Source organism: Oryza brachyantha, chromosome 2 (assembly GCF_000231095.2).
Source record: "Oryza brachyantha chromosome 2, ObraRS2, whole genome shotgun sequence".
In the NCBI taxonomy this organism is placed as follows: domain Eukaryota; kingdom Viridiplantae; phylum Streptophyta; class Magnoliopsida; order Poales; family Poaceae; genus Oryza; species Oryza brachyantha.
In genome coordinates, this window is record NC_023164.2 from 3,098,542 (window position 1) to 3,167,074 (window position 68,533).

A 68,533-nucleotide genomic window follows, 5' to 3' on the forward strand; every position below is an offset into this window, starting at 1 on the left:
AAAAAGCCAACACATCAATGTCGGTATGCAACTTTATGGATAGAATAATATAACAAAATAATGGATAGACAGGCATTGAACCCATATGGTTCGTAGCATGTGCATACATGCTATGGAGAATGAGGAACAAAAGAGTGTTTGAACAGCAAAGACAAACCATACCAGAAACACTGAGACAGATAAAAGAAACTATTGACTTATGGAGTCATCGTGCAAACAACTCAACCAGAAGGATGATGAACCAATGGACTGTTCGGGACCTCTAAAATTTGCAAGCTTTCTTCTTCCTTTTAAATTTTTGTTACTTTATTTATGTACCTGAAAGAAGCTGGAAACTCTTCTTTCCCTGTACGTCCCCCCACCCTCCCCCTTCTGTACTTCAACTTGTAACACCACCCCATTTTATTGAAATGGATACAAGGTAGAGCCTCTTCTACCTTCTTATTCAAAAAAAAAATTAACTAAGACTTCGCGTGCAAAAGCGTGGGTCAATAACCAGCTGCGTCAAGCTGGTACGTTATCCGTGCGCGCGGTAATAATATTTTATTGAAAGTATCGTTAGCATCTTATTAATATTTTATGTATATATCATCCTTTCAGTTACTACATATAGCTAACGTAAGGTAGTGTTTAGATTGAGAAAAATTTTGGAAGAAGTGTCACGTCAAATGTTTGACCGGATGTCGGAAGGGGTTTCGGACACGAATGAAAAAACGAATTTCACGGCTAGGCTAGAAACCGCAAGACGAATCTTTTGAGCCTAATTAATCAGTCATTAGCACATGTTGGTTACTGTAGCACTTATGGCTAATCATGGACTAATTAGGCTTAAAAGATTCGTCTCAAGATTTCTTACATAACTGTGCAATTAGTTTTTTGGTTTATCTATGTTTAATGCTTTATTTAGGTGTCTAAAAATTCGATGTGATGTTTTTGGGAAATTTTTTTGGAACAAGGCCTAAGTGGTTAATATATGAGTCCTACTCATTTTTTCTTTTAAAAAAAGAAGAAAAAAAAGTAGAGAAGGATGATGACATATGCATCCATTTTGTTACTTATCTCCATGTTGGTGCTTTATTACATGGATGCCATGTTAGCATAGACAAAACCACCTTGCAAAGAGGGGGATGCCAAATGACAAAAAAGTTTCCGTTGCCGGGACTCGAACCCGGGTCTCTCGGGTGAGAGCCGAGTATCCTAACCAGCTAGACTACAACGGATTCATGCACACAGGAAACACTTTTCTTATATGACTAATGCACTGGCATTACTTGGTGAAGACCACGAGCTGTAGTTCACTTTAGACGTGTTGCCGCAGTACATGTATATATACACACATGCATCAAAGCTGATGACTAATTAGGAACAATTTTATCATTTAATGAAATACCAAGAAATATAGTATAAAAATTCGGTAGCTTCGAGATATTAGGTATCAGAAGTTATCAGATATTTACGCTTAGAATTTATCCTCTGCTTAAAATTCGTTAACTGCGTGTACTTTATGGAGAAACGTAAAATTTCTCATCAATTAAACCTAGCCGATCATCTGAAATTGGGTGAAGAATACGGAGGGCATGCGTGCACCAGCACAAGATCAGCTCACTAGCTCCATCGATCAGTAGTACAGATCGGTGCGTGTCACGGGAAATATGTAATTGGACGGCGATCTTTTGATCTCTCGTTGCCCGTGAATCCCATTTTTTTTATGGAAATTAGCCGGATATTAAAAGCTAGCGGCTCCTTTCCGTTGATAGCTCCAACTCATTCATGCCATCCATATTAAAGCGAGGGGAAATGAGATATGAAAGAAATTAACGTGTGGTGCATTGCCCGTATTAATTTATAGGACAAAATTTTGTTGCCAATTAATTAATAGTGGTGCCAAGAGAAAAAATTTCGATCAGCCAAATCTTCGTTCAAACATGGCACTCTAAATTTTTGAATCAAAACAAGCCATGCATACCATAGCGTTATGCATATGAATATAGCTTTTGTAATATTTTTGAAAAAGTAACTTGAGATATTATATTCTTCAGTATAAAATTTTGGTACTCATATAATATATCTTAATTAAGATATCATAATTTTGCACTAAAATTTTTAATATCTCAGAGCACGTGGTAAAAAAACTCATATGAATATCTCTCGTCCTTGATGCGCGCGGGCGTCGGCGACGCCTCCTCCTTCCTTCCTTCCTCCGTCCACCACCGTGCGCGCCTCCCCCTGATCCCCTTTCTCGATCGCCACCACCTCGCCCAAATCCCACGCGAAAAAGGCCACGATTCGTGATTTTTTAGATTTAGATCGACCGATCGATCGCTCCCTGACGACGGTCGGGCCGGCCGGTCGATCGATCGATCTCCCCATGGCCGGGATGAGCTATAGCTAGCTAGGCTGTGGATCGATTGGTCTGGACTGATCCAAATCAATGGAGAAGGGGAAGCGGCGGGCGGTGGCGGCGGCGAGGACGAAGAGGGAGTTCCCCATCCGGGCGGAGGACTACGAGCTGCTCGAGGCGATCGGGGACGGCGCCACGGCCGTCGTGCACCGGGCCCGCTGCCTGCCGCTCGCCGGCGAGGTCGTCGCCATCAAGATGATGAACATGGCGCAGCGCTCCGAGGCCGACGTGGTACGTACGCCCGATCCGCCTCCGTCCATGCATCATGCATGCATGCATGCATCCATGCCAACCGAGCGATGATTACCGCCGTGATGTGGTTCAATTCTCTGAAGCGTCTATGGATCATAGATGCCCATGGTTTTAGTCCCAACTATATATCTGGAATCATATAGTATATGCAAACTTAACTAACAAATTATATTAATCCACAAGTTTATATTGCTATAAGTAGCTGAGTGTTACTATAAGATTCGCTCTATCTAGGTTAATTTTATGTCGTGTAATCTAAGTGGGGAGATGTTTTCCACTTCACCTAAGCCATAAACAATTTTGGGGAGGCCTTAGGTTTATGTTTACTTAACAACTGCCCCCTCCATTTTTTTTCCTACATTTGACTATTTACTTATTCAAAAAATTATATAATTATTAATTATTTTGTTATGGTTTGATTTATTACTAAATTAATTTTAAGAATAACTTTTGTATTTTTCATATTTACACAAAAAAATTTAAATAAGATGATCGATCAAACATGGATACAAAATTCAACAACATAAAAAACAAGGAATAAATGTTTCTAGAACACCTTCACATCTATACTCCATTAAAACAACATCTAACAGTGGTGGCAGTCATATACCCCATTGCAGTTTTTTATCACTACTACATAAAACCCGGTAGGTGCCGGTTGGGAATCCCAAATAGGTGAAGGATTCACAACTGACAGAAAAATAACGATACCTATAAGGAGAAATTGAACCGGCACTTATGTAGTTATACCAATACAAAATTTTGGCTCAAAAAACATTAATTCATTAGCACAACCATCAATCCAATAACAATAGATACCCTAAGATTAAAAGGTTTCCAAGAACATCGAAGAAAATATTTTGGCAACAGTAATTATTCGAAGACAACAAAAAATGCAAATGAAATAGATGAATTAGACCTCCTCCTAATCCCCATCAAAGCAGATGAAGCGAACAATCTTCTCATCCACATCAAAGCAGATGATGCAGGCAACACATGTCCTCCTCACCAGCTTCACCAAAACCACGGGCCCTGCCATTATTGCCACCACCACCGTGTCCCTCTTCTTTGGCGGTCTCCCCCTCCTCTTCACCCACCACCATCATCACCTCGGTCCATGGATCATCGACTACAGTCCCTTAGGGGGCCGCTCCACTATCGGTGGGTGCTTCCAAATAGGCGCACACATATAGAACATAGTGAGATATTTCAGCTCTACCCTCAAAATTTGCCAACAAATTGCAGAGAGTGAAGGTGTGCTCACTAGAGAGAGAGGATGTGCTGAGACCAGTAGGATGATGGCGACATTGCTCATGGGGTGGGATCCATGGTGCTTGGTGCAGGTGGTGGGTGAGCTCGTGAAGAGAAGCGAGGGGCGGCAGGTGAGAGAGAGCTCGCGAAGATGCCGAGGATGAGGGGATAAGGCAGAGGAGAGGATAAGATTGTCTTGGTGGGGTGAAAAAGACACCCACGCCTAATTGGCTTGGCTTGTTTCTTAAGAGTCTTGGTTAATTAAAGAGAATATCTAAAAAATGTATTAACAAACGTCTAAGTCTAAGTGGCATCGACGAATACGAGTTCTAAGAAATATCATTGTACAAACAAATTTGTCTGAGAAATGTCATTGTCGTTAGAGTTTCGTCTATTTTTGTCGTTAAATACATTGTTCATGCCATAGCACTTAACGGGAAAAAATAACGGAAACCCTAACGACGATGGTATTTTTAGATAAATTCATTTGTATGATGATATTTTATAGAACTCACCCTCGTCGATGAAATTTCTTAGAATTAAGTGTTTGTTAATGACATTTGTTAGATTTTCTCTTAATTAAATGGCCAACACTTATAATATATTAAATATATCGGTTATTTGAAAAACCAACATTAAACTGTCAGCTATAATAGGTTCTTTTAAAAATCCCACATCAATTCTATCGATGTCGGATTTTCTTAGGTACCTATTCTCATTTTTTTTTACCCTCCAGATACGAGGAACGGTCAATAGGTACTGGTTTTACAGGAACTGACACCTATTTGGCTATCATCTATTAAGGGTTCAGCAGTAGTAGTGTATATATTAACCCATAGACTTCTAAGGGCACCTCCAATGCAGATGTTTAGTGAGGTACTTAACAAAATAATTAAGCTAAACACTATATGAGAAGCTAAGCACTATATGAATACTCATATAGTGCTTAACTTAATTATGTTGTTAAGCACCTTACTAAGCATCCTGCATTGGAGGTGCTCTAACAATACTTAATAGCTAAATCAAAGTGGATAGTCACGTATAAAATTAACTAAGATGTGTATTCTCTATAACAAGAATGTGTGGAAACTTATTTCATGATAACTATGTTTTTATTTACTTTAATCAATATTATTGTTGTTTTCTTTTAGCCTTAACAAACTCACTAGCATTTAGCTAATATGAGTATCACTAAATTGGCCGCATTGCTACGTGCATCATACTTTCTCTCTCTCTCTTCTCTCTCTCTCAAAAATGGTGGTGTTAGCATGGATACATATCAAGCTCGATGATGTACATGAAGATTTTTTTTTGAACAAGTAGAAATATCCAATTTGTCTAAGTAAGCCATATAAACAACTCTTTAATTTGTCTAAGTAAACCTTAAATTCATGATTTGGGGTTTTTCCTCATTGTAGTTTATTTTTCAGTCTTTGTTTTTAGATCGCTAGGAACACATATAAAAATTCAAATTAGAAATTATTTTTCATTTCCAAACATGATGTTTCGCTTTTTCCCTAAAAGCGAAAAGATGGCCTCAAAAGTCCATACCCCTAGATGCATAGTGGGCAAGCATGAATTTTGTGAACATATTACCCGTTCATAGTATCGAAAGATCCATATTAATTGTTCTTTATCTTGTGCAGATCCATGCCTCAGAGGAAGTTAAAACCATGAGCACAATTGACCATGATAATCTTCTTGGTGCATATTGTTCCTTCACAGAAGGTGAAACCTTATGGATTGTTATGCCTTATATGGCTGGTGGTTCATGCTTTCACTTGATGAAATCTTCATATCCAAAAGGGTTTGACGAAAAGTTTATAGCATTTGTTCTACGTGAAACATTAGAAGGATTAGCATACCTCCATCGCTATGCACTTGTACATCGTGATGTAAAGGTATGGATGTTTACATACATAGTTAGATAAATACTTTATTAGTTAATACTACCTCCGTTTACATAATATAAGATGTTTGACTTTTTTGTTGCAACGTTTGATCATTCGTCTTATTCAAAAATTTTGTATAAATATAAAAAATGATAAGTCGTGCTTAATGTTCTTTTGATAATAAAGTAAGTCATATGCAAAATAAATGATATTTTCATATTTTTTCGAATAAGACAAACGATCATGCAAGAAAAAAGTCAAACATCTTACGTTATGAAACAAGAGAAATAGTTTATAAGACCAATATGTGCCATGGTAACACAATATATACTTCATATGCGAACATAGGCTGGCAATATACTCCTTGATGAACATAAAGGAGTGAAACTTGCTGATTTTGGGGCCTCGGCTAGTCTTTATGATCCAATGATTAATAGACATGGTAAAAGAAAGACTCTCGTGGGGACTCCTTGCTGGTAATTTCTAAATATATAAAATAATCACATGTGAATCTTAAACTACCCAAGACATTTATTTTTTTTACTTCTAATATACTGTTCATTTTATTTCTTCCTTTAGGATGGCACCTGAAGTCATGGAGCAAAAGGAATATGATATCAAGTACTTATATTTTGGTTATTGACTTGTCATCTTTCAAATAAGGATGTGTGTTTTATGTTTATATTTTTGAATAAAACAAAAGTCAATTGTAGGGCAGACATATGGTCTTTTGGGATAACTGCACTTGAATTAGCTCATGGTCATGCACCTTTTTCTACTCAACCTCCAGCAAAGGTATTGCTCTCTCATTACTTAAATATTTGATGCCATTGACTTTTTATACACGTTTGACTTTTATTCAAAAAATTTACATAATTATTAATTATTTTTATATCATTTCATTTATTGTTAAATATACTTTTATGTATATATATATACCTTTACATATTTGACAAAAAAAATTAAATAAGACAATCAGTCAAACATTTATAAAAAAAATCAACGGCATCAAACATTTAGGGACGGAAGTAGTATTTGTATATTCTAACTTTATTTTTTTCATCGTGGCATGATAACCTAATGGCTTTTATCCCATATTGTATAGGTGTTTCTCCTGACGTTGCAACATGCTCCTCCATCACTTCACAACACGAAGGATAAGAAGTTTTCAAAGGTTTATAAATCATTACATGGTGGCTCAATACATACATCTTTAACTATATTAACTTATTTTTACCTTTTTTTTGTTACAGTCCTTTAAACAAATGATTGCCACTTGTTTAATAAAAGATCCATCAAAAAGGCCAACCGCACAAAATTTGTTACAACTCCCATTTTTCAAAAAGGTTAAGTTTGAAGAAAATATTTTGAAATGCATGCTAAATAAGTTGCCATCATTGGGCGCTCGAATGATAAGCATAAAGGTATGAAATCTACACGTCATATCATAGTTAAATTTTTGTCCTGTAGCAATATAAAAACATATCGGTTATTTTTTGTAGGAAAATGAAGCAAAGCTGCAGGCTGAGAAAAAACCTCTTGATAAGATCAAAGAGAAGGCATCACAGGTTTTTTAGTACTAAAAATATATGTTACAATTTTTCTTACACTAACAACATTGGTATAACAAATGCATTTTGTCTACTTTTCATCTACTGGTGCAATAACTATATTTGTTCACACCTATAAGTTGCATTTTGCTAATAGACCTAATGCCTGCAACTAAATTGTTTTTAAGACTAATTTTCCGAAAGCATGCTGTTATATGGTTTTTTATTATGATTACCAACATATATATTATCTAGAAACTTAAACTATTGATTCACTCGATGAACACTTTTTTGATGTACAGGATGAGTATATGAGAGGAGTTAGTGAGTGGAACTTTGATATAGAAGCATTAAAGGCACAAGCTGCATTGGTATGAGTATAATATTTTGTAAACATTTTAGCAACTTTTTAATGGTTAATTATATATATTTTTTGAACAATGTTTAGTACCCGGACGAGAATGCTAGCTGTGAAGATGACTATTTGCGTTTTCTTTTTGAACTTGACACTATTTGTGAAAGTGCCCCTATACAAGATGTTCAAGCACAAAATTTGTCTAAGGATGAAATTGAAAAGGTAATTCTATTCTTGAGATTTAGTTGATTTTAATTTATTTAGTGACTCTGCTAATATATTTTTGAAACAAAGTTACATTTTCAGAACGAAAGCAATGGAAGTACAAGAAATCAAAACTCAGTAGACACGACACCTGTACTTCAAAGGTTCATAATGGCTTTGATTTTTCTTGCATACTGTTTTTTTTTCTTTATACAATAATCATTTTCAAAAAAGTTATGCGGATCATTTCACAATAATAGATGGTGCACATATTGGTTCTTCAACAATAATGCTCAAGTTTAGTGCCACCTAATCTTTTTTTTCTAAGTTTCTTATATTATTGATGGAGCAACTCTCATAGAAATGTATTGTTTGGTAGTTTGTCTATTAATGACTGTTTTATTATGTCATTGCACTCTACTTATATTGCGAATAAGTTTACTCCCTCCATTTTATAATGTAAGATGTTTGACTTTTTTGTTTGTAATATTTGACCATTCGTTTTATTCAAAAAATTGTAGAAATATTATTTATTTTGCTTATGACTTACTTTATTATCAAAAAAACTTTAAGCATGACTTGTTATTTTTTATATTTGTACTAAACTTTTAAATAAAATAAATGGTCAAACGTTGTAACCAAAAAAGTTAAATATCTTACATTATGAAACGGAGGTATTACCATTTTGGTTAGACGTGATTTATCTAGAAATGCTTCTATGAGATTAAGATCTAATCACATACATATAAAGGCTTAATACATTATATCTAACTTAGTTGTTTTTGTCAGTGTGAAACAACTTGAGAATAGAGGAAACCCTAATGGTTTCGTGCGCCACGAGTCATTTCAACTTCGATCCAAATCCCCAGCTAAGCAAATCACAAGAGCAGGCATGTTTTTTGTAGTTCTTGACCCGAAATAAAAACATGATGTTGATATGCATAGTAATAGCTTTTAAACTAGGTTTTTCTTTTGTAATTATTTATTATCATACATATCTGTTTATTCTTATTGTTCTACACATTTTAATTTTTGCCTTTTAAATATATTATGATAATTGGATTAATTTGCACTTATTAAAGCAAGGTACGAATGATTTATCTTTTGCAGTCTCCAATTGCGCGGATTTTGATGAATATCTCAAATCAGCCATTCAAAAAGGTCGTTTTAAAGTAACAGTGGAAGGTGCTGAGGTTGAGAAGGTAGTATTCCTATATCTAATCAAGTTTATATAGCACATCATTTATGATGTGTTCACTGCATGATGTTTTCACTGCTTATAAATCTAAGTTTTCCATTTGTTTAAGAAACAACATTATCTACTATGGTACTCCTCAGAATTAGCTTATCTCATAATTATAAATTTTTGTTAGCAATAATGTTTAATTTCATTTCTCTTAGAGTTTCAATTTTTTTTATAGAGTATATTCCCATAGTTGAAAAATACTATCAAGTATCCTGTCTTCTTTCATGCACACTTCTCAAGTTATTCAATGTCATAATCTTTAGTTTTGTTTTATTCAGTTCTTATGATTAACTACATTTTTGGTTTGTAACTTAAACATATCTATTCTCAATATAGTTAAGCATTGCATTATAGGGTAGGCATATGTACCAATACATGTGCAACTATGTTGTTAAGAATTGAGAGGAACATTTTGTTTTAAAAGTAAGTACATGTAATATTCTTATGTGGCAGATGGAGGCGGCTACACCAAGAGAAAAGGAATTACTAGAACAAATTGCTAGTTTGGAGCGAATGTACGCACGCTATTTTCTCCACTCGCTAGTTGAAACATCTTTCACCATCTAAACACGTACTCTTTCCGTCCATAAATGTTTGACACCGTTTACTTTTTTATATATGTTTGACTATTCATCTTATTCAAAAAATTTACATAATTATTAATTATTTTTATATCATTTTATTTATTGTTAAATATACTTTTATATATGCATATATAGCTTTACATATTTTTTTAAAAAATGAATAAGACGAATTGTCAAATGTGTATAAAAAAATCAGCTGCGTTAAATATTTAGGGACGTGGGAGTAGCTCTCTAGTTTGAAGTTGAAGTAGCTTATTTGTTTATAAAGTTTTTTTTTGTTGTAATGATCTTCCTTTGTAGGCTCCATGATAGCCAAGATGAGGTTCAACGGCTTAGAGAAAAGGGTAATTGTATAGTTCTCTTAAAATTGAACTTTCTCACAGAGTAATAGATTTACTTAAGATTCATAGCCTATGTCTGGTTCCACATGTTATTTGCAGAGATAAAGGGAGCAATGGCATGCCAACAACTAGAATAGCAAAGTGCAAGAGCAAGCCAAGTTTGGAAAAAAAACTAGTCCAGATGTTTCTATCTTGTTAGGAGGTTCTTGACATAACATTGAGCAATGCCAAAGATTTTAGTTGTGATGAGTGTGTAGTTTTCATAAAACATTGGCATATTACTCAATTATAAATGTAGTTTACCTACTATTTGTTGTGTCCAAATTAATTAGTAGTGTATCCTCGTAGTGCAATTTGGTGTTTATGATCATTGATCAACCACATGGCTAAAATGGAAAATATGTTGAAGGCTATCTGGTTTACCTGTTAATGGTACATGCATGTAGCACTATGATTTGTATCACTGGATATGCATGCATCATTACAGTACAGCTTACTCGTGAACGGAGTTTGAATTTTCTTGAAACAAACATTTGATAATTAAATTGGTTCCATCCGGAAAACTACTATTTTCTCAAAATGATTTAATTTTATAGAAATCTAAGATGTTTTCTATTATTTTTTCTGCTATATATGCAATCTCCTTTTGTCTACATAGTCCAATAATATACCCTGTACAGTGCTCCCAAGTAATCCATAGTGTGTATCTCAAATGTTGCAAGTTGCAATATTCCACGACTCTGCGTATTCGATAGGTGGGAAAAATTAAATGAGAGTGAAATCCAACAATCAAGACTAAAAAATTTTATGTTAAAAATTTGGTTAGCATAGTATGATATTTAAGAGCATACAATTCGGTTGGTACCAATGTGTGCTGAGAGTAAATCCACAGGAAAGAATACAAAGATCTGTATATTGGTTATGTCCTCCTGATATTGGATAATAGCCCTAATACAATCGATACAAGTATGTTTGACTTTTTGTAGGTAGGTGCTCCTCGATTTTGAATTTTGGTGCCTTGTGTATTTCTTATGCCGTGTTGCCTACCTTGGGTTTTTTATTTATATTGTTGAATCCTTCTTTCTCATAGTAGGACTCAAGCATTATCCTGCCAAATCTCGTTTATAAATCATGACATGGACAAGACTAAGGGAAAGACACGTCCCGATACAATTGCGTCCGACTATAAGTCACGCAGATCATCGTGCAAAGCTGATGAGATAGTATGTGGTATTTCAACGTATACCTGATAACTTGAATATAGTAGTTATTCATTCCTATAACAATGGCACCTAACCTCCGTTGCCGGAGTCCTGGTCGAACTCCTCACGGCCCCGGTCCGCCCACTCATCCTTAACACCGTATCCACCAATGGCATACGACGACAACGCCCGTGCTAATTATAGGGAAAATGAGTAAAATCAGAGAGAAAAATGAGTAAAATCAGAGAGGAAAATTTTAATAAATCTGAAAAACGGAAGAAAATACAACCAACGTAGGGAAAAAATGGGTAAAACCGGAGGTGCGGATAAGTGATAAAAAAATACAGGGAAATGGAGAAAAAACGTGGGGAAAATGAGAAAAAAAAAACGCAAGAAATGATTGGGAAACGGGCCATGCCCGTGTAGGGCGTGCCATGCGTGGGCCGTGATGGCACGGGCCCAGGCCCGTTTGGGCATCGAAGCGTGAATCCATGGGGACCTCTCGCCGCGGGCGGCCACCACCACCACCGCCGCTCCGCCATTCGCGGACCTCACGCTCCCTCCCCCTCTAAAACAAATACGCCACCCATGGGTGGGACCCGCGCCCTTCCTCTCTCTTCCCTCCTCGCCGCCGCCGCCGCCAAATCCCCCCTCCCCCTCCTCCGCCGCCACCACCACCACCGCCTCGCCGCCTCCATGTCGTCCTCCTCCTCCCCCTCCTCCCCCGCTCCCCCGGCTCCGGCCTCCGCCTCCTCCGCCATCGACTTCCTCACGCTCTGCTACCGCCTCAAGGTGACGCGCCACCGCCGCCGCTTCCCTCTCTCTCTCTCTCTCTCGCCATCTGCCTCTATGTATGCTTGTGACGCTGTTGTTTTGCTGGTGGGTGGGTGCGCAGACGACGAAGAGGGCCGGGTGGGTGAGGCGCGGGGTGCAGGGGCCCGAGTCCGTCGCCGACCACATGTACCGCATGGGCGTCATGGCGCTCGTCGCCGCCGACCTGCCCGGCGTCAACCGCGACAGGTGCGCCGCCTGTTCGTGCCATCTCCTCTTTTTTTTTTTTTTTTTTGCTTCTAGCGTCATGTATTTTGTAATAACTGTAGCGGGTTTCATTGTTTTTTCTTCTGTATTGCAGGTGCGTCAAGATGGCGATCGTGCACGACATAGCCGAAGGTATCTATCCCTGAAGCATCTATGTTTGCTTCAATGGGATATGTGAGATGTGCGTCGGTGAATCGTGTTAGAAATGGGGATGTGATTTATGCGCAATATGGGATGCCGTTTCTCCACGATCCATGAATTGTGCTGAAATGGGGATTCGGTTTATACATTTGGAGGAGTAGGATGTAGCATTTAAGTGCTAATACTGCTGTGCTTATTTCTATTATGCCTTACATAAATTTGGTAGGGTGATGATGTGTTGCCTGCATAGTTACTTGATGGCAATTGAAATTTATGTAACATGTGATAGATTTGTGAAAACATATTTTGACATTTTCTAGTTTTGCTAGTTTCAGCGCCATGGGCCATGACTCTCTTGTGTATTTGCACAAACTTTGTCGTAGCTGCATGTGCATTTTCCATGTTATATGCAAGTCTAATGGCACTAATATTTATTTTCTTTATTCCCAAAAACTTTGGTAAGGATTGGATGTAAAGCTGTTGGGTTTGTTTTCTTGCTTAAACTTTGTTTTCCGCTGTTCTCCAGCTATTGTTGGTGACATCACCCCTTCAGATGGTGTGCCGAAGGAAGAGAAGAGCCGCAGAGAGAAAGAAGCATTGGATCATATGTGCAGTTTGCTTGGTGGTGGTTCAAGAGGTAATTACACAGCATACAAAACCAACACATTAACATTATTTGCCTTACGAGTAGTCTGCTTCAATTCCATTGACATAATTTACTTATATCTACCAGATGTGTTTATTTAAAGTAACTGCGATGCTATCATAAATTGCTCCAAGCTTCTTGGTGACTGCAAAGTGTAAATAATAGGCTAAAGTTGCCATCAAGCTGATATGAAAGTTCCGCTTAATGCCTTATTCTGTACTGTGTTTGGAAGCCCAGCGAGAAGACCAGATAGAACAAAATATGGATGTATATATCTATTCAAAATGCCGCATTGTATTAAATGCTAAAAGTATTGATCCCAACTCAAATGTATTGTTAGGCTTGAACACATCATCCTTTAACAACCAATCGAGCTTATCGTCAGGGAATTTCTTATTTTTGCCATCAGGAAAATAGTTCAGGACCTACAGATCCACTAAATAGGTTCTGTTCTCACACTCTGGAACTTGATGCTTAAGTTATTGGACAATCAGAGATCACCCATAGTTACGTACCTTACGAAACACTTTGATACCAAGAGCAACTGCCATTTGGAGAACTTGCTCTTGCTGGGAGCAAGATAGTAAAATGTATGTTGTAAAGGACTGAATGAAGAGTAATGGACATATAGTGTTGCTCTTTGTCCTTCAACATTTGATTTGATAGGCATTGTCTGTGTCATTTTATTCAGCTGAAGAAATCCGTGAACTTTGGATGGAATATGAACAGAATGCCACTTTGGAAGCAAAGGTTGTGAAAGATTTTGACAAGGTACAGTTTTTTGTCCAGATATGTAATTATTTTATCCTCCTTGCTGTTATAGATGTCTAATAAGTGCCCCTTGGGGATTACCAACCCCTGCATGTCACTTCCCTTCACTTGCACTATCAACTGCTAGTTTGGTGACACATGTCTTCACTCTTTCTTTACACCCCCATCTTTTCGTTTCTGCTTATGCTTATAAGCCGAAATTTAAATTTTTAGCCTTAAATTTGAAGTTGATTTTGAGATTTTTTTTTTCATCGTAGTTTATTTTTCAATCTTGGCTTTTAGATCGCTAAGAACATGTATATAAAAGTTTTATTCACAAATTATTATTCTTTCTGCAAATATGTCGTTTAGTTTTTTAAGTAAAAAAGCCAAATGATCACCCAAGACAAGTTATTTAAGGAGACAAGGAGAAATACTCACATGATTGGCATCATCTGTTCCAGGCTATCAGTGCTATCAGGTGTCAGAAGCAATGTCACAGTTTAAAATATTCTTAACTTAGTTGGGTGCTAGTGACAATTGAGTAAATCCCTCAAGGGACTTGACATTGGATCTAATGTTTTCCTTAAACATAGAAATAAGATTTGTTTCTTCTTTCTGTTCTGTTTTCAGGTTGAGATGATTCTTCAAGCACTGGAGTATGAAAAGGGTAAGCTCATATTTGCTTTTTGAATATTTCAATATATCTAGAATAATCTTTTTTCCTATGTACAATAGCTATGAAATACAATGTTATTAAATACATTTCTCAGATATTCTTGTTGAGATACAATGGTCACGGAAGGATAGATCAGTTATTGTATATCTTTTGTATCGTTGCTTTGTTGAACCTTAGCATACTCTACATAGTGCACAAAGTGATAGGCACCCAGAAGTCAGATCTTTATTGTGCATTTGTGCACCTTTATTGACATTAACGGGTTTCACAGCATCAGTAATGCCTATCTATCTGAAATTTTGCAGAGCAAGGGCTGGACCTAGAAGAGTTTTTCCAGTCAACAGCAGGTATGATATGTTCGGGTTTTCTCTTTCTCAAATTCTGTTATTTAGCTTGCATGAGCATTCAGTATACTCGAGTGAACCCTGCAAAACTATCTTGTTCAGAATATATCACTACATGCTTGCAGTGGTTGTTGTTTGATACTCCAGAGTAGCGTGCCCTAAGGTGTTTTTTTTCTCATGAATTACTATGGGCCTGTTTAGTTCCCAAATTTTTCCCTCCAAAACATTACATCGAATCTGTGGACACCTAAATAGGCATTGAACATAGATGAAAAAAATAACTAATTGCATAATTAGAGGAGAAATCGGGAGACAAATCTTTTGAGCCTAATTAGTTCATAATTAGCCATAAGTGCTACAGTAACCCATATATGCTAATGACGGATAAATTAGGCTCAAAAGATTTGTCTCGTGGTTTGGCGAGGTATAAAATTCATTTTTTTATTCGTGTCCGAAAACCATTCTGACATCCGGTCAAACGTCCGACGTAACACCCAAAACCGTTCTCACAGTTTCTTGTACTTGCTCTTACTTTCCAACTTTTTTCCATAACAATAATTTGACCATTTAACCTATTTTCGGTATTCTGTTGCAGGGAAATTTCAGACGGACGTTGGAAAGGCATGGGCGGCAGAGGTCGCATCAAGAAGAAAGTGAAAGTAACCGATCACATGACAATTGACAAGTCCTCTTCTGGTGTTTCTTTTCCAATATAACCTTGAGGTTTCTGTTAAACTTCACGCTTGCAGAGTTTGTTAGCTCTGGGCCATTTGGACTTGATGCTTAGAGCTTGAGAATTGAGATCAGCTGGTCTCAAAGGCTAGTTATTTTTGCTGAAACTGGGTGTGTCAAGAGCCCAAGAGCATGTAAAATCACTAGGAAAGCCGCATGGCCATCCTCGTTGTTGTGATGTAAAATCAACTAATCCAGTTGTTATGGCAATCGAGTTCCATCGTCTCAGCTGATGCTATCTGAATCGCTGTTTTCATTGAGATTATGGAAGGCATTAACGGTGACCTAGTACTGATTTGGTTCTCTACCCTACCAAACTTTGATTTTGTGCTAGATGAAACAAATGTGGATATTATTTTCATGAAAATATATAATGGAGGGTTGGATCACAAAATAAACTGATGGTATCACTTGATTTTAGGCATGCTATGTGGCTGACAATGCAGATTAAGCGTGTGATTAACCCTAACGCCCGACCGGCCACAACACCTCGTGTGCAGAGACGCTAACAGCTGAAAAGTGAAAGCTACGTAGAGTTAAACATGGACCAGCGAATGATAATATCTGTGTACTGTATCATCACTCTCGGGCCTAGTTTAGTTTCTAAAAATTTTCCAATAAAAACATCATATCAAATCTTTGATATCTAAACATAATATTAAACATAGATGAAACGAAAAACTAATTACACAACTATGTGAGACATCATGAGACGAATCTTTTGAGCCTAATAAGTCTATGATTAGCCACAAGTGCTACAGTAACCCGCATACGCTAATGACGGATTAATTAGGCTCAAAAGATTCATCTCACGGTTTCTAAACGAACCGTGAAAATCGTTTTTTATCAAAAACTCCTTCCGACGTCCACGTCCGATCAAAACGTCATGACAACCAAAATTTTTATTTACCAGCTAAACACCCCCCAAATTGTATCAATCACTGTTCACCAGGGTGCCTGACAGTGACGACGACGCAGGTGCCACATCGATCGATCTGTTTGCTTCGAAAATACAGTGACCGATGGATGGATTAACTGAGAAGGAAGTGTCAGTGACAGTGACAGTGACAGTGACAGTGACTGTGAAGACGGCACGACCGGTTAATCTCAAAACACTTGGACGTTCGGAGATGTTATTACTGTGTGCAGCGATGTGTATTATCTCTATCTCTGCTTGTTATCATGCCCTTGTTCCAAATACTGTTCAGCCTTTCATTAGCAAGAAGACGTTTTCTGCTGTCCAATGTCAATTCATGCTTTTCCCGGGTCTCTGTCACTCCAATTTTTTTGTTGTGGAGAACGATTTGGGACCAAAATAGTACTAGTAATCAACTCTAAGTCATCTCTTCTCTAAATGTAAGTACATAGGGCATTCTCAAGTGCAGAAATGACCTCTTTTTTCAAGACTGGTTACTACTACTATGTCCATGTTGGTTGAAAAAAATAGTCATATAATTTTTTTGGGGTACTAGTACATCTTTTTCTCTGTAAGGAGAAACTAGTTAAAAACCTTTGATCTGATGAAGTATAAATGGCTTGATTTCCTTTCTTCTGGTCTAAAGTAGGGAGATTGGCTACATGTGTTTTTTTCAATCTCCTCGTGTATCATCACTCCTACCCCTAATGCAAAATTAACTATGCATGTCTAGCCATGGTAGTCACTGTCCTATAAAGTCAAATTTGGTTTAAATAATTTTGGATGGGCATGCATGTTAGGGTTTTGTCGGCATAATAATTAGTTATTTTTTTTCAAATCGACACGACACGTATACGGACGTCACACACATAACCACGGATATGTTTCTAACACATGTTTAAAAAGGTAGAGGTCAATTATTAGTTACTTACATCTATATTCTTACTGATGTTACAACTGCACGAGCATAATATTTATAGCATCAAGATTGAAACTTGTGGATGGAGTCTGACATATGACAATGTATGTTGTTGGTTACTGGTTAGGCTTGACCAAATTAATTAACTTACACATTTAACTATTTATTTTTTGAAAACTACACATTAAACTAATTATCAGAAACTTGAACCAAAACCATCCACTTCAATCGATCAACTAGCATACATAATTTTACAATTTTGTATGCGCATGTGTGTTTGAGTAAATCATATTATTTGGCTCCAATAATCAATGTCATGTCAGCTCCAATAACTCCAAAAGAGTGGGTGCAATGTGACACGTGTGGCCAAGTTGGCCAAAAGCTATAAACGAATAAAGTACAATGTCCATCGCACCGCAATCGCTCTCATTCTGCTGGGCAAACGATTGGCACACGACAACCGTGCTAGAACCACACGATCTGGCAGCAATTATTTGTTAGTGTTTTTGGTTGGTAGAATTCAAATTTCAAATCTAGCAAAATATCTTTAATAGTGGATCTAATCTGATTTCGACGGAAAATAGGTGCACCAAAATTTCTGTGAACCATCCATTGTGATTTGATCAAGGGTCACTGTCCCCTCTTACCTTATAGGTGGCAAGAGTCAATTATTAATTGTCACTTAATTCATTTAATGATAATTAGTCAATTGTAATGAGGAACGTGGTAAAGTTTTCTTATCTTTTCATAATGAATGATAATTCATACATAATAAAATTTATTCAGGTAAAGTTTTATTCATTTTGAATTATATTGCAGCCGCACACTGAAATTGAAAATCATTTGATTACATGTAGTGCAATTTTTAATAATTTTGAATTTTTACTGGTATTTGAATTTGTGTTTATCATGACAGTATTTTGAGGTTCAAAATGCATGTGTTTTTCATCAGAAGCGTAGAAATTGTACTTTTATTTAATTTGAATATTTTCCATTTGAAAAAAATCAACTTTTGAATCAAATATCTGAAATCAACATATTCACTTATTCCATTGACATGTAGGACCCATTTTCTAATGGATGTTTGCTATTTGGTAGGTTAGTTGCATGCAGATTAATTTTAGGTGAGATAATTATGCCCAACTGTGCTTTCTGTTTTGGCTATGATGTATAGATAGAAGGAACCCATTATTTTTATTCAATATAATAAATCACTAATATTTGACGGATAAGATCGAAAGTTGCTCTCTTACCTCTACACCTTAAAACAACTCGATTTCGACATGAAAGATTTGTAGCATTGTGTCCAGTGAAAGATCAAGCAATACCAGAGGAATCTAAATAAATTAGATATAGCTCTAGCCACCGTTTATATTGATCTTTAATATAAAATTTTAATAGAGACTTAATGGAAGCTCACATGGCCCGCCCCACGACAAATCTGTCCCTGGTTGTGTCCCTGTCACCATATATAAGCTAAAGATGGAAACCATTTTTGTTATGCAAAAAAGATTTATAACAATATACATAGCAAAAGCATATTAACTAATATTTGTGTCCCAAAAATACATATATGCATGGCATCACACTGCCATGAAAAAGTGCTATCACACCAAAAAAAAATACAACTTGATTCAACCAAAACCAACCACCAATTTCCGACATGGAAAATTGGACAAAACATCAGCAAATTATCACCTTATGATATTCCAAAAAATATATCTTCTTTTTTAGAATGGTCAAAAAAAATCTTGCTACAGGCTTTTCAGACACAGATAACATAGGATGAGGATTTCAATTGATAGGCTCCTCTTGAGGCCTCATATCTCTATCTAGCTCATCTCTGCCCACATCGTCCACACACAAATTATCATCTCTCAAGCTCAAACTCTTTAGGGCATTCTTTAACTCATAACGCTAGATATGATTTCTATAAACTTTCCATCATCAAGAAACTAGCACTAGACACTACTCTTCCAATGCAAACACCATCATTCCACACTTAAATTTAATGCTACTTATCTCACATAATATCTTAAATGTTGTGCAAGACATGATTTCATTCTCTTTCCTCATTTATTCACCTGCCACATTAATTTTTATTCTAGATGACAACTTATTTAATGCTATGTACATCGTCCTAGTCATTGGATTGAGAATGTTATTAGGAGATCGATCTCATGCGAGTTGTCACAAAGAGAGGATAATGTTGCAGCCTCTCTTAATTCGAGCTGCATGCAATGGTTGCCAGCTGTCCCTCCGGCCTGTTGCTCACATGTGATTCTTCTTCGCCAATAACTATACATACATACAACAACGGTGCAAATTAAACTGCATATATAGCTACAATATATATATATATATATATATATATATATATATATATATATATATATATTAATAATGATATCTCTTGGGCAAGCGAGATATACAGTTGCTACAAGGCGACAGTGGCGGCGGCGGCGAAGTGGCCGCCGGCGACATGGCTATAGCTCATGGTCATCTCCGGCGAAGGCACGTCGATCTCGACGGTAGGCGTAGCAATGGCGGGCGTCGACGGTCCCCTCAAAAATCCCTTGCACAACGACGTCCAAAACTCACGGTCCGGCTCGCCGCCCTCCGTCGTTCGCTGGGCCTCCTCGCCTATGCTTCTCTGCATAACCCACACAAACCAAATTAACACGAAGAAAAATAAATCTTTGATATATTTTACATCATTAACTTTTTTATACACGTTTAACTATTCATCTTATTAAAAAAATTACATAATTATTAATCATCTTTATATCATTTCATTTATTGTTAAATATAATTTTATGCATATATTTAACTTTACATATTTTATAAAAGAATTTGAATAAAACGTATAGTAAAACATGTGTCAAAAAGTCAACGGTGTCAAACATTTAGGAATGGAGGTAGTATATAGTTTATGTAGTATCTATGTTCCATAATATAAAGAATTTTAGCTATGTACGTATTTATATTGGTAGTATTTTGCTAGAGTTGCATGCCAGTGAACATTTGGCCGAATCCAAAAACTGATTTTTCATTAGGTACAGCGTTTGTGTATGTCTATGATAGCTCTAAAAGAAGACTCTGATGTCTTTGATTATTTCAAATATGTGTTCCATGATGCATATTTAAAATTTTGCCCTAATTTTCATGTCATGCAAGGTAAGGCTGAAAAATAATTTATAATAAAACCCCAAAATTAACATTAAATCAAATATCAAAAAATTTTAATTTAGGCTTATAATTAAGCATAACTAGAAACAAAAAAGTAGGCTATATATAAGTCCAAACTCTGTAGAGAATTAACCATTGCCATGAGAGAGTGATCATGGCTTTGTACTACAGGTAGGAGATGCTTCAGGGTGTTTAGCTGGTGAAATAAAAATTTTTATGTGTCATATCAGAAGTTTAACCGGATGTTGAAAGGGATTTTCGGACACAAATGTAAAAACGAATTTCACGGCCCGGCTAGAAACCGCGAGACGAATTTTTGAGCCTAATTAATCCACCACTAGCGTATGTGGGTTACTATAGCACTTATGGCTAATAATCGACTAATCAGGCTCAAATGATTCGTCTTACAATTTTCCACATAACTGTTTTCCGTTTCATCTCTATTTAATGCTCTATTAGGTGTCTAAAAATTCGATGTGATGTTTTTGGACGAAATTTTTTTTAGGAACTAGATAGGGCCTTAATTACCGTGATGGTGTGGTCATTGACAAGACGGTGGATGAGGCTGTGGAGGATGTCGGTGGTGTACTCCGGGTGGCCCTGGATGCCCAGCACATGGTCTCCCACGCCGAACATCTCCACTCTCGTCTTCTCCGAGTAGGCCAACACCCTACCCCTCGGTGGCACCTCCCAAACCTACATCATTAACTCACTTGTTAGTTAATTAACCACACTTAATTTAACACTCTTGTTTTTAGCTAGGTCAACTGGCTGATTGATTAAGGCTGACACAGCTGCCATGCATGCATGTATGTATGTAGTGTGTAAATATTTTATTAGAGAAATGTACTATTGACACTTGTTTTTAAATTGTTCTGCTACTTGGCCAAGAAAGGGAAGTAACAGTACACACTGATTAGTGTACAAATGCATGATTAATTCATCCAAAGGAGTACAGATTTTAGGTGCCAAGTTGCAAGATAGGAGTGATGCCCAAATCAGCATCTCCCAAATTAAACCCAAATGGTCGTAGAAATAGTGTTTTAAAACATGCGCAAATGGCCGTAGAATAATGCCAACACGGCCGGGTATATATTATGAACTGTAATAGTTTTTTTTATGCCACTAAAATATATAGAGAGTGTAAACACGCCGACACAGTTGCTTTTTGGAAGACAAAATTATCGCATTAATCAGAAGGAGAGAAGATGATTAGAATTTGTTTGATACGTATGACAGAATGACATATATACAATTGTATTTTATAATAAATTTAACTATTGTGTGAAAAAAAAGTGTGTGTATCATACTACCTCCATCCCATAATAACTTTATTTTTCGTTTTTCCGTGTCTAACGTTTGATCATTCGTCTTATTTGAAAAATTCGTTAAAAACTTAAAAAAAATAGTCACACATAATTTACTATTAATATTTTATCATCTAGTAACAATAAAAATTTAATCGCAAAAAAATTTTAAATAAGACGAAGAGTCAAAACATTGCATAAAAAACTAAAAAATAAAGTTATTACGGGAGGGAGGCAATATTTTATATGTAGCATTGCGCAATAAATTACGGTCTAACTTTTTTTTCTTAAAAAATGATTAAGAAAACACCTTCTCACCTCATCCTGGTGAACTTCGATAATGGAGGCACTCTGAGGAAGTTCCTCTAGATCCCCAAACAGCTGGAGTCCAGGCACAAAGGTCACCTTCTTCACCCCAATGTCCCATCCACCACGTGCCTTTCCCACCCTACCACCCAATGCTCGGCACAATACCTAATAATCATACACAAGAAATTACTTAACTCGCAATCCATCAACATTAACCTTTCAAAACATATAAAAACATATATATCTGTATCTTCCGTGTAATCGAAAAAGAAAATGAAAACGAGGGAATGATTATTGAGACATTATTTTGTTTGCAGTTTGTTGATAGAGCAAGAAAATTGAGGCTAGGGTAAAGTTAATTAAATCAGGCTAGCCGGAATGCCATCGAAGCAGGATAAGTTGTAAACTAGATAATACCAATTATAGACTATATGATATCATATGGTATTATCACCGCAGGGCACCACGCTAGATACGAGTGAGTGCGGGCAAGAGTGTCAGTGGATTCCCTGTGGAATAGAGAGGAGGGGAGAGGGAAGAAGAGGGGGTTGAAGGTGAAAGAAGTTAATCAGTCTCTCCAACCTTCGGATCCTAGATCCACCGTTGACGATACGGACGTGGAGGGGCACCGTTGGAGCCGGTGAAAAAGACTTCCGCCTCATTGCGTAGTTTTTGTGTAATAAAATTAGTGCAGGAGTAGTGCGTACCTGGTGGCCGAAGCAGATGCCGAGGAGGCGCTTGTTCATGGCGTGGAGCGTCCGGAGGAGGGAGCAGAGGCGGAGGATCCAGCGGTCGTCGCCGTACGCGTCGTGCGGGCTGCCGCTCACCACGAACCCATCGTACAGGCCCAGCTCCTCCGCCGCCGGGAACTCGCCGTCGACCACGCGGAAGCAGTCCCACCTCTCGCCGCCGCCGCCGAGCGCGGCCATGAAGACGTTGCCGTACCCGCCGTACACCTTCCTGGCGTACTCCGAGTCCTTCAGCGCCAGCAGCAGCGCGTACCTCCGCCCGCCGCCGCCCCCCGCCGCCGCCACCGTCATCGCCGGCGACCGGAGCTAGACCTAGAGCTCGAGCTAGAGAGTGATCGATGAGACTGTGTGAGTGCTGCTTGCTTGCTTGCACCGGCCGGCGACGGTGAGGTGTGTGTGGTTGCCGGCCGTGGTGGTGGATGGTATATAAAGGCGGAGGTGTGGAGGGGGAGGTCGCCGTCGCCGTCGCGGTGTGGAACACGTGGTGCCGTTGCCCGCCATTTTTTTTAAACTCCGCCTGCGCACGAGAGCGCGAATCGAAGCCGATGGATCCGTGTTCACAGGTACACGACGCGTTTCTTTCTTTCCTGTGCTTGTTATCCGCGTGAGTATGTTGGGAAACCAATGAAACATGTTGCAATATACTACCTCACATAATATTCCACATAGGATTTTAACTATTCACTTATAAATTTTGACCATTCCAAAGATTTAGTGTGAATATAAAATTTTTTAAGTAATACTTAAACTACTTCTAATAATAAAAATATAATAAATAAAATAAATAATACTTTCAATTTTTTAGTAAGACGAGTAATCAAACATTACAAATCGAAAGTTAAAATCTCTTGTAATCTGGAACAGAGGGAGAATACTTGTATTATTAATGAATTAGTGTCCGTAACAGTGACATGGACTGTGAAGACGACACAACCGGTTAATCTCAAAACACTTGGACGTTCGGAGATGTTATTACTGTGTGCAGCGATGTGTAGTATCTCTATCTCTGCTTACTTTCATGCCCTTGTTCCAAATACTGTTGAGCCTTTCATTAGCAAGAAGACGTTTTCTGCTGTCCAATGTCAATTCATGCTTTTCCCGGGTCTCTGTCACTCCAATTTTTTTGGTGTGGAGAACGATTCGGGACCAAACAAGTAATCAACTCTTGGCAATAAAATACTGACTGTACATCACGTATGACAAAACTATTTTGAATTGGGTCGAAGGGGTAATTTGTCCAGTATTGAAAATTCAGGATTAAAGATGTCTGTTATTCGGGTTTATGGGGTAATTCGGCCGACCACGATAATTTAGGAGTTAATTCGTATTTTTGCTTAATTTTATTAGTATTTTCTAAGCCTAATCTATGTATCATGGTATATTATCTTCAACCTAAATATTCTAAAATTTATTGATTTGTAATTGCTTAACTGTAACCTTGTCCAAAACGGTAATGGGATGGAGTATGTCAATAGCAACAAACAACACCAACAATTCAAGAAGAAATGTACATGCACATGCACTTTCAATAGTAGTACAAGGTATTAACTTCAATTTCATTATGCTTAGGGAGCAGAATAAAATATAATTCTAACATTTTATTACTTAAATTTGTCAGACTTTATTATAGCAGATAAAATATAATAAATTTGATGTTGATACATTATACATAGGTGTAATAATATTGAAAGTAAATGTACAAAGTTCTATTGAAGTTATTGTTAGTTGGTACACATAGCAAGATTTTGTACATATATGTTACCTGAACGCAGAGATGATTTTATTCTCTGGTCATTTTTAATTTTCAGCTATTCAATTTATTATTTATGATCTGTTTTTTTTTCGTGTTTTTCTCTCTACCAGCGACGGAGCATGGTGGTGGGCGGCCGCGCCCCGATGGATTAATTATGTCCTTGTTCCACAATTAGGGTTCAAGCTAATTAGCACGTCGAAATGTTCAAGTTAGCAAAGTTTACTCCAAATGCTTGTATTTTGAAAGGGAGAGATTATTATCTAAAGTTTTGTCTCTCCATCCATCTGAGGATAATAATAATAATAATAATAATAATAATAATAATAATAATAATAATAATAATAATAATAATAATAATAATAATAATAATGGTCGATATGTGTTTTGGCAAAAAATTATCAAACTATATGTAGGTCGGTGACTGTCAGAATGGCAAGAGCCGACTAGTTAAGATTGCTGTTTGGACACATGGCTGACCATTAAAGTTTAGGAGGGGGGCGGCAAGGGAAGTGGACACGTACGAGTGGATGGACGTCAGGGGCAGCATGACATTGCCATTTGGAAATGAAAAGAATGGTTGGATAATATTGCACAAATATCCCTCTGGTTTGTTTAGGACAATAACACAGTCTCAAAAAATAATCATAACTATTATTTTCTATTACAATATATATATATATATATATATATATATATATATATATATATAAAATTATCGTTAAATACTCTCTTCGTAATTTAACAGATGACATCGTTAATTTTTTTACACGTTTGGTTGTTAGCCTTATTAAAAAACCTTATATGACACTATTTATTTTTTCTTGTAATTGAATGTATTGCTATATATATTTTAATTATAACTTTTTTCTATTTGTATAAAAAAAACTTATAAGATGAATGATAAAAAAATATGATAAAAGTTTAACAATGCTATCTATTAAAGTATGGAGAGAGTATATGATTTTACCAAAGTATTTTATAAAATTAATCTATACACATAGCCTATATGCCTCTAACGTAAAAATTTTAAAATTTATTTATAGTCATAGTCTTAAAAGTTTGACTTTAGTCTTGTACAAAATGATAAATATTACATGTATATCCTTGAGAGGTTCTTCCACAAATAATATGTATGCGGTGATCGGATAGACATATATAGCTATGGTTCTTCTGTAGTTTTGACGGCCGCATTATATGTTTAATATATGCATGGTAGAGGCCTAATAAAAATTTATAATGAAGAAGCAAAGTTGTCCCTGATCCAAAAGTAAACAAACATATTAAGAAAAGCTCAATAGTAAGCAACTTTGCTTTTGTTGATTGACTGCTTGGTTAATTATTATTGTTGCTCGATTAAGACCTTGCTGAGCTCCACAACAGTGGTGTAAGTGGACGTACGTGTCCATGCAATCGATCGATCTGTCTCGGTCGCCCTGCTGAATCACATGGCACATTGGTCCTACTTAAAAAAATACTCCATTTAAGTTTTTTATTTATTATCATTAATTTTAAAATCTAAGCTTAATCATTTGGTATATATAAAAATTACAAGTTTTGTGCAAACATACACAATTAAAAGTCGTGGTTAAAGTATACTTATGAATTACACAAAATAATTAATAGTTATGCAAGTTTATTAAAATAAGATAAATATTTAAATGTAGATTTAAAAGTCAACTACACAGAGGAAATATGAAGAAACCAAGAGAGAATTATTGGGCATTATGATAACTTATATGTGTAGATATGTTAGAGAAGCTCGATACAGTTTCATTACTTATAAAGAACCTGCAGACTTGTTATGTAAAACACTTTTATAGTAGTGTTGAGAATTTTAAGTTCTAGTGTATATTAAATATATAATTCTTCCTTCATTTTGTATTACAAGTCAATTGGGTTTTATTATAAGTCAAAATTCTTTAGTTTTTACAAACTTTACAAAAAAAAATATAGCAATATTTCCAACACAAAAATATTATAAAATATATTTAATTGCAGATTTAATAAAATTAACTGATGAACATGGATATTTAAATAGTTTTTCTATATTTTTAGTTAAACTTAAAGAAATTTGATTTAAAAAATTCAAAGTAACATATAAAATGAAACAAAATAAAATAGTACTGTTGCATTCTGTACATTCATTGCAATAGAGATTAGCATACCTAAAAATAAAGTCTTTTACGAAAGGAATGATTAATTGCGAATGTTGTACATAAAACTGTGTTGATTTGCAAAACGATGTTTTTTTGGGATCAAAGCAAATACACAAATAAACTATACTTCTAACGTCCTAAAATAATTTTAACTTTTGACTAGCTACTTGTCTTAAGAGACTATATTTTTTGCGAGTATAGAACAAATATATTGCTGCTTCTTAAAGCGAGAGATAAGTTTATTGGGGGTTATAAAAGTGATGGACAAATGCATTAGAATTTGCTAAAAGTTTTTTTATATCCTTTTGTTGGTATGTGTTGAGTGGGCTAAAAATAAAGCGGAGGTAAAAAAAAACATTTTCTAAATAAGGAATATGCGACACGTTGTTTTAAGCACGAGGTAAACGGGTGGCACGTTTCTATATATGGAACCTAACCCGAACTAACAATTCAGTTTTTTTTACAATTTGGGCCGAGCACACAGACCCATAGAAAAACCATGATGGGCCGGCCCACCCAATCCGGCCCATGAAACCATTGCGTGCAGAGAGCAGTAGGGCCGGAGCCGGAGAGAGCGTCTTCAACCGTGGCACCACCAAAAACACTCCGCCGCCGCCGCCGCCACCGCCGCCTTCCCAGCCCTAGCCGCCGGCCTCCTCCGCCGCTGCCGCCGCCGCCGCCCCTCGTGGTAGGATCGTTGTCGTCGCTGCCCCTGCTTGCATGATCCCAGGGCTAGCGAGCCGGGCGGCCTAAAACCCTAGCGCGACCGGCGGGAGGGAGAGAGGGGGCGTCGCGCGCCTGCGCCTGGGTTCTCCCCGACAACTCCGACGCCATGAAGCTGACCGTGAAGACCCTCAAGGGCACCCACTTCGAGATCCGGGTGCAGCCGCACGACACTGTGAGAATCCCCGCCCGCGCTCCCCCGTTTCGCCCCATCTCCGGGTCGCTTTCGTTAGTCGAATTTGGTAGCATTTCAGCGAATGTACTGCGAGGAAGCCACTGAGTCCTACTTAGCGGGAGTTTGAGCGAAAATGTCTAGATTAAGCTGCATCCATTATCTGCTTTGAAACGCGTAGATTTATACTGCTGCTCACTCCTAGCCCCTAGGTACCTTTCCCATGAGGGATACAGGGATACTATCGTTAAACAAATTTTGTTGGGCGGTGGTAACTGATCAGTTACTATCCGAAAGGACAAGATTGAGTTTAAATGTGCATTTTAATTTTCAATTGTAATTATTCTGGCTGATTACTGGATAGGATACAGATTGTTGATTTCACTGCGAGGCAATATTTCTTGCCAAATCAGTATTTCGTTACGAAAGGTGTTTAGACATTTTTGTCTTGTCTGTTATATCTTTTATAATTATTAAATTATAACACTAATGTTTTTGCCTATCATATATAACATTTTCATGTTCCCGCTGTCTCCTCGCTACGGATCAGATTATGGCTGTCAAGAAGAACATCGAAGAGATACAAGGAAAGGATAGTTACCCATGGGGTCAACAACTTCTGATTCACAATGGCAAGGTTTTGAAAGATGAAAGTACATTGGAAGAGAACAAAGTCAGTGAAGATGGGTTTCTAGTTGTCATGCTGAGTAAGGTAGGTCGTTCATGTGCTGTGTATGATTGGAACTGATGCTGTTATGTAGCATGCTTCATTTAATTCTTTGCTGACCGGATGTTGGGTATAAATAATACAGAAACTGATCTATTAAGGAAAACATGATGATTATCTTACCCATATAAATTGCATAAATAGCTAAACAGTAAGCATGAGCAAAATGGGTTATTGACGATTCAAAAATAATTTATGGATAAAACTTTTATATATATGTTCGTAGGGATATAAAACAAAGGCTGAAAATAAACTAAGATGGGAAAACCTCAAAATCAACTCCAAATTTAAGTTATAAGACTCAAATTTTGGCTTGTAAGTATAAGCATAAATGAAAACATGAGGCTCTACCTTGCGAGGTGTAATTGTTTTGCGGATATTCATTGATGATGAATATGCTTGGAATAGTATTTTGGCCTCATTTAATGCATGGTGGTTTGATGATAATCTGACGTGAGCTTATAAGGAACATGATTAATAGTCCTCTTTCCTAGGTAGCAGCTATAGTGCTATACTACACATTGTTTCTTGTACGTCAGAGTACCAAACTTAGTTGGCACATGACTTGTTTTTATGCTTTTTTTTCTTTGCTTAACATGACTTGTCAGCTGTTTTATCTCTACTGGATTTACTGCTATCGTTATTTATAATCATTTTATCCAGCATTTTCTCTTCTTCTGTCTCTTTGGAAGACGTAATTATTTACTTGATCTCTGATTATCTGCAGAGTAAAGCTTCTGGTTCCAGTGGAGCTTTAACTGCACTGGTAATACTATTCCTCTTGTGTCGATACACATTTTTTTTATTTGCTGACTGCATGATCGGTTATAGGCTTCGAGCACTCCTTCGACCAGGCAAGCACCTCCTCCAGATGCTCCACAACAAGCTACTCAACCCCCGTGAGTGCATTGTTGACTTCCTTCTTTGCCTCTTCCCCATTTATGTAAGGTATTACTCATTAGCTGGATGTTTGATGTTCCTGCAGAGCTGCACCTTCAACAACACCACAGCTGGAAAGGCCACCTGCAGAGTAAGCTTTCTGCCTGCTATCATTTGTATTATGTCTTTTTTGGGGATTTCACTATGGGAGATAGATCTGAAGTGTTCTTATGAATATTGGGTCCACCATTTACTTTGTAATTAGATATGCTTTAAATGCTTGCTAAAACTTATATATTTGCATATTTTTTAGTGACCCTTCAAATGCATATGGTCAAGCAGCATCAAATCTATTGTCGGGAAGCAGCCTTGATACTACAATTAACCAGCTGATGGAGATGGGTGGTGGCAGCTGGGACAGGGATAAAGTCAAAAGGGCTCTACGTGCGGCTTATAACAACCCAGAACGTGCCGTTGAATATCTATATTCTGTATGTTCTGTTCCCCCGTAAATGTTGAACTCATATCCAATTTTCTAATGCTAATAGATAATTTTTGTTTCTCCCAAACATTAGGGCATTCCAGTTACAGCGGAGGTTGCTGTTCCAGCAGGTGGTCAAGGGGCAAACACAACCGAGCCATCTTCTACTACTAGGGAAGCCAGTCTTTCTGGAATCCCAAACACCTCCCCATTAAATCTGTTCCCTCAGGTTTATTTGCTGCTGCATTTTTATTTACCATCATCTGTTATAGCATGTATTTAACAATTGAAATTTAGCAGGGGGGTCCCAATGATGGAGGTGGTGCTGGTGGTGGAACACTTGAGTTCCTTAGACATAACCAACAGGTTGTCATTCTGTCTGTTTTGCCATTTATGATTTTCATTTTTTGTTTGTTATGATTTTCCTGAGAAAATATGTGGTTTTTGAACATGGTGTTTCTTGGCTGTATAATAGTGATGGGTTTGTGCCAACTCACATCTCTTCTGTCTCCAATCCATGTCAAGGTAGCTAACCACTTGCACCATTTAGCTTTTCATAAGCAGCAATGGAGTCAATGTACGCATGAGCAGACACTTCTGATGCTGACCGCATATAATTGTTTCTGGTTTATTGTTTTTATTTTTATTTGATACCCTGTGATCAGTTGTGCTAGAACAGACCACCACAGCACCACACTGTATGGTGTGATTATCAACTTAGTCTAACTTCCATGTCATGTTTTCCTTTTTCGAGGCAGGACTTAATGTTCACATTGTTTTGGTAGACCGAAGTTTCCGTTTGCTATCATTGAGTTATTTCAATTGTTGAACTAACACTGTTATATTAACACTATTTGCAGTTTCAGGCGCTTCGGGAAATGGTTCATACTAACCCACAAATATTGCAGGTATTTTGTCTTGTTCGAGTTGTTTACATGCTATGTCTTATTTTGCATCACCCGCCTAATCTTCCTGCTGGTTCATGTTATAGCCTATGCTCCAGGAACTTAGCAAGCAGAATCCTCAACTTTTGAGGTTGATTCAGGAGAATCATGATGAGTTCCTTCAGTTAATAAATGAGCCCTTTGATGGTGCTGATGGGTATGAACTGTTCGTCTGCTTGATTCAATTCTCTGGTTTCATTTGATAGGTTATATAATTAATATAATTAATTAGTGTGGAATGAAAAATATCAATTATAAACTTGAAATATCATTGGTATGTTCTCTGTCTTGCTTTGTCACAGCTTGCGATTCTGATTTGATCTTGTCCAAATGTCCAATATATCAAATTTACAGTTTTAATTTGGTTGTCTTAATCCTACTGTACTATACTAGGAAAGTAGGAAGTATTTCAACTTTTCATTATCTTTTATGTTTTAAATATGTCATATATCTTGGTATATGGAAATACAAAAGAATTTTACCAAAAAGGTAGTCCTACACAAGGTTGGGAGTGGTTAGGACTTAGGATATGAATTAATCTAAACCTTTTTTTTATTGAATTCATAAACCTATGGTTCACTAGGGTCAATGCATGCTGAGCTCATTGTGTGGATAGGTTATCCATGGATAACCAAATGGATAATCTATTTAGTACTACCTCTGTTTCATATTGCAAAACTTTCTAGCCTTGCCTTAATTCATTCATTGATAAATGTATATAATTTATATGTGTATCTAGATTCATTAGCATCCATATGAATCTAGGCAATGGCAGAAAATCTTACATTGCGAAACGGAGGGAGTAGTAGAAGAGACATATGTGCGTCCCACACGTAGAAATGAATCAAAATTTATACAAAACTGCTCTTATACATAATAAACCATCCCACCAAATTTTAGTCAAATTTGATAAAATTTTGTAGTGTGTACGCGAGTTTAAAAGTTTTAGGTCCAAGTTTATATGTACTAAATGTGTATGAATAAAATGGATAAAATGAGTACAATAACTAGAAGGATTGATTCATAGATCCTAGGTTATCAAGGTTAGAACCATATGATCCATTAAATTTTAAAGGATTGATTCATAGATCCTAGGTTATCAAGGTTAGAACCATATGATCCATTAAATTTTAAAGGATTGATTCATAGATCCTAGGTTATCAAGGTTAGAACCATATGATCCATTAAATTTTAGGGGCACCATTTCAAATCCATTGGAGCATATTATGGATAGGTTCGAGCGGATAAACGGATTGAACCTAACCATTCCCATCCCTATACATACTGTTTTCTGTTAAACAGGTGAACTATCCATAACATGAATAGGTTGAACGGATAACCTTATCCACAACGGATGTTTGAGGATACGGATAAGCGGATAACCTATCGATAACACCTGAATTTTACAGGAACTTCACGGGGAACAACTCAGGCTCTGGAATTTTACAGGCTATTATACATACTGTTTTCTGTTAGACATTGCATTCCCCCTGCATGTTCTTGGTTCTGTGCTCTGGTGCTTCATCCATAACTTCTTTTTTTATAGATTTTCCTCGGGGCTACTTCTACAGTATCATAACGACTTATGGATTGTCCTCAGTACTACTTGTACTTTTGTGCATTACTGGAGCTGTACATCTAATTTGTACTTGCCTGCTCCCGGACGATGCAGGGACTTCTTAGACCAACCTGACCAGGATGAGATGCCTCATGCTATCAATGTCACACCTGAGGAGCAAGAGGCTATTGGGCGGGTATGTACGACATACTCTATTCACTTATTACCTCTTGTTACACAAATACATGGTACATCAAATTACGTAACCACAATGTTTTGGATTATTTTCATGCTTCAGCTTGAAGCCATGGGATTTGACAGAGCACGTGTCATTGAGGCATTCTTTGCCTGTGACAGGAACGAGCAACTTGCTGTAAATTATCTTCTTGAGCATGCTGCTGATGAAGATTAGATGGAATAATTTAAAATCCGGTGAGAACTCTGCCATTTCCTTCACAAAAAAAAACTCTGCCATCTTGTAATTATAACTTTGTATTTTAATATATATGATATATATACCGTGGAGGCCTCCTCCACTGTGATTCCTTCCAAAAAAAAAAACGCGCCATTTCCTGGGTGAATGTTTTCCGGGTCTTTTACTGTAGTTTGGTTCAGAAGAAAGCCACACACTAACATTGATGTTTTTTCTGCGGGGGGCATGACAGCTTGTTCTGAGCACCTGGCCTGAAATTTATCAAGATTGGAGGTTTGCAGCGGCCTGTGATCCAAATTGAACAAGCTGAGATGGAGCTAACAGAAATTTGAATCGACTATATCTTGTACAATACTCGGTTTAATTGCTGCCTTAGCATTCAAAGACATGGCTTAACATTTATTCGAGCATTCGAGCTATCTCTGACGGATTTTCTTACCCATCCGTTTTTAACCAGTGGATGTGAATTGTGATTGGCCACATTTTCTGTCCTATATATCTAAATCACTTCGCGATCTGCAGAGCAGCAAATTGGTTTGCGATTGTGAAGGAAATATCAGTGTCCTGAAAACGGATTCAAGCACTTGTGCGGCAAGAACAGAGAGCTAGTGTGCATTATTAGCCGCTTCTCGAGGATTTTTACAGGAACTATTTCAAACATATAAAATCCCTGCGAAATTCCACCACTCCAGATGAAGTTTGGCAGAAGCAGCTTTTGAAAAAAAGTTGCAGCTGGGAGAAGCTTTTCCAAAGAACACTTGGTAGCAACTCAATGGATACCTACAAGCTACAGCAAGAGTTGCTTACAGTTTGTTCCTTGTGATGGTCATGGCATTGCAATCAGATCTCCAGTGCCCAACAATTAGAATCCAGGTAGGGATTAAAACGGTTGGGAACGGTCGGGAAAACTATCTAACCACGTTCGTTCGTGCATTTTTGTCTTGGGGACGGGAGCGGGACTGTCGGTCGGGAAAACGAAATCGGTTACACGGTATTTCGAAAACGATTCATTTCGATCGGGAACATGGCGATAACGATTAGGAATCTATATTTCAAAACGGGAAAAACAAACCATATAACCACTTCAAATATTCGACGCAACAAATTAGTGTGGATATGATACTAGCATAATACATGAAACAATCGATGAGAACATACAACATCATATAAATTAGTTGATCAACACATACTCATAAGAATATAAGATCATGATAGAGTTCAAAACGGGAATGTCCACAGGAATTATCTCAGGAAAATACGGGAACTGTGAAAACGGTCGGAAAAACACCTCAACCGTTTTCGCTACCGTTTTTGCCGGCTTTTCCTGTTTTTTTCCGGTTTCCTGTTTTTCCTGTCAAAACGGTGTTCGGGCGGAAAAATCAATATACGGTGCCGGTCGGGATGGGATTTTCCCGTCCCGTTTTCATCCCTAAATCCAGGAATGTGCCAACAGCATAGGACGAGCCGACGAGGGCCCTATCTTTTGCCCTAAAATGCATATGCTGCTAGCAAAATTTGAATTTTAAAAATTAATTCTAGAACAGTTTTTGAGGTTACTTTTTTTTCATATTTCTTTTTCAGCACTAGCGTTTACACCATTAACGACACAAATAGCCTTCCTATTTTTCATGAAAAAAAAAACAAACCATCACCTCTTTGCCTGGTAGAGAATGGTCTTATCCTTAACTTTGGGTGTTTTTTCCTTAATAAAACAGCTTTTTTTCCATATAAAGGTGTCTAAAAATTAAAATCTCCATGTTCATTATTTTGTTGCTATCTATATATGTGGAGGATATCAACTCCCGCAACGGGGTGGTGTTAGCCCCCCCCCCTCCAAGTTCGGCTAGGGAGTAGGTCAGCACAGGTACATCCGAAGGTTGCCTGAGCGGATTCTTAGGAAAGACTTGGAAAAGGGTTGAGATGCTATTAGAAGACTGAACTTTGATGAGTTCAGTCTTAGAGAGAATACATTCCAATAAGGTATACAAGTTCATGCTACTCGAATGTGTAATACCCTACTCATGTGTTTCGACCATGGAACTATTGTGAACACAAAGTATTAGTTTTTTTTTTTCTCTTTGGGATCTATCTCCTTTGCATGGTGACGATTTTCACTTTTATAGCCTAAACGGAGCCTACAGTGCCAGCTATCTAATCGAAAAAGCTAGATCTAGTCTTGTCATTGTCCCTTCTGTTGGGAGGGGATATCATCGTTACCTACCACCGTTCCACAAACTCATGGTCCTTGGATACGGTGAAGCAAGGTCTCAGGACAGGTAAGCTCAAGGGTGACTGACACATGTCCTAACGAACTCACATCATCATGGGGTCCTCTCCACCGTCTTGTACCTCGATGAAATGACGAGCGTCGGGTGGTCTAGGAAGACATGTCGTGCACCCCTCATCCTAGGGGGTGGATGTGGCTATACAGACACCCGCAGAGGCCACCACCTCCCAGAGACATGCCGGTGAGCTGGAGCCCGACATCGACATCACTTGTGGAGGAAATGCCAATGTAAGGGTGCACCTGCTTCAGTGCGTTAAAGATATAGATCTTGTAGCTCTCAACATCCTCCTTCTTTAGAGGCATTAAGAACAAGGTAGGAGCCTAGACCCACGTGACCCGACTTGGTCAAGCCCCCGGATCCCTCCCCCCTAATGTAACCCTAAGGGCTGGTGCTCACCATGCCACCTTAGAGATGTATATCTTGTGTTCATACTGGACATGACCTTGGAGGAGATACCGATGTCAGGGTACATCTGTTCAAGCTCCTTGAAGATATATACTACCTCCGTCCCATAATAACGTCATTTTTCGATTTCTATGCCTAATGCTTTGACCATTCGTCTTATTTGAAAAATTTGTACCAAAACTTAAAAAAATTAGTCACGCATAAAGTACTATTCATATTTTATCATCTAGTAATAATAAAAATTTAATCACAAAAAAATTCAAATAAGACGAAAAGTCAAAACATTGTATCTAAAAACTGAAAAATGATCTTATTTCAGGGCGAAGGTAGTATTATATAGGTCTCAACAATCTCCTTCTCCGGAGAAGCATGAAGAACTAAGGGGGAGCCAGAGACCGACCTATTCTAGCCTTGGGGTCCTTTCCCCTATTGTAGACTTGTAGTCCCCAAGGGAAAGGGCCCACCGTTCCACCTTGGAGATGCAGATATTGTAGGTCTCCTTACTCTTCTTCTCTCGAGAAGCATGAGGAAACGAGAAGGTGTTGGGCCCTCGAGAAATTGACTCGTTTGAGCCCTGCGTTGTTGACAGCGTGGGTTGCAACGCAACTTCTCCCAGTAAAGGGGTGACCCTAGGTCCCTTTTCACCAACAATATCACACCTCAAAATCAGGTTATGAATAAAAACAACATATGAATCTATTCACAAACATCTTAAAAGGTCAAATCTCATTAGGAATCCAAAAACATAAATTTGTGGATAAGTTTTAGGGGGTCATCTTTTTGGGTGCTTGAGGGAAAAGGCAAAACGACACATTTGCAAACAAAAAATAATTTATGAATAAAACTTTTATATATGTTTAGTATTCTTACCATTCTAAACCCAAGACTAAAAAATAAACTACAATAAAGCTCCAAAATCAATATCAAATTTAAAATTTAAAATTCAAATTTTCGCTTATAAGCATAAGCATAAGTCAGTCTTGGTGGCACCAGGGCCACCTGCAAGTTTCCCGTAACCAGCGTCACCCTACACCCATACATCTTCTGCTACGTCAACTATCGCATCAGCTAGTGGACGTTATATATTTCATGCCCACTAGTAGGGTGTTGAGAGGTTAGTTTTGCTATTTATCAAAACAAAATTCTGCTTTTTGCAAATTTTGCAAATTTTTATTAAAAAATATAGAAAATCAATGTTTTGTGTACGAGGTAAACGGGTGACACGTTTCTACATCAAACCAAACACGATGGGCCGGCCCACCCAAACTGGCCCATGAAGCCCTAGCCGGAGCCGGACAAAACACGATGCGTCTTCAACCGTACCACAGAAATTCACTCCGCCGCCGCCGCCGCATTCCCAGCCCTAGCCGCCGGCCTCCGCCGACGCCGCCGCCCCCGCCTCCGCCTCCGCCCCTCTTGGTGGGAGCGTTGTCCTCCCTGCCCCCTGCTTGCATGATCCCAGGGCTACCGAGCCGGGCGGCCTAAAACCCTAGCGCGATCAGCGGGAAGGAGAGGCTTCCCGCGCGCTAGCGCCTTGTCCCTCCCGACAACTCCGACGCCATGAAGCTGACCGTCAAGACCCTCAAGGGCACCAACTTCGAGATCCGGGTGCAGCCGCACGACACCGTGAGAATCCCCCGCCCGCGCTCCCCCCATCTCCGGGTGACTTTCGTTAGTCGAGTTTGGTAGCGTTTCAGCAATTTGTGATGCTTCGTTGGAGGGCTCATGTTCTGTGTTACTGACGATAGATAGATTAAGCTGCAGCCGTTATCTCCTTTGAATGTACAGATTTATACTGCTGATCACTCCTTGGTCCCTTTTCCATGAGGGATATAGGGGTACTAGCGTTAACAAATTTCTGGCAGGCGGCGATAACTGATCGGTTACTATCCGAAAGGACAAGATTGAATTTAAATGTGTCTTTTTATTTTAAATTGTAATTATTGTGGCTGATTACTGGATAAGATACAAATCGTTGGTTTCACCGCGAGCCAGTATTTCTTGACAAATTGGTCTTGTGTTTAGATATTTATTGATTGTCCGCTACATCTTTTACATTTATAGCACAATTGTCTTTGCTATCATATATAACATTTTCATGTTTCCACCATCTACCCACCATGGATCAGATTATGGCCGTCAAGAAGAACATCGAAGATATACAAGGAAAGGATAGCTACCCATGGGGCCAACAACTTCTGATTCACAATGGCAAGGTTTTGAAAGATGAAAGTACATTGGAAGAGAACAAAGTTAGTGAAGACAACTTTTTAGTTGTCATGCTTAGTAAGGTAGGTCGTTCATGTGCTGTATATAATTGGAACTGATGCTGTTATGTAACATGCTTCATTTAATTCTTTGCTGACCAGATGTTGGATATAAATAATACAGAAAAGTTATCTATTGAGGAAAACATGATGATTATCTTACCCATATAAATATAAACAGTAAGCATAAGCGAAACAGCTTGTTGCTGATTGAAAAGTAATTTGTGGGTAAAACTTTTATATATGTGTTTGTAGCGATCTAAAAGCAAAGGCTAAAAAATAAATTACAATGAAAAAACCTCAAAATCAACTCCAAATTTAAGTTATAAAATTCAAATTTGGCTTAAAAGCGTAAGCATAAGCGAAAGGATGAGGCTCTAACTTGCAAGGTGTAATTGTTTTGCGGATATTAATAGATCATAAATGTGCATGGGATATTATTTGGCCTCATTTAATGCATGGTGGTTTGCTGATAATCTGACATGGGCTTATAAGTAACACGATTAATAGTCCTCTTTCCCACGTAGCAGCTATAGTGCTATACCACACATTGTTTCTTATTGCTTCTCATACGTCACAGTACCGAACTTAGTTGGCACATGACTTTTTTAATGATTTTTCTTTTTTTAATTTTCATGACATGCCAGCAGTTGTATCTATTAGTATCTACTGGATTTACTGTTGTCATTATTTATAATCATTATATCCAACATTTTCCCTCATGTTTGTACTCTTCTTATGTCCCTTTGGAAGGCGTAATTATTTACTTGATCTCTGATTTTCTGCAGAGTAAAGCTTCAGGTTCCAGTGGAGCTTTAACTGCACTGGTAATACTATTCCTCTTACGTAGATACACATTTTTTTTATTTGCTGACTGTATGATCTGTTATTAGGCTTCGAGTACTCCTTCGACCAGGCAAGCACCTCCTCCAGATGCTCCACAACAAGCTCCTCAACCCCTGTGAGTGCATTGTTGACTTCTTCGCCTCTTCCCCATTTATATAAGGTATTACTCATTAGGTGGATGTATGATGTTCCTGCAGAGCTGCCCCTTCCACAACACCACAGCTGGAAAGGCCACCTGCGGAGTAAGCTTTCAGTCTGCTATCATTTGTATTATGTCTTTCTTGGGGATTTCAATAACTATGGGAGATATATCTGATCTTATGAATATGGGCTCCACCATTTACTTTGTAACTAGATATGTTTTAAATGCTTGCTAAAACTTATGTATTTGCATTTTTTTAGTGACCCTTCAAATGCATATGGTCAAGCAGCATCAAATCTATTGTCGGGTAGCAACCTTGATACTACAATTAACCAGCTGATGGAGATGGGTGGCGGCAGCTGGGACAGGGATAAAGTCCAAAGGGCTCTACGTGCGGCTTATAACAACCCAGAACGCGCCGTTGAATATCTGTATTCTGTATGTGCTGTTCCCCCGTAAATGTTGAGCTCATATCCTATTTTCTAATGCTAATAGATATATTTTTTCTCTGAAACATTAGGGCATTCCAATTACAGCAGAGGTTGCTGTTCCAGCAGATGGTCAAGGGGCAAACACAACCGAGCCATCTTCTACTAGGGAAGCCAGTCTTTCTGGAATCCCAAACACATCCCCATTAAATCTGTTCCCTCAGGTTTATTTGCTGCCGCGTTGTTCTTTACCATCGTCTGTTATAGCATGTATTTAACAATTGAGATTTAGCAGGGGGGTCCCAATGATGGAGGTGGTGCTGGTGGTGGAACACTTGAGTTCCTTAGACATAACCAACAGGTTCTCGTCCTATCTGTTTTGCCATTTAAGATTTTTATTTTTTGTTTGTTATGTTTTTCTTGAGAAAATATGTGGGTTTTGAACATGGTGTTTCTTGACTGTATAATAGTGATGGGTTTGTGCCATCCCACATCTCTTCTGTCTCCAATCCATGTCAAGGTAGCTAATCACTTGTACCATTTAGCTTTTCATAAGCAGCAATGGAGTCAATGTACGCATGAGCAGACACTTCTGATGCAGTGATGCTGCCAGCACATAATTGTTTCTGGTTTATTGTTTTTATTTTGATTTGATACCCTGTGATCACTTATGCTAGAACAGACCACCACGCTGTATTCTGTGATTATCAACTTAGTGTAACTTACATATCATGTTTTCCTTTTTTGAGGCAGGACCTAATGTTCACATCGTTTTGGTAGACCAAAGTTTCCGTTTGCTATCATTGACTTATTTGAATTGTTGAACTAACACCATTATCTTCACACTATTTTGCAGTTTCAGGCGCTTCGGGAAATGGTTCATACTAACCCACAAATATTGCAGGTATTTTGTCCTGTTTGAGTTGTTTACATTGTATGTCTTATTTTAGATCACCTGCCTAACCTTCCTGCTGGTATCATGTTATAGCCTATGCTCCAGGAACTTAGCAAGCAGAATCCTCAACTTTTGAGGTTGATTCAGGAGAATCATGATGAGTTTCTTCAGTTAATAAATGAGCCATTTGATGGTGCTGATGGGTATGAACTGTGTATCTGCTTGATTCAATTGTCTTGTTTCATTCGATTGGCTATATAGTATATTAGTGTGGAATGAAAAATATCAATTATAACCTTGATGAAATATCAATTGTATGTTCTTTGTCTTGCTTTGCCACACAGCTTGTGATTCTGATTCGATCTGGTCCAATTATATCGAATTTACAGTATTAATTTGGTTGTGTTGATCCTACTGTATTATAGCAGGAAAGTAGGAAGTTATTATAGCAGGAAAGTAGGAAGTATTTCAACTTTTCATGCATGCATTGAGCTAGTTTTATCTTATATGTTTTAAGAGAAAATCTAACAAATGCCACTGACAAACACTTAACTCTAAGAAATGTCATCGATGAGTGAGTTTTACAAATTGCCATCGTACAAACGAATTTGTCTAAGAAATGTTATCGTCGCTAGCGTTCCGTCAACATTCCGTAAGTGCTATAGTATGAACAGTGACGGAACTCTAATGGTGATGGCATTTTTCAGAACTTGCATTCGTCAATGGTATTTCTTAGACTTAGACATTTGTCAATGACATTTTTTAGATTATCTCTTTTAAGGGATATGCCAGCCATGTATCTTGGTATATGGCAATATGAAAGAATTTTACCAAAAAGGTAGGTCCTACAGGCCCTGTATGACACAATACTTTTTTCTGTTAGTCGTCGCATCTGCTCTGCATGTTCATTGTTTTGTGCACAATAAATCTGGTGCTTCACCCCCATAACTTCTTCTTTATTGATTTTCCTTGGTACTACAGTAGTACCAAGGAACAAGTACATCTAATTTAGAATAGTATTACCAAGGAGCTACTACTTCTACAGTATCATAACACATTATGGATTGTCCTCAGTACTACTTGTTCTTTTGTGCATTACTGGAGTACATCTAATTTGTACATGCCTTCTTCCTGATGATGCAGGGACTTCTTAGACCAACCTGACCAGGATGAGATGCCCCATGCTATCAATGTCACACCTGAAGAGCAAGAGGCGATTGGGCGGGTATGTACGACATACTCTATTCACTTATTACCTCTTGTTACGTACATACATTATACATCAAATTACATAACCACAATGTTTTGGATTATTTTCATGCTTCAGCTTGAAGCCATGGGATTTGACAGAGCACGAGTCTTCGAGGCATTCTTTGCCTGTGATAGGAACGAGCAACTTGCTGTAAATTATCTTCTCGAGCATGCCGCTGATGAAGATTAGATGGAATAATTTAAAATCCGGTGAGAACTCTGCCATTTCCTGGGTGAATGTTTTCCGGGTCTTTTACTGTAATTTGGTTCAGAAGAAAGGCATACACTAACGTTGATGCTTTTCTGCGGGGGTCATGGCAGCTTGTTCTGAGCACATGACCTGAAATTTATCAGGACTGGAAGTTTGCAGCTGCCTGTGATCCAAATCGAACAAGCTGAGATGGAGCTAACAAAAATTTGAATCGATTATATCTTGTACAATACTCAGTTTAATTGCTTAATTAGCATTAAAATTTATTCGAGCTATCTTGGTGACAGATTTTCTTACCCATCCTTCTTTAACCAGTGGATGTGAATTGTGACTGGCCACATTTTCTGTCCATTCTACCAGTATGTGTTATTCAATTCGTCATGCGCAGAGCATCAAATTGGTAGGATTTTTGCGTCTGTGAATGAAATATCGCTGTCTTTGGCACTGTTTGACCCTTTGTCAACAACAAATTACGGGTATGAACCGGTTTGAAAACTATTTTAAAAAATGAAACGTTTGGTACGCCACAGTTTCGGGTAATATCACATCCTGATAATGGATTCAAACACTGGTGCGTCAAGAACAGATTGCTATGTTGCATTATTAGCCCCTTCTCAAGGCGAGAAGATGCGATAATTGGTTAAACAAAAATCGCTAAATACTCTAAAACAACTAAGGACTTCTTCGGAACGTAGGAATTGCACAGGATTTCTACAGAAACTATTTCAAACCATGTAAAATTCCTGCGAAATTCCATAAATTCAGATGAGGTCTCGCTCACATTTCCATAGCATCATCTCATAGGGTGCAGCATAGCTTGGAGTCGATTGATGCCAGGCAAATGCAGAACGCCTGGTAGCCAGTCAATGGATACCTACAGCAAAGAGATGCTTACGCTGATGAATCTTTTGCTCTTGGACAAATCAGAAATTCAGGATTGTAACCCGCAGTGATGAGACATTTGTTGCTTCCATTTTCAACTTACCTGAAGTCCATTATGTACCTGTTCTTCCCAATCCTACCAAGCTGCAAGACTGTCTGCTTTCCGTTTTCCTGACAAAACAGAAGGTTAATTACAGTTTGTTCCCTGTGATGGTCATGGCATTGCAATCAGATGCTCCAGTGCCCAACAATTAGAATCCAGGAATGTGCCAACCGCATCGGACGAACCGACGAGGGCCCTATTTTTTGGCCTAAAACACATATGCTGTTGCCAAATTTTGAATTTTAAAAGTTAATTTTAGAATGGTTTTCGAGGTTTCTTTTCATTGTATTTTCTTTTTCAGCATTAGCGTTTTAAGTCGCTAAGAACACAAATATAAAAATTTAAACATAAATTGTTATTCTCCGTATTTGGCCAACCTATGGGGCCATGAATTGTTACCTCCAAAGTCATCTGGAAGTTCTTCACTGATGCCTGCACCTTGTATCCCATCCTCCCTGCCCTCTCTCTGAAGTCCAGTTCATACCGCTTTGTCATCTGTGACCAATGCAGAAAGTTTAACGACATGCTATGAACTGGTGTAGCAGGTTGATTCTTTGACATAGTTATCCTGGAGGAAAATTTCGCATACATTGTTGTAGAAAGGAGATCTTGAGCAGAGCTGGTCAGCCTTGATTTTCTTCTCCTGCCAATCCTTTGGAAGTCCACTGATGTGCTGAATCTGTGAAAAAAAAATCGAACATTCCGAAACCAAATGTTAGATTGATGAATTATTCCACTGAATCTCCAATCTCCTCATCTGGCAAAAAAAAAAGATCCAATTACCTGTGCTGAATTGCTGTTCTTCAGATGAATGGATTGGTTCTTGGGAATCCAAGCCCTCATGCTCCTGAAGCTCCCTGTAAGCGTAGTAACAGTAGGCGCAAACCTGCACAAAACCAAAACCCAATCAATTGAACAAAATTCATTCAAAAATCCATACAATCCTTGCTTGAAATGAGCCCAAATGAAGTGGTGGAGATGGAGTCTCACGCCACAACGCCGAGGAGACGCTTCGATTGGGCCTTGATCTCCTCCACCCTGTTCCCCTGCGCCGGCAAGCATGAACATGAACACGAACACCCGTCAATGGCTCGTCGTCTCCATGTGGAGGAAGGAGGAGGAGGTTGTGGTTGTACCTGGCCCCAGATTCGGTACCTCGATCCGACGAGGTTTGCGGCCAGCGTGCCGAGGAAGTTCTTGTCGGAGCTGCAGAAGATGCCGTCCTGGTTCTGCGCCACCACGAACTCCGACCGCCCTCTCCTCCGGCGGTGCCGCGCCACCGCCAGCTTCCGGTCCTGCCGCCCCTGCCCCTCCTGCACGCCGGCGTCCCACATCACGTCGCCGCCGCCGGTTAGGTTGAAGCAAACGGGAGGAAAGAGTGGGATGAGGAGAAGCGGAGCTCACGTTGGTGTAGAGGGAGTAGAGCGCCACGCCTCTGGCGGCGCCGGCGCCGGCCGTCTCCCTGGCGATGACGCAGGTGCACCGCCCGACGTCGAGCGGGAGGGGGCGGCAGAGGAGGGCGCGGTTGGGGAGCGTCGCCCAGGACGAGGCCGGCGCCGCCTCGTTGTCGGAGAGGTCCCACGCCTCGTACGACGACGACGACGGCAGCGGCGGCGGGGTGGGAATCAGCAGCTCCCTCCCCCTCGGCCCCATCCTCACCGGCACCCCCGCCACCGCCGGCAATGGTTCCCCCTTCTCCTTCTCCTCCTCGTCCTTCATGCGAACCTGCAGCGACGACGGCTTCAGCGGCGGAGTCGTCACCGCCACCTTCCCCCGAGCCGGAGGTGTCTTCTTCTCTCCTCCCTCCTTCCACCGCCCAACCTCGGGTCCCTCATTCTCCTTCTCCTTCGACGCCGCCGCCGTCCCGCGAGGCCGTCTCTCGACCGCCGGTGTGGCCGTGCCGGCGTTGGAGCTGATGGCGCGCAGGGGCTCCCGCTTCGCCGGCGGCGCCGCCATGGTAGGCAGAGGCAGAGGTAGCTCGAGGCCTCCCTCTCGTTTCGTCTCCGCGAATGCGCGACAGCTCGGCACGCGACAATGGTGGGGTTGGATTTGGGTGTCGTGGTGGTGATTTGGAGGGAGGGGTTTAAATTTGAAATGCGAGATGGGGGAAGAAAAAAATATATTTATTATAGAGTGCTACGTATCTGTAAAATACTACTCCATCGACGTAAGTATTTACCCGCTGATTCTCATGATTTTAATTATTACAATGATTTTAGAGTTAATCATACACTTACAAAAGAAATATATTCAACTTAAAATTAAAATATTGATCATTGGAATGACTAAAAGAAAGGCAAAATTTGCTATAGGTCATTGAAAAAACACGTAATTAGCCGATAGACACCGGAAGATTACGAATTGGCTACAGGGCACCACAAAAATATGATAATTAGCTACCGGGCACTCCGGCCAATCTTTTATTATTTTTGGAGTTAAAAATTTTAAAAATAACGAGATTGCCCTCGGTGACCAAACCGTTATGCGCCCTCGTCGCCGCCGCTGGGTCGCCGCCTGCTCACTCACTCTGTAGGCTAGGGTTCGGGTGTGACGCAGCGCCGAGACCAACTGAGTCTGGTTCGACTAGATCCAGTCGACATAACGGTTGGCCATCGAGGACAATCTCGTCATTTTAGAATTTTTGACTCCAATAATAATAAAAAATCGGCTGGAGTGTCCTATAGCTAATTACCACACCTTTTGTGGTGCCTTACAGCAAATTCATGATCTTACTATGTCCACGATCTAATTACGCGTTTTTTTTGACTTGTAGCAAATTTTGCCTAAAAGAAAATATGTTGGTATATTCGTGGTTTAAGCTAAACAACTTATAAATATTTATATTTTAAAAAGATACTATTATTAGTAGAACACCATTTACTTTTTCAAGCACACTGTATTTGTTTCTTCTTTTTCAAAATTTTAATATTTTGTCTTCCATATTACTTCGTCCGCCCAAAATAAATTTATTTTTAAATTTTTAGATATAATGTTTGAGTCTTTGTCTTATTTGAATTTGTTTATGATTGATATTTTTTATTTTTATTAGATAATAAAATATAAATGATATTTTATATGTGACTAATTTTTAAAGTTTTTTTCAGAATTTTTCAAATAAAATGGATGATCAAACGGTGGACATAGACATCAACGGATGAATTATTTTTCGGACGGAGGTAAGACCAAACTTCAATACAATTAGTTATAAAAATAAAATTCTTTTTTTGAACTAACCATGTGAGTTTTTTTTTCTTTTTTTGGAGGCAGTAACAACGGTCACCGTCTTGGGGATTGTAGTAGTAGTAGGAGTATTTAACTTTCCGCCTGGGTAATGATTTGGTTTGATTCCCTTTTGTACTCTTCTTTTCTTCCTTGGATTTTGCCATTTCTGTGACACAACTACCTGTGTGTCCCCCCTCGTTTGAATGGAAAACGCGGACGTCATCACAAATCCTCTCAGAGCAAGTTCAGTGGAATAGTTTTTAATTCATATACCGTTAATCTAATAGCTAATTTATATAATGGTTAGATACAAAGTATTAATATATAGTTTTGCATATCATACACACATTTGTTTTAGAGCCGGTACTACAGCTAACAATAAATTAGAAGCCCACTACTCTTCTCTCTCTTCTCTTATCTTTACAGTTGGCTTAGGGCATTCCCAACACATAACACTAGATGTAATTTTCATAAAGTTTATATCATCAAGAAACTAGTACTAGACATTACTCTTCCAATGCAAACACCACTATTACATACTTCAATTTAATGCTACTTATCTCATATGATATCTTGAATGTTGTGTAGAAACTATGTCTAATGCAAGACATGGTTTCATTCTCTTTCCTCATTTATTCACTTGTCACATCATCTTACATACTAGATGACAATTTATTTAATGTTATAGATATTATCCTAGTCATTGAATTGGGAATGTTCTAATAGCCTCCTAATAGCCTGCTATTGTACCTACTTTGAAATGCATTTTTTTAGAACTTCATACAAAACAATAACAAGTTATCTTCTTTATTTTATTTTCAAATCCCAATACATTCGTACGCAACGTTTTCAAATTCCGATATCACTTTATCAAACTCCAATCATAATTGCTTAAAAACAAAACCTTTCTACAATAAATAAGGAAAATTAAAAAGAAACTATTCGTGCGACGGGAGTTCAAATGCTCTCAAAAAAAATACAGTAGACTAGACGAACAGTAAAATAAGTGGGATGAAGCGATGAACAGCGGGGCCGTAACGTTGACGCATCTCCTCCGCCGTAAAGCTGCTGCTGCTGCGGACTGCGGTTCCAATAAATTTCCAAATGAGCCGCTTTTTTGTTAAAGGCGGCAGCTTTGGAAGCAGCAACTCTGCGACCGCGAGCTCGAGTTTAATTTCCATGGCTGCTCCGTTTCAGATTCAATTCCACGACGCCCATCCAAATTTAAACGCGGCTCCGGTCTTCCTCCCAACCCTTCCGGTGGGCCGCCGGTGCTCGTGGACCGGCGGAGACGGAGCTGCCTTCGGCTCCGACCAGCCTCCATGCGCCAGTCGCCGGAACGGTGCCGCCATGAACGGAGCACGGAACCACCCGAGGAGGAAGACGAGGCGAGACGGGCTGCTTCAAACTGGGCCGGGCCTGCGTGGCAGAGAAATGGGCCGAGCCCACGGGTAGGGTAGCCGCTTGTTGGGCTTATATGGGCCTCCATGGCGATAAATGGGCCAGTCGAGGTACATATTTTGGGCCGCGTATCTCTGCATTTTTTTTTTGGCCCTTCCATTGCTTTCTGCATCTTCGTCAGCGCAAGTAAAATAAATTTGCCGTGTGTGTCATTTGACAAAGCAAGATTAGGTTAAGATATAACGAAGCAGCTGACGCGATGTATCTTGGAATGAATCCTTCCTCCTAACGCCAAGATTAGGGTTACGCGTCGGTGTAGGTGTAGGAGTAGAGTAGCGTCTCTCCCCATCTCTTCTCAGCGTGCAAGCCATGCACCATGACGTTCCGTTTACCGTTTAGGTCATATTTGAAATTACGGTAGAGCCCCTCCGGAAGTCCGGATCTTATTCTACTGGCTACCCGTTTTAAGGGGCTTCCCGGTCATTTCCTTCTTGAGCGAACAAGATTGCTAGCTCATTAAGGCATGAGTCGGCCAGCTAAATCACGTACTGCCTCCTTCCTAAAATAAGATCATTTTTTAGTTTTTTATAATATTTTGACTCTTCGTCTTGTTTGAATTTTTTTACGATTAATTTTTTTATTCTTACTAGATGATAAAACATGAATAATATTTTATGTGTGACTAATTATTTTAATTTTTTTATAAATTTTTCAAATAAGATGAATGGTCAACACGGAAAAACGAAAATGAAGTTATTATAGGTTATGTGGCAGTATTTGTGGTCATCTTATCTTCTTAAGTCCTCTGTTACCTCCAACCATCTGAAGCCTCATCCCCTATCAAATCCCTCCGGGGGTGCTTCGGAGGACTACAACGTTTACCTTCAAAACCGCCGCTTTGAGCTTGACTCTGGCTACACCGGCCTATCTCTTTATGAGTCGACCGAGGTCTATTGGGATCATAAACTCAATATGTATTATAAAAAGAACAATTACAAATTTACCGCTAATTTAAAATATTATTGTAAAATCATCAAAAAATACAAAATTATCACTATAACTATTATTCTATTGGTATCCTTGCAATTTAGAAAAAAACCGATGGTAAATTTGTAAAAGCCCCTTTATTAAAAAACATGTAAAAGTTGTTAAAAGTCATGTAAAAGCCCCTTTTTAGATTTGTAATAGCAGGGCAATACTTGATTAATTATACGCTAAATGCATGTTTTTTCTGTGCAGTATCATTGATAACCTTCAGCTGAAGCGAACTCTGCCCAATTCTGAAAATAACTGAGAGGGCAGTCTCAATGTATGTTTCATGGGGTATCACATCAGTAAAATTGTTGACTTGACCGGCTCATTAAATGGGCGAGTTTCATAAGATGAGAGAGGAGTTTCGTCTCCATGAAACTCATCTAGCTCAATTACCTAATTTACAGTTTTGGTAACTATGCCATGAAATTATGTATTAAGACTGGTCCTATTGTTTAAGTGGTGCTTGAGTTCGGTGAACTGTGGTGGTTGGCCCGACGGCCCTAACCTTCGTCCTCCAATCTACCTTAATTCTGGTCGTTCTTTTTGCAAAACTTAATAACCATGTTGCTGTGAGGTAATCAACAGCAAATTGCTAGTGTACAAAAAGTATTCCAAAACAATCAACTTGCCAGACCATTTCACGAATCGGTTGCAAGTAAGAGTAGCCTTCTGTAAAAATTAAAAAAAAAAGGAAAGGAAAATGCACGGCATAGTTAACACCAATCTCAAAATAACCATGGAATCGGTTCACAACCTGCCAATCTCTCGTGGAGTTTCATGAATTTTAATCATCTTGAGTTGGCTCGAAATGTGTACTCTCATTCGGAGTTTATTGAAGTCCATTTGAAATGTGTCGAAATTCGTTTGAATTTATAAGTCACAATCATACCGATCGCAAGAAAGAAACATCATATATATCTTGAAGACGCAACCATACCGGTGTATGTATCTAGTTAAGCTGCTTTAGTTTTTTTCTTCCACTACGATAAAACAAGGAAAATTTTACACCGTACCATTATGATTTTGCAAATTACGTTGGGTAATACAAGATCACTGCACATCAGATCATTCTATCGTGATTCCCAAATATACCACTAATGACAAATTAAACACTTTAAATCAAGGGTTTTTTACATCCTTAAAAAGTACCTCAAGGTACCAAGAATTTTAGTACAAATATTTTGTATCTCAAGGTACCATACTTTTTATATTAAAAATGGTGGTACCTTGAGATACTTTTTCAAGGATGATAAAAAAGCTTTTAAATCAAACATATCCCTTTTGCAGTGTTTAGAATAAAAAAACAAAAAAGATCAACTTACAAGACCATTTCAAGAGCCGGTAGAAAATAAAAGTAGCCATTTGTAAAAAGAGGGAACAAGATACACGGCAGAGTTTACAATGAGTATTAATCATGTCCGGGTTCTAAAATGATGTAACCATGATAGAGGCTCACAATCTTGACCAATCTCGACGAATTCCATTCATCTCGAGTTGGCTCCCATTAAATGCTTATCCAAATTCATTTGAAACGTGTCTAAATTCGTTCAAAATTAGCCAAAAAAAAAAACTCTCGCTAGAGCCAAAATTTTAATCCATCTGTTATATTTCTCCGTCCCTAAATATTCGACGCCGTTAACTTTTTATACATGTTTAACCATTCGTCTTATTTAAATTTTTTGTAAAATATGTAAAACTATATATATGCATAAAAGTATACTTAACAATAAATAAAATGATATAAAAATAATTAGTAATTATGTAATTTTTTGAGTAAGACGAATAATCAAACGTGCATAAAAAAGTCAATGGCGTCAAACATCAATATAAGAGTTTTGAATTTGTCTAGGTTTATCCATACATCAATATATATGTTTTGTATATATCTAGATTTATTATTATACAAATGCTTATAACGTAGAGCGGAACAAATACTAGTCAAAGTGTGCATGGTAAACCTTTTACCACACTGACCATTACTTAGCGTTTACTTCTGTTTTCAAATAAACCTTTCAAGAGATATTTTACTTCGAATTATCACAAAAGGAATTAAGTGGCATCGGGCAATGCAAAACAAGCAACCACGAGACCTGCATGAGGAGGCATTTCTTACGAGATGAATTATATATAAATGTGCTTTTTTCAATTATTATAGAACAAAAAGGGATGTATGCACGTGAATATCTTACACCATGCCATGTATGTGGCCATCACAATTTAAGCATGCATCGCTCAAAAACAAACAAGACGTAATCATACTTATCAAAAAAAAAATAAGGGCTAATTGTTTGACTTATTTAATTTATAAATAATTTTTAATAAAAATATATGTATTTTTAGCAATATAAAAATCAAGTGTGAAAAATAAAATACGATGAGAAAACCTAAAATTTACTTAATTTATCATTAAAATTTTAAATATTGAATTATAAATGTAAGCAGAAACGATTGAGAAAACCTAGCATATCTTGAAGATGCAACTATATAATTGGTGTTTATTGACGTACACACCTATCTTCATACATTGATTTAGCCTTTTCTTTCCTTACAATAAATCTACATGTTTTTTTTGGCAGCATAAATCTACATGTAACACACGATCACCCACGTCATATCTATCTCATGGTTCTCAAATGCATCACTAATAGACCCATTAAACACTTCAACATCACTTTGTTTTAACCTTCTATCTATATGTAAACATCGGTTTCCATTCCAGCACGCAATCAAATTCAGGAGCAGAAGCAAGCAAGCAAGCACCGTCCCGTCCCCCCCCCCCCCCTCCCCCGAATTTTTTATTTTTTAAATATTTTTAATAAATAATTTTATTATAAAAATATTTTCATCGTATCAACTTTTTTTTGTCATGGCAGTGTCGGTGACGTGGCAAGATAATGCTATCACGCAAAAAAAACACTGTATGTCAGCATTATTTTGTCACGCTAATGTTGGTGCCGTGGCTAAAAGGTTTATTAGGTGTAAATATTTTCCTTCAAGATTTAGTAATAAAATTATTTAAAAAAGTTTAAAAAATAAAAAAATTCCCCCCTCTCTCTCTCAAAAAAAGAAATGATCCTACACCGTCCGATGTGCCCCGGCCGAAGATCCGACGGCTGGCACGGCATGCGTTCGTCCGATCCGCTCGCTCGCTCGAGAGAGAGAGAAATAAAAAGCAGCGCAACAGGTGAAGTTCCCACATGCGCCGCGCCTCGTGTCCTCGTCCTCTCGTCTCGTCGTCGCGCGCGCGCTCGCATCGCCTCGCCGCGAAGATTCGGCTCCGCCTCGGCCTTGCCGGTGTGCGCGAGAGCGCGTCGGCGTCGTCGTCGTCGTCCCGTACGTGGAGTTGGGGAGGGGTGGGGAGGGGGGGATGGGAGCAGCGGCGGCGGTGGAGATGAGGCGGGGGCGAGGCGGCGGGGGGAAGAAGTGGGAGGCGGAGGCGGAGGGGGAGGGGGAGGGGAAGGAGATGGGGCGGGGGAGGGGGCGGCCGCGGCCGCGGCTGGTGGGGTACGACGAGCTGCCGGAGTTCCTGCGGGACAACGAGTTCATCCGCGGGTACTACCGCGCCGAGTGGCCCCTCCGCGACGCCCTCCTCAGCGCCTTCGCCTGGCACAACGAGACCCTCAACGTCTGGACGTGCGTTCGTCGAATCCCTCGTCCTCCCATCCATCCCCATCTCTCTCTCTCTCTCTCTGTGTTTGTGATCTAGTGTTGTTTGATTTGCAGCCACCTGGGCGGGTTCCTCCTCTTCCTCTTCCTCGCGCTCGCCGGAGCCGCCAGCCAGACCGCCGCCGATGTCGCGCCGGGGATCATCAGGTGCACGCACGTCACAATCTTGCAAAATGCTACTGTTTCCTTTCCATTTCCTTTACTTTTGTTTCAACTTTTTTTTAAAAAAATGATCCTCTTCGCTGTTCTAATTCATTTTAATATTGAGAGAGAGGGAAAAAAGAAAAACTGCCCTTGTTCTCAAATCTCAACTCAACTCCTCTTCGTGGTTTCAGTAGGTAGCTTTTGAAGAGGTCTCTAGTCTCTACTATATTGCTTTGATGCTTTCATGTTTGTGAATTTTCTTGCGATGCCCTCCATGTTACATGTATTTACTTGTTAGTTCAAATGACTCAAATATGTATTTGCTTTCTTGTGAGGAAAAATCTCCACGATCGACAAATTTGTTACTGCTTAATTAGTTTCTACCCGTACTGTTTAATTTTGTTTTGGTATTTGTATTCTTTAAATCAGGTAATTTATTACTATTCTCTAAATTAGCCATATGTTGTTACAACCATGTCGACTACAGTAACGACAAATTTTCGCATACGGACAATCAGCACACAAAGTTTGTCACTCCTTATTTGGGTGCAATTGTTAGTGATGTCACTAGAGCTATAGAGGACCACCTAGAATAGGGTTTACCAACCACCGGAAAGAAAACAAAATCTGTTCGTTCACATGTTTGTTGTTGCAAATGTAATGGTAATGTTAACATTTACAGAAGGGTCAGATGCATGCTTATTAATTCATCCCACTGCAAAATTACCATGCCACAGTGGAGATAGCATAAAAACAGATTGAAAATTGGTGATAGCAGAATAGATTATGAGTTGTTGGTATGCAAGTGTATCATAGTAGTAGTGGTGCAAAGATAGATGCTGCCCATGTGATACGAATATGGATGAGCTGAATAATTTCACTGTCCAAGGTTGTGAGAATCTCACAAATAAGGTCCGAGAATGAGGTCAGGACATGGGTACATTATCCGTCCCATTTTCTATACCTTTTTGTCGGCAATAAACAAAATAATGTACTATGATATACTCCTCCATGGAGTATCACCTTGGAAATGCAATGACTTTGGTTGGTGCAAATTCCAAATTTGTTGGGGGGTTTTCAGTGAGAACATGATATGGTCATTCTTGATGTAATTAATCGTTTTCGTCATGATATATCCACAAAAAAAGGTTCCTTTTCCTGTTAACGTAAAGGTTATTTATTCTGTGTTATCCTTATCTTTTTGTTTGCAGGTTTGTGGTCGGATCAGCCAATGCTTCATGGCAGACTAGCGATCATTCGGTAAGAAAAGCATCTAAGAATATATGAATATGTCCTGTTTTCTATTACTTTCGGCAATGCTAGTTCTCTTTCTTGACTTCTTATATTACTTTTGGGAGGTGCTGAAAGTTATACATCGATTACTATCAAGAAAATATCATTGATTTTTTAATACCTCATTAGATTATATTTATATCCCTTTAGTCGCACTCTTTGCTACTCTGCATATCTAACAAAATTTGGCCTTTATGCAAAATTCCTGTAATATCATTTTACAAGAATTTTGTATCGAACTAAACCGCGAAACCAATGATCCTCAGCCACATGGTTTGATAATATGGGACGGGTTCCATTGGCCATTCAGATAGGTCTACCGTGCCATACCGCCCTAAGCAAAGCGTCATTTAAGATAATTAGTGCATATTCATATATTAATCCATAATTTCAGCAAAGCGTGATGTACATGCCCTAATCAATCAATCTATCTGGGTCCCACTATAGACCGCCGTGATGAACTGGTAGCTGGGGAACACACACATGACATCCTTGTCCTTGCATTCTGCAAGCTGCAAGGATAGGACATGTACATCAGCTTTGGTGTCTTGGAGATGCCTCTGCTACCTGGCATATACTAGTACAGGTGTACAGACATCTATCCACGCTTCCACAGGCAGGAATGCTGATCATGTGGTCAATATCATTTGGAGTGCCTGTCAAGCCAGTTCTGAATAAGCTGAATTCAGTTCTGAGTTCTCCTTGGAAATCATTGGATTATTGGAAGGAACACACGGGAGTGTATTCCAGATTTCTGTAAAAATAAATCTTACACAAACTCCTGCGAAAATCTTGAGTTCCAGAGAAGACCAGTATCAGGCGTACTTCTTCCATTTGCATCTGCAATTTCTGTTTGGATACTGATCACCTTGTGATGGAGACACTCCTCTTCTTGGGAACAAATGGAGCGTTTGGCTTTTGCGTCCCGTTCTCATTTGCAAAGCTCGTGAGTAGCAGCAAATGTGCAGCTATAGGTGGTGTTTGGGACCAGGGACTTATTTTTAGTCACTTGTCCCATCGAATGTTTGGACGTTTATTAAAATAGTAAACGTAGACTATTAATAAAAACTATCCATAATCTTGGACTAATTCGCGAACGGATCTATTGAGCCTAATTAATCCATGATTAGCCTATGTGATGTTACATTAAACATGCTCTAATTATGTATTAATTAGGCTTAAAAATTCGGATGTTTAGCCTTAGGGGGAGGCTAAACTTTTTAGCCCCATGTCACATCGGATGTTTGGACACTAATTTAAAGTATTAAACATAGACTAATAAAAAAACTAATTTCATAAATGAGTGGTAATCCGCGAGACGAATTTTTAAGCCTAATTAATCCATAATTAGAGCATGTTTACTCTAGCATCACATATGCTAATTATGAATTAATTAGGCTCAATAGATTTGTCTCGCGAATTAGTCCAAGATTTTAGATGAGTTTAATTAATAGTCTATATTTATTATTTATAATAAGTATCGATGATCAAGTTGATGCTAGACACTTGTACAGCATTTTTCACATATGCTCCAGAACTGAGCTGAGCTGAGCATTTCCATGAATGAGGTGACACCTGCTATTGTCACGAGCCTTTGTCACCCACTTGGCCCAGATCGACGAGCAGACAAGACCAAGTGGCAAATCTTTGTAGCCCTCCAGCCTTTGATTCCTCTCCTGACCAAGTATTGACTCCGTTTTTGAATCTTGAGCCATTCCTAATTCCCTGAGAAATTACGATGAATTCAACTGAAAATTCAGTATTTGGGTTGCATTAGAAATTTTAGATCGAAGAATTATTATAAGCCATAACGGCTTATTAGCAATTCAAAATCAAATGCTAAAATTTAGTACTCCCTCTGTCCCACAAAAATCAATTCTTCGGTTTCCGTGTCCAATGTTTGGTCATCCGTCTTATTTAAAAAAATTTCAAAAAATTAGAAAAAAAAATTAGTCACACGTAAAGTACTATTCACAATTTATCATCTAATAAAAACAAAAATATTAATCACAAAAAAAATTGAATAAGACGAAAAATTGTAGGTAAAAAGTGAAAATTTGGTTTATTTTGGGACGGAGGGAGTAAGCAAGATAATAATAAAAATTAAAATCAACTATGAAATTGTGTTTAATTTTCTCTTATGATTATAGATTGAAGGGAGAACGATAGAGCTAGCATTTTGATTTGTTGTGTTAGAAGCACGTAACTTAGTGATGGTTAGAGTGATGTGAATGAAGGTGGGTTTGGACGCAGGGCGTGCAGGTGAGCCATGGCGACGCGGCGGCGGCGGCGCTGCTGGGCGGCGTGCCGCGGTGGCCGCGGACGGTGTTCCTGGTGGGCGCCATGGCGTGCCTGGCGATCAGCGCGGCGGCGCACCTGCTGGCGTGCCACTCCCGCCGCGCCAGCGTCGTCTGCTGGCAGCTCGACTACGCCGGCATCTCCGCCATGATCGTCGCCTCCTTCGTCCCGCCGGTGTACTACGCCTTCCTCTGCCACCGCCCGGCGAGGGTGGCCTACCTCTCCGCCATCTCGGCGCTGGGCGCGCTCGTCGTCGGCGCGCTGCTCTCCCCGTCCTGCTCGTCGCCGCGGTTCCGGCGGCTGCGCGCGGCACTGTTCCTCGCCATGGGCCTCTCCGGCGTCGTCCCGGCGGTGCACGCGCTGTTGCTCAACTGGGGGCACGCCGCCTGCTACCTGGCGCTCGCCCTCGAGCTGGCCATGGGGCTCGCCTACGCCGCCGGCGCCTGGTTCTACGTCAGCCGCGTGCCGGAGAAGTGGCGCCCGGGCGTCTTCGACGTCGTGGGCCACAGCCACCAGATCTTCCACGTGCTCGTGCTCGTCGGCGCCGTCACCCACTACGTCGCCGTCGACGTGCTGCTCAACTGGCGGGAGACGGTGGCCGCCTCCTGCAGCGCCGCGCCGTAGACTCGTCTCCTCCTCCTAGCCACCGCCCATTGCACATTGGATTTTTGATGATTCGAGCAAGGTTCAGATTCAAAATGGAGCATTTTGAATCAGGTGTCATTTGATCGATCGAACATCTTTGCGATGAATTTGAGAATGATGAACAACTTGATTTACCATACAAGGCTTTGCGGTATGCACAGAATTTTCGAGTTTATTTAGAGGAGGTGTACTGTTTTTTTTAAACAAAATTTCTCAAAACTTCGCCAAACTTAACAAAAACAAAAAGATGAAGACGAGAGTTTGTGGTGTTGTCAATCGAAGACGACGAGGTTGTCGTACTCCGGGCCGGCGATGGCCTTCTCCATGACGGCCCTCGGGGAGAGGGCGCCGCCGTCGTCGAGGAACAGCTTGAGGAGGTTCTTGGAGAAGCCGCTGACAAGCGCCACCCCCTTCTGGTTGGAGGTCACCGGCACGGCCTTGGAGTCCCTCAGGTTCCAGAACACCACCTCCGGCACGGCGGCGCCGTACCCCGCCGCCGTGTATTTGCGCACGATCGCCTCGTAGTCCGTCTCCCACGGCTGCGCCGACGCCTGGTCGAACTCCATGTCGCTGAACACCAGCACGCGGCGCAGCATCTTGTCCGGTGAGAGGGCAGCGCCCGCGGCCACCTCGAGGATCTTGTCGAACACCGCCTGGAAGTCGGTGTTCATGCCCCAGTCCATGAAGCGGATGAAGTCCAACTTCTCGGAGAGGGTCTCGCCGTCGATGCGGTGGAGCTGTGGGTGTTGGCTGAAGGTGATCACGCGGCCGCGCCACGGGTCGTCGCTGAGCTCGGAGACGAGGAGGCCGAGAGCGACGCAGACGTCCATGGGGAGGCCGGACATGCTGCCGGACACGTCGCACACGGCCACGCAGTTGCGGAGCTTGCCGATGGCGCGCATGTCGTCGACCATGCGCTGCCACTGGAGGTCGGCCACGCCGCCGTCGCTGCCGCCTTCGTCGAGGGAGTGGACGATCTCGTGCGGGAGCAGCGCTCCCGCGGCGATCTTCTTCTTGCCGGCCTTGACGTCGTCGAGGTAGGCGTTGAAGCGGTCGGCGTCGTGCTTGAGGAAGAGCTCCTTGTAGTTCTTCATCGCCACGGACGCCACGCGCGTGTACACCACTGACTCCCACGCGCGCGCCGAGATGAACACCTCGGGGAGCTTGAGCGCGCGGCGGAGCGGGACGAGAGCCGCCTTGCGCAGCCGCTCACGCGCGCGGTAGGCGTAATGCGCGTCCGGGAGGTCGGCGCCAAGCTCCGGCGACGAGCCCCTGGGGAAGAGGCGGCGTGCGATCGCCTCGCAGAGGAGTGTGGAGCGGTCGTAGGACTTGTCCAGCGACGGGCACCACTTGGCCGCGAGCGAGAACTCCCGGAAGCTGCCGTCGGCGAGCTTGCGCATGTCGTCGCGGAGGAGGTCGGCGAAGAGATCGGCCGTGCGGTCATGCAGGAACCGGTAGGAAGCGTCGCGGCTGTACCTCTCCACCGCCCTCGCGGCGTTCTCAGCCCTCCTGCTCCGGCGCAGCACCGCCGCCTTGTCCGCTAGCCTCCGGTCGTTCTCCAGGCTGGCCGCGATCCGCTGCTCCGCCGAACCGACGCGGAACTGCTTCCTGCCGCGGGTGCGGGTGCGGGTGCAGGAGGAGCGGAACCAACCGCGGCCGCGGCCACGGCCACGGCCACTGCCGCGGCGAGCGACGAAGCCAAGGCCATTGGCGGCGAGGCGCGCCTTCTTCCCAGGCTTCCTCGTGGAGGCGCCACCATTCACGATGCGGTGGAGCAGCTCGGGTAGGTCCTTGAGGTACCCGAAGGCCGCCACCGACGCGGCGTTGAGCGCGAGCGTGGCGGGATGGTGCCCGTGGAGCCAGAGCGCGGCGGCGTAGAACCCCTCCCGATCAGACTTCCCATTCCCCCGCACCCCCCTCAGGTTCGCCACCAGCCGGAGCGCAGTAGCCGGGTCGGCCCCCCACGCGGCGGCGAGCAGCGACGCGACGGACGCCGGCGGGGTTCCCGGCACGACGTGGAAGAAGAAGTCGAGGCAGGCGTTCCCGGACGACACGAACGTCGGCGAGAGGTTCTCCGTGAGCGCCTTCCTCGGCGTCGGCTTGTTGAAGCTGGCGTCCATCAGGTCGAGGAACGCGTCGCCCGTGGTGGTAGCCGTGGTCGACGCCGGCGCGGCCGCGGCGGAGGGGCGACGGGCCTCCGGTGGGCCGACGAGGGCGTAGGCGGTGGAGGCAGCAGCCATGGCGCGTGGCGAAGGCTTGGGGCTTGGGGCTTGGGGCTTGGGCTTGGGCTTGGGCTTGGGCTTTGAACTTGGGCCTTGGACTTGGGCCGGTTGGGTTGATGTAGATGTACCTTGGTGGAGGCACGGTGTGAGGACGCGTGGCTTTATATAGGGAGGGGTTTCGTGGCAGCCAAGGCGGTGAAAGTCGGTGGTTGCCAAACATGAACGAACCGACACAAGGATGAAGCTTTCCACGCAAGGATCAAGCGTTCTTTTCTTTATTTTTGTCGAGCAGCACATGTAGACTGCGGTGTTTAGGATTTTTATTACGAGTGGTTCAACTTATCTATCTTTTAAAATTACCATAAATATAAAATACTAAAAGTGTATTTTGTATATATAAATAAATGATACTGCGTATTATATATATAAGTTGTAATTTTTAGAACATCGTCTAGATCCGTCTCTGTTGCCTCCGTCCTATGATCTAAGATAATCTAAGTTGATGATTATTTGGTCTTATCAGACAAAAAACGAAACGACATCTGTAAATCAAAAATAATTCTAAAATAAAGCTTTCATATATATATATATATATATATATATATATATATATATATATATATATATATATATATATATATATATGCATGCATGCACATATTAGAGAAAGTGTTGTATTTTTGTTAACTAAACCTTAGATAAGTTAGTTAAAATATAATACCAACCTTAGAGAAATTGAGTATGTCACCCAAAAAAATCTATAAGTATATAAGTATTTCTATATTGTTTAATATTATTATTAAAAAGACTATGATGTCGTATAATAATTGAGAAATGGATTGGAGTAAAATGGTATGTGGGGATAAAATAAAAACAGTTTTATTAGATGGCACCATTCATCTTAGTAGAAAAATTATATGATTATTTATTGTATTATGATTAGATTTATTACTAAATGTATTTTAATTATAACTTATATTTTCATAAATTTGCACCAAAGTTTTAAATAAGATGAATGATCAAACATATATCAAATGTCAACGATGTCATTAATTAAAATATAAAAGTGGTATTATGAATAGTGATAGAAACACTTATATTTTAGTACAAGATTTAAATCATAAACATAATTATATTTTAGGAGGAATTAGTAATTGAATTACGTATTTTGGATTATTATCGGCACATTTTTTTAACTCCTAAACAATGTATTTTACATTTCGTGTAAAAATTTTACATGGACTGGTTCATGGGATAGATAGCTACCAGTGTAGCCATGCCTCCCGTCGGTAGAGGGAGCCACAAATAGAGCAACACCTAGGGCAATCCAGTCCATGAGCCATCCGCCATAGCCGCTCCATCGATGCCAGATGCAATCCTTGAGCAAGTCTTCATTGCGGCGACACTGGGGACAGGTCCAACCCCAGATCCAGTTGCGCAACCCCAGATCTTTATATGGGCATGTTCCTACGGGCATGCATGTATGTGAACCGCATATCACAAATAAACTATTCCTAAGCGCACATACATTTACTCTTAAGCACAGATAAACATGCTCCCTGCTCCTACTAATATGTAGATCATTTATAGAAAACCTCCAAAAAATTAGAAACATTCTTCAGTGAGTAGGCTTGGAATTGTTTGCACCAAATAGTATTGATAAATATAATGCTCAACGTGTCCTCCACTTTCTTAAGTACGTCAGAAGTACTAAACTAAACTTCAAAAGTAGTAATACTCTTTCTGTCTCAAAATATTCTGACCAAAATAAACTTCAAAAGTAGTAATACTCTTTCTGTCTCAAAATAATTGACCACTTCAGTCAGTTTTAAACAAATTATCACTCAACTAAAATGACATACATACACCTACTTATTAACCCTTTTATATAGCGATAAAAATATGCAGTAATATTACTCTCTAACTTATCCTTTCCACCATATTTTCTAACCAGACCACCACCCCTAAATGGCATCCCCTCCTTTATCATTATGTTACAATTACTAAAGTAAAACCATCCCTCTTATCAGCACCTTTCTTAAGTGCCAAGATGAACCAGCAACATGACTAGATTTTTCGCTAAGAAATTCAACATATCAACCATATTGCCCAGCAGCAGCAATGGAGCTTATGCTCAAAAGATCAAACACTAGTAAGTAAACTGACAAGAACAGCAAGATTGTGATATGAAAGAATATTCAGTCTGCTTGAACGAAGATGATAAACATCAGTGGTAGCTGATAGTCTATTTACACAGGAACCTGATCATCATCATTATGTACAAAGATGAAGAAGCCACAAGCAACCGAGGAAGTCTATGAATTTCAGTTTCAGTATATTTACAGTTGAGAGTTTCTCCCTTCATTTCAGCAGCCATAGGCAGGATCAGGAAGGCGTTTTCAACGAATAGTGTCAGGTATCATTGCAACCGTCACCAGGAAGTACTCACATCCCACAGGCAGATTGTATGGGTTCAGCATGGAAGTGGGCGACCGACGGCCACCGCTATCAGGGCGTGAGGCTTCCATTTGGTCGCCGTGCGAGGGCAGCTTTGCTATGCGCCTTTCGATGTGCACAATCTGACCGATTATGTAAGCAGGGTGCCGCGAATGCTGCTCTGTGAATAGGGCCACTGATTCCTCTGATAGGAAGTAGTTTGAGCAGTTCCGGTTGATTGCCTCGTAATGCCCAGCAGGGTTCCGAACAAAGACTGCAAGCTCATGAACTTCGAACCGGCCAAATGATATCTTCTCCTTACTAGCCTGTTGAACAGTATTGAGAACCAAGGATACTGGTTTGTTATTGCAATCAACATAATTTAACAGAATCAACCCAACTGACAGAGTAAGCAGTAATATATGCTTATTGATTAGCGCAGAACTTACACATAAAACAATCTATATTCAGGTGGCATTTATTTTGATAAAAACAGAGCCTAATTCAACCTTTTATCAAACTGATCAGCAGTCAGGAATCAGGAGTCAGGATGCATCAGATTGAGCATTAGTATCCCCTAGTTGGCTAGTTCATTCTTCTGTGGAATTCAAATAAGTTATCTCCTTTGTACTATGCGACTTGAGGTTTCAGAAGGGACAAGGCATACCTGTTTTTCCAGTTGAAGCTTACTATATAAATTTTTAACCGATTCTTTCTTCTCCTCCAACTCTCTTATATAAGTTCTATTTGCTGCATCGATCCTTGAGTAGCGTTCCAGCAGCTCAGCACTCTGTCGTGATAGAAAACCAACTTTGTCTGCCAGGGTTTTGATGCATTGCTGAAACTGACTGGTTGTATCACCTTCATCCTTCTTTACGCTGTTTCAGTACAATAGAATTACCAATGAGCCAGTAAATAAACACACTTCTACAATAATAGTGTATCCAAAGGAAGAAAAGGCTGATACTTTTGTAAAGCAATAACAAAACTCTGTGCAATGGAAACTACTCTGATCAAAAGACCAAAAACAGGCAATCATCTGAAGGAACACACAATTATTATGATACATCAATATTTCACTGTAAGCACAAAATACAGTTTACTAGAAAGCATGCAAAGGCTAAATGACATCTAACTTCCCTAGCTCTGGTACAATCTACGTAAAAAAGTCTAGCTAAACTAACATCTAACGGCTCTCTCTATATCCCAATGATGATTCAAGATACAGAAAATCTGGACATAGTTCCTAAAAGTTGTCTTGAGTTTTATTCTGTTGTTCATTTTGTCAGTCTTGTTGACTGCCAACTCATGGATCACTAATACTTAGGCTATGTTGAACCTAGATATAGCAAATCTAGAAGTTCATTTGATCCTACTTGCTATGCCCGATATCAGAATGGGCTCGAGGTTAGACATGGTTTCTAAAAGAAATGCAGAACTGATCACTACACACAAGTTCAAGCAAATGATAGCAGTAAGATACCTTGCTAATGAGTGAGCTAAAGCACGCAGTGAGTCTGCAAAGCCAGACATGCCTGGTGCTGTGACACAGTTATTTAGTCTCTCAAACAGACCATGTATCCTCAGAGCAGATGAACGGAGGGCATCATACTCAACAGCCCTTCTGTCAGCTGAACATTTATTTGTGCGGGCCTCTTCTCTTGCCTCATGTAAGTAGTTCTCCAGTTGCACACAGTTCATCTATATTAAAATTTGTAAAAGAAACAATTTCAATTACAGCATGGAAGAAAATTATTGCTGATTTATTTTTCTTGGAAAAATTACCTCCTACAAGTCTTACCTGAGACTCATCAAGTAGACCCTGGGTGTGTTCAAGTTCTTTCTTCAGAGAGTTGACCTCATCCACCACGGCATTAAGCTTGCTTTCAATTTCATCTAACCTTTTTGATTTGCTTTCTAGGGCAGTTTGCAACTCTGACACAAGAAGCTCCTTGTTTCTCAACTCTGAGGTATGTTCATTTGTTCTGGAGTTTAAGATGCCAAGAGGATCTTCTATAGGAACACCGGAAGCATCAGTCGTAGTAAACTGTGTCAATATTTGTCCTTCTTTATTAGAATTGACAATTTTATGTTCGCTATCAGGTGGCAATTCTGCCATGAAAGCATCCAAATTAGTGCATGCTATTGAATCAAGCAATTGCAAGTTTAGTGCACCCGAAATGTCCGTCATATTCTCATCTCCACCTTCTGTTTGTTTAGATGGCTGCTCAGATGTTGAAGAGGCCTCATCCATGGCCACACTTGATTCATCACGTACTTGGTTTTGCCTCCCTCCAGATATGTGTGCGTTGCAATCATTAGCTTTAAATGCAGAAAGGAGGGAATCAGATGCATCTTTGCTTCCAGAAATCATGTGCCCTTGTATGTACTGGTTTGCTAATCGCTCCTCAAGCTCCTGGATACGCTTCTCATAGGACAAATTTTGGTTCTGCTTTGCTGTAAGCATTGACTTTAGGTGATTAGCATACTCGTCCTTTGCTGAAAGTGCTACTGCTGTTTTTTCCCTAGTTTCTTTCAATACATTATCAATTTGCCCTTCATCAATAGATTCATATCCATATTCAGCACCAAAACTGCAGAGAACAGCAATTGCAGAAGCAAGTTCTGCTTTTAATCTGGCATTTTCGACTTCCAGTTTACTAGTTCCAGCAATATCCACAGTGTCAAAGCCCCCAAGAAAGTCTTGGAAATCCATCTTATCATCAGCATTCAGAGGATATTGCTCGGATTTACTCAAACTTCCACTAGTACCAGAATGGCTCAAGGATGACTTTGGCAGTTGTGATCTCTCAGATTTCAGTAAAGACCCAACCAAAGATTGGGGGGCAAGTTTCTCCACATCATCAACATCAATAGGGAGAAGATTGCAATCAAATGGAGCAACTGTTACATCGCACTGGCTAGGAGTATCAAAAAGTCCCATGGAGCCCATGATATCTTCTGGAATGTACTTACTCCATGTCCTAAAGAAAGCTTCTCGCCTTCTTACCTCAGCTTCACGCTCTGTGGCTAGCTTTTCAGCAAGCTGCCCTGCCAAGCCAGTATAGAGTTTAAAAGAAGACTTTCTTCGTACGACCTCAGCAAGACAAGCCCTGTATGCATGACCCAGGCCACTGACAAGTTTTAGACCATCAAAATCTCTATCCTGATGACCCAACACCTCTTGGAATGCATGGAGTTCATTCATCATGTCCTTGATACCAATCTGAGCAGATTTGACCCTTTGCATGCTGACATGTACCAAAGTATTCATTTCATTCTTCTTGGCTTTGCATTTCTCAAGCAACTTAGTGAGCATGTGATCAATATTATTGACACTGGGCAAGTTGTCCTTTTCATGCACTTCATAGATGCGTCCAACTGCAGAAACCGCATCATGAGGGCGGAGAGATGCAGAAAGCTGGCAGTTTGAGCAGTCATCAACAAGCTTTTTTGATGTATTCACATCTTTACTGCAGGACACAAGATAGTTCAGCTTAGAGTAGGATATAGCATACAAATATACAACATCATGGTGTTGTCCATTGAGAATGGTATAAGGATGCTTGGTCACACTGAGCACATTTTAATTAGTGAGGGCAACCGCAGTGATGGAGTAATTTAACATATGAAGTAAATATGGTGACAAGCTATTCATTTTGCAAAACCATCAAGTAAACATTTCCTAATCCTAAGTAGTTTCTTCAATATTTATAGCACAAAACACACGACAGCTATGATCCAGACCAACCATTAGTAAAAGTAGGTCTGAGAGGATGGTGACACTTAGCGTAGTGCCACAATAGAAATATAGTTTTCAAAATTTCCCCTAAGTACTGTAGTGAAGCCATAATTCAATATAAATTTAGATAATTCAGGATAATCACTAGTAGTAGTAGGTTTGTGAGGGCATTTTAAACTTAACAGCAAGATAACTAGGTAAAAGACATGTTTGGTGGTTTGGTCCAACCTTAGAGACTGCATGATGCTTTTCTGGTCACCGATGAATTTCTCGTGTTCCTTTATCATCGTCTCGAGATCCTTGCAGCCAGTCGAGCTCATAATATTAAACAAATTATCCAGCCTCTTCTTCAATTCCATGAAGTTTTCCTTCAGCTGTGAGACCTTCAAATCAAACTGCCTATGTGAGCTCAGGCATCCATCTGCCAACTTCCTTAGGTCATTCTCCTTAATGAGGTCAAGCAAGGAACGTCTCCCGTCGCATTGCAGCGCCGGGTGAAGCCTCACGGTACGCAACCTCTGCACATCCTTCTCAAAATTGGCCAGCATCTCTGTGTGGCCGCGGTGCTGCTGCGAGAAGCACTTGACAAAGTCCGTATACCGCTGCGTGAGCTTCCGCGCCGTGTGCTCCAGGTTGCTCCGAGCGGTGTCCAGCGCCCGCTCCTGCACCTGCCCCTCCCGCAGCAGCCGGCAGCACACCTCGTGCTTTGCCACGCTAGATTGATAGACGGCATTCGCCACCTGGAAGTGGTACCTGAACGTGGTTTCATAGGACACCAGGGCCTTCAAGGCCGGGTCAGCGGACACCTCCAATGGCGGGGAGTCCTGCGGCCTGGGCGGCGGCGGGATGCTCGGCTGAGGGATGTCGATCGCCTCGGGCGCCGGGCGAGGCGCGTCGGCGAGGAGCCGGGCCTTGTTGTAGAGGAACACCTCGCGGTCGTCGCGGGGCAGCTTGTAGTAGGCGAGCGGGTGGGCGCCGTCGAGCGAGGTGTTGCCGCAGAGGAGGAGCTGGTCGGCCGGCGGGATGCCGCAGAGGGTCTCGATGGTGCGCTGGATGGCCTCCACGGGCGTCTCGCCGCCGCACTTGAACTCGAACGTGTGGCCGTTCTCCGCCACGTGCACCGGCAGCTTCTGCCCCAGCGCCAGCGCCGCCCCCGCCGCGTCCTCCGCCGCGCCGGCGCTGCCGCCCCCCGTCACCGCCGACCCAGAACTCATCTCTTCCCCAGCGATTTCCTCCCCCTCAAAACCTGATCTTTCTCCTTTTTTCCCCTCTTCTTCTCCCCGCAGTTGAGATTAAATCTGCGGTTCTACCATGCCACCAAACCAACCACCCAATCTCCCAAGAACACGCAACCTCCGGCCTCCCCGCCTCCCAAACCTCCGATCAGTCCCAAATTCCTCCTCCCCTCCGGCGAGAGCAGCAGCCCCCCGCACCAAGGCAACGCCTTTCTTGGAGTTCCGTCAAGGCGGAGAAGAGCCTTCTCCGTGGAAGAGGACCGAACGTCTCCTGTCCCCCGCAATCCCTTCCGGTTCACCAACCCCGCACGGATTTCCCGATCACCATCCCGCAGACGGAAGCGGCCACCCAAGACGCAATCCAACTCCCTCGGGTCACCTCGTCCACCAACAACCCCAGCCCACACGACCCGGGACCCCTTCTACTTCTTCTTCCTCTTCTTCTCCCCGGATGCGGCGGCGGAGGAGGACCCGACGGATTCAGCAGCAGCCGCAAGCGTGGCGTTAGCACCAACAACAAGAAAGACGGATTAGGAAGAGGAGGACGAGAAGGAAAGGGGAGAAAGTAAATAATGCGATATGTCGGGGGGTTGAATAGAAAAGTCGACTAAAGCTAGCGTGCGGGAGTGGAGTAGTAGGAGTAATTGCTGCGGGGACATTTTGCGCATGGGTCCTTGTAGATTCCGAAATTTACGTGGGCGTGAATTATTGGAGGGGAGTTTGGGTTGCTTCCGTTGGAAGGGTAAGCGGCGGAGAGAATACTCCGGTTATTTTTTATTTCCTTCGCATGAGTGGCTATTTTATGTAAACTTATAATATTTCGATGTGATTTTATGGATTTGTTTTTTTAAATATTAGAGTCTGTATTACCAGTAATTCACCGTAAAATATATTTTTAATTGATACCATAAGAAAAATAGACCAAATCGTTTCCTTCGCATGAGTTTGTTACTCGATGTAGAAAAAGTCCACCCTATCATTGTCTAAAGTCTAAAATTTTTAGGGTTGATCTAAAAGAAAATGCTGAAAAATAAATTTTGGTTAAAAAAACTCTAAAATCAAGTTCAACTTTACGGTCAAAAATTAAAATTTTGGCATATAAATAAAAAGATAAGCAAAAAGATAAGGGTGATAGTCACATTGTCATAGGGCGCTGTTGATTTTTTTTGGGTGGGTTTTCTCATTTAATATCGGACCACCAAATTATCATCATGTAATCAACGGTAGTTAGTTAGAAAAACTCTATTATATGATCACCTAAACACTCAGACTTGGTAATACCTTTTTTCGAGCCAAACTTGGTAATGCCCTTTTATTGGCAATAGACAAATCAAAATAATTTATGAGTACTATGACAACTAGGAACATGAGAGAAAAAAGTAGCGAATATCAAAACTACATATATGATCCCGATCCAAAGAAATTTCACTACTTTGTGCAATTTTCCGTCGTTTGTAAATATATAAACATTAGTCAATATGACAAGTGACTAATAAGCATATAACCCAGTGCTAAAAAATATCCATCCTACCATTGCCTTAAAGCCCTAGGCTATATATCTCATTGATAGTAGATAAACTTAAAAGACAAGATTAATAAGAAAATAAAAAAACTATACTAACTTAACATCAAAAACTATCATCCTTATCTCTTCCCTTATGCTTATGTCTATAAACTAAAATTTAAAATTTTAACCTTTAAGATGATTTTGTTTTTTACCGAATGGATTTTAGACCTCTAAGGCCGCGCTCGGTTGCTCCCTTTTCTTATCCAGATTTCTTTATTTTTCACGCACACGCTTCCCAAACTGCTAAATGACGTGTTTTTTTAAAAACTTTTCAATAGGAAAGTTACTTTAAAAAATCATATTTAATCTATTTATATTTTTAATAATTAATAATTAGTAATTATGTATTAATCTATTACTATGTTTTCAGCGCGGATCACTGACCTCCATTCCCTCACTGCCGAACAGAAAGCATAAAATAACTAATTAGTAATCATAAAAATTAGAATGGCTTAAACAGAAAGCATGATACTGGAAGACGACTTTTTAATCATATTTTTACTATTCAGTTACTAGGTTCATGGCTAATATACGGCATTAATAACGAATTGGTAAACCACGGCTAGTTGCCGCCTAAAATAACTAATTCAACCGCTGGCTAAAAATCAGGGACATTCAATCATTGATCAAGGTAAGGTCACTTTTCTACCCGCGTAACAAGTGTACCACACGGTAGGCTACAGAGTGCATGTGCAGTACAAACGTTCCATTTCTAGCCAGGCGTGGCTCCCGGGATCTTCTGTGGCCATCGGTGTGAGCACCAGCAACCCCAGCCTGATCCGGGCAGGTCTGATTGGCGCTCGGTCGCGGGCGGACTGCACGAGCGAACGCATCGTCTTTCTACGGAATTCCTCTTTCTACCTCTCTTTCTTTAGGCCCACACGCTGTACGGCCCAGTGAAACTGATCGGCCCACCGTGCACCCGCTGATAAATAATATATAAACTTTACACATATAAAATTTAGACATACAAATTTTATACATGCAAACTTTATACATACAAAATTTTCATATATAAATCTTTGTACATATAAACTTTATTACATGTATAAAATTTAGACGTACAAATTTTATACATGCAAACTT

At 40.1% G+C, this 68,533-nt stretch overlaps 9 protein-coding genes and 1 non-coding gene across 14 annotated transcripts; 5 read left to right on the forward strand and 5 right to left on the reverse strand.

Annotated features, from left to right (window-relative positions):
- Positions 1–1,147: 1,147 nt before the first annotated feature.
- Positions 1,148–1,220, reverse strand: TRNAE-CUC. The gene has a single exon. It is a non-coding gene; the product is annotated as a tRNA-Glu (tRNA).
- Positions 1,221–2,195: 975 nt separating this feature from the next.
- Positions 2,196–10,487, forward strand: LOC102701891 (serine/threonine-protein kinase BLUS1-like). 2 transcript variants are annotated; one of them, XM_015834182.2, is made up of 16 exons: positions 2,196–2,632; positions 5,551–5,805; positions 6,145–6,272; positions 6,376–6,417; positions 6,510–6,591; positions 6,902–6,970; positions 7,050–7,220; positions 7,299–7,364; positions 7,649–7,717; positions 7,795–7,923; positions 7,996–8,069; positions 8,695–8,795; positions 9,016–9,107; positions 9,605–9,666; positions 10,036–10,079; positions 10,176–10,487. In XM_015834182.2, exons 1-16 carry the CDS (start codon positions 2,432–2,434, stop codon positions 10,211–10,213), a joined length of 1,623 nt encoding a protein of 540 aa, XP_015689668.2. In that variant the 5' UTR covers positions 2,196–2,431; the 3' UTR covers positions 10,214–10,487. The 2 variants fall into 2 exon arrangements, with proteins under 2 accessions (XP_015689668.2, XP_015689669.2); XM_015834183.2 differs by having other exon boundaries at positions 8,008–8,069.
- A 1,330-nt stretch (positions 10,488–11,817) lies between these two features.
- On the forward strand, positions 11,818–15,836 carry LOC102710845 (5'-deoxynucleotidase HDDC2). Its single transcript, XM_006646902.2, has 8 exons — positions 11,818–12,070; positions 12,174–12,298; positions 12,411–12,448; positions 12,984–13,094; positions 13,795–13,874; positions 14,487–14,523; positions 14,838–14,879; positions 15,472–15,836. The coding sequence occupies exons 1-8, from the start codon at positions 11,867–11,869 to the stop codon at positions 15,531–15,533; spliced, it is 699 nt and encodes a 232-aa protein (XP_006646965.2). The 5' UTR covers positions 11,818–11,866; the 3' UTR covers positions 15,534–15,836.
- Positions 15,837–19,005: 3,169 nt separating this feature from the next.
- LOC102702165 (gamma-glutamyl peptidase 5-like) lies at positions 19,006–23,434 on the reverse strand. Of its 2 annotated transcripts, XM_040520910.1 has the most exons (5): positions 22,956–23,423; positions 22,258–22,413; positions 21,161–21,328; positions 19,876–20,096; positions 19,006–19,741 (listed from the first exon to the last, which is right to left on the reverse strand). In XM_040520910.1, the coding sequence occupies exons 1-4, from the start codon at positions 23,286–23,288 to the stop codon at positions 19,881–19,883; spliced, it is 873 nt and encodes a 290-aa protein (XP_040376844.1). In that variant the 5' UTR covers positions 23,289–23,423; the 3' UTR covers positions 19,006–19,741; positions 19,876–19,880. The 2 variants fall into 2 exon arrangements, with proteins under 2 accessions (XP_040376844.1, XP_040376845.1); XM_040520911.1 differs by lacking the exon at positions 21,161–21,328 and having other exon boundaries at positions 22,956–23,434.
- A 4,046-nt stretch (positions 23,435–27,480) lies between these two features.
- On the forward strand, positions 27,481–33,377 carry LOC102711127 (ubiquitin receptor RAD23b). 2 transcript variants are annotated; one of them, XM_006646903.3, is made up of 13 exons: positions 27,481–27,804; positions 28,352–28,513; positions 29,256–29,294; positions 29,360–29,427; positions 29,514–29,558; positions 29,721–29,898; positions 29,983–30,117; positions 30,186–30,254; positions 30,749–30,796; positions 30,880–30,989; positions 32,505–32,586; positions 32,689–32,822; positions 33,056–33,377. In XM_006646903.3, exons 1-12 carry the CDS (start codon positions 27,739–27,741, stop codon positions 32,800–32,802), a joined length of 1,116 nt encoding a protein of 371 aa, XP_006646966.2. In that variant the 5' UTR covers positions 27,481–27,738; the 3' UTR covers positions 32,803–32,822; positions 33,056–33,377. The 2 variants fall into 2 exon arrangements, with proteins under 2 accessions (XP_006646966.2, XP_006646967.2); XM_006646904.3 differs by having other exon boundaries at positions 27,483–27,804; positions 30,189–30,254.
- Positions 33,378–36,856: 3,479 nt separating this feature from the next.
- LOC102711591 (ubiquitin receptor RAD23b-like) lies at positions 36,857–41,959 on the forward strand. Of its 2 annotated transcripts, none has more exons than XM_006646905.3 (13): positions 36,857–37,142; positions 37,646–37,807; positions 38,572–38,610; positions 38,677–38,744; positions 38,827–38,871; positions 39,032–39,209; positions 39,292–39,423; positions 39,492–39,560; positions 40,056–40,103; positions 40,188–40,297; positions 41,238–41,319; positions 41,422–41,555; positions 41,667–41,959. In XM_006646905.3, exons 1-12 carry the CDS (start codon positions 37,077–37,079, stop codon positions 41,533–41,535), a joined length of 1,113 nt encoding a protein of 370 aa, XP_006646968.1. In that variant the 5' UTR covers positions 36,857–37,076; the 3' UTR covers positions 41,536–41,555; positions 41,667–41,959. The 2 variants fall into 2 exon arrangements, with proteins under 2 accessions (XP_006646968.1, XP_006646969.1); XM_006646906.3 differs by having other exon boundaries at positions 36,858–37,142; positions 39,495–39,560.
- Positions 41,960–42,035: 76 nt separating this feature from the next.
- On the reverse strand, positions 42,036–44,553 carry LOC102712048 (tubby-like protein 4). The gene is made up of 8 exons (XM_040521238.1): positions 43,946–44,553; positions 43,678–43,854; positions 43,532–43,587; positions 43,325–43,427; positions 43,131–43,220; positions 42,941–43,036; positions 42,542–42,609; positions 42,036–42,430 (listed from the first exon to the last, which is right to left on the reverse strand). The coding sequence occupies exons 1-8, from the start codon at positions 44,495–44,497 to the stop codon at positions 42,355–42,357; spliced, it is 1,218 nt and encodes a 405-aa protein (XP_040377172.1). The 5' UTR covers positions 44,498–44,553; the 3' UTR covers positions 42,036–42,354.
- Positions 44,554–51,662: 7,109 nt separating this feature from the next.
- LOC102702445 (heptahelical transmembrane protein ADIPOR2) lies at positions 51,663–56,245 on the forward strand. The gene is made up of 4 exons (XM_040521453.1): positions 51,663–51,832; positions 51,923–52,012; positions 53,221–53,269; positions 55,556–56,245. The coding sequence occupies exons 1-4, from the start codon at positions 51,663–51,665 to the stop codon at positions 56,222–56,224; spliced, it is 978 nt and encodes a 325-aa protein (XP_040377387.1). The 3' UTR covers positions 56,225–56,245.
- A 161-nt stretch (positions 56,246–56,406) lies between these two features.
- On the reverse strand, positions 56,407–58,764 carry LOC102702727. The gene has a single exon (XM_040520350.1). The coding sequence runs from the start codon at positions 58,762–58,764 to the stop codon at positions 56,518–56,520; it is 2,247 nt and encodes a 748-aa protein (XP_040376284.1). The 3' UTR covers positions 56,407–56,517.
- A 1,869-nt stretch (positions 58,765–60,633) lies between these two features.
- Positions 60,634–66,410, reverse strand: LOC102712327 (autophagy-related protein 11). The gene is made up of 5 exons (XM_040520516.1): positions 64,874–66,410; positions 62,705–64,376; positions 62,387–62,604; positions 61,571–61,781; positions 60,634–61,229 (listed from the first exon to the last, which is right to left on the reverse strand). The coding sequence occupies exons 1-5, from the start codon at positions 65,857–65,859 to the stop codon at positions 60,867–60,869; spliced, it is 3,450 nt and encodes a 1,149-aa protein (XP_040376450.1). The 5' UTR covers positions 65,860–66,410; the 3' UTR covers positions 60,634–60,866.
- Between the last annotated feature and the right edge of the window lie 2,123 nt (positions 66,411–68,533).

Bases quoted from the DNA above. Each gene is read 5' to 3' on its own strand.
- LOC102701891 (XM_015834182.2), top strand. From the start codon at position 2,432: ATGGAGAAGGGGAAGCGGCGGGCGGTGGCGGCGGCGAGGACGAAGAGG. The intron at 7,718-7,794 runs GTATGAGTATAA...AACAATGTTTAG, and splicing joins TAAAGGCACAAGCTGCATTG to TACCCGGACGAGAATGCTAG. The intron at 7,924-7,995 runs GTAATTCTATTC...TTTGAAACAAAG, and splicing joins CTAAGGATGAAATTGAAAAG to TTACATTTTCAGAACGAAAG.
- LOC102712048 (XM_040521238.1), bottom strand. From the start codon at position 44,497: ATGGCGGCGCCGCCGGCGAAGCGGGAGCCCCTGCGCGCCATCAGCTCC. The intron at 43,588-43,677 runs GTACAACCACAA...TTGCCGGCGCAG, and splicing joins GGTACCGAATCTGGGGCCAG to GGGAACAGGGTGGAGGAGAT. The intron at 42,431-42,541 runs GTAAGTTGAAAA...TCTTTGCTGTAG, and splicing joins AGGTACATAATGGACTTCAG to GTATCCATTGACTGGCTACC.
- LOC102702445 (XM_040521453.1), top strand. From the start codon at position 51,663: ATGGGGCGGGGGAGGGGGCGGCCGCGGCCGCGGCTGGTGGGGTACGAC. The intron at 51,833-51,922 runs GTGCGTTCGTCG...TTTGATTTGCAG, and splicing joins GAGACCCTCAACGTCTGGAC to CCACCTGGGCGGGTTCCTCC. The intron at 53,270-55,555 runs GTAAGAAAAGCA...GTTTGGACGCAG, and splicing joins GGCAGACTAGCGATCATTCG to GGCGTGCAGGTGAGCCATGG.
- LOC102702727 (XM_040520350.1), bottom strand. From the start codon at position 58,764: ATGTGCTGCTCGACAAAAATAAAGAAAAGAACGCTTGATCCTTGCGTG.
- LOC102711127 (XM_006646903.3), top strand. From the start codon at position 27,739: ATGAAGCTGACCGTGAAGACCCTCAAGGGCACCCACTTCGAGATCCGG. The intron at 27,805-28,351 runs GTGAGAATCCCC...GCTACGGATCAG, and splicing joins GGGTGCAGCCGCACGACACT to ATTATGGCTGTCAAGAAGAA. The intron at 30,990-32,504 runs GTATGAACTGTT...CGGACGATGCAG, and splicing joins CCCTTTGATGGTGCTGATGG to GGACTTCTTAGACCAACCTG.
- LOC102711591 (XM_006646905.3), top strand. From the start codon at position 37,077: ATGAAGCTGACCGTCAAGACCCTCAAGGGCACCAACTTCGAGATCCGG. The intron at 38,872-39,031 runs GTAAGCTTTCAG...GCATTTTTTTAG, and splicing joins CTGGAAAGGCCACCTGCGGA to TGACCCTTCAAATGCATATG. The intron at 41,320-41,421 runs GTATGTACGACA...TTCATGCTTCAG, and splicing joins AGCAAGAGGCGATTGGGCGG to CTTGAAGCCATGGGATTTGA.
- LOC102712327 (XM_040520516.1), bottom strand. From the start codon at position 65,859: ATGAGTTCTGGGTCGGCGGTGACGGGGGGCGGCAGCGCCGGCGCGGCG. The intron at 62,605-62,704 runs GTAAGACTTGTA...ATTTTAATATAG, and splicing joins GTCTACTTGATGAGTCTCAG to ATGAACTGTGTGCAACTGGA. The intron at 61,782-62,386 runs GTATCTTACTGC...GTACTGAAACAG, and splicing joins TTAGCTCACTCATTAGCAAG to CGTAAAGAAGGATGAAGGTG.
- LOC102702165 (XM_040520910.1), bottom strand. From the start codon at position 23,288: ATGACGGTGGCGGCGGCGGGGGGCGGCGGCGGGCGGAGGTACGCGCTG. The intron at 21,329-22,257 runs GTGAGAAGGTGT...TTAATGATGTAG, and splicing joins TCGAAGTTCACCAGGATGAG to GTTTGGGAGGTGCCACCGAG. The intron at 20,097-21,160 runs GTAATTAAGGCC...TGGGTTATGCAG, and splicing joins TCAATGACCACACCATCACG to AGAAGCATAGGCGAGGAGGC.
- LOC102710845 (XM_006646902.2), top strand. From the start codon at position 11,867: ATGGGTGGGACCCGCGCCCTTCCTCTCTCTTCCCTCCTCGCCGCCGCC. The intron at 12,299-12,410 runs GTGCGCCGCCTG...TCTGTATTGCAG, and splicing joins CCCGGCGTCAACCGCGACAG to GTGCGTCAAGATGGCGATCG. The intron at 13,095-13,794 runs GTAATTACACAG...CATTTTATTCAG, and splicing joins GCTTGGTGGTGGTTCAAGAG to CTGAAGAAATCCGTGAACTT.